The sequence below is a fragment of the Haliotis cracherodii genome, unplaced genomic scaffold (assembly GCF_022045235.1).
Source record: "Haliotis cracherodii isolate W230 unplaced genomic scaffold, xgHalCrac1.p SCAF_1, whole genome shotgun sequence".
Taxonomy (NCBI): domain Eukaryota; kingdom Metazoa; phylum Mollusca; class Gastropoda; order Lepetellida; family Haliotidae; genus Haliotis; species Haliotis cracherodii.
In genome coordinates, this window is record NW_027266264.1 from 21,786,707 (window position 1) to 21,858,093 (window position 71,387).

At 40.6% G+C, this 71,387-nt stretch overlaps 2 protein-coding genes across 6 annotated transcripts in view; both read left to right on the plus strand.

Moving 5' to 3' along the window:
* LOC139474405 (uncharacterized) overlaps positions 1 to 6,041 on the plus strand; it is an 8,578-nt gene extending 2,537 nt beyond the window's left edge. Inside the window, exons 1-4 of one of the 2 annotated variants that reach the window (XM_071257425.1) lie at positions 1,905 to 2,014; positions 3,247 to 3,618; positions 3,907 to 4,050; positions 5,034 to 6,041. In XM_071257425.1, coding sequence (XP_071113526.1) covers positions 3,372 to 3,618; positions 3,907 to 4,050; positions 5,034 to 5,239 — 597 coding nt within the window. In that variant the 5' untranslated portion in view covers positions 1,905 to 2,014; positions 3,247 to 3,371 and the 3' untranslated portion in view covers positions 5,240 to 6,041. Of the gene's footprint in view, positions 1 to 1,904; positions 2,015 to 3,246; positions 3,619 to 3,906; positions 4,051 to 5,033 lie in introns of those variants that run through there. The other variant, XM_071257417.1, reaches the window with a different exon arrangement.
* A 4,952-nt stretch (positions 6,042 to 10,993) lies between these two features.
* LOC139474419 (WASH complex subunit 2-like) lies at positions 10,994 to 59,445 on the plus strand. Of its 4 annotated transcripts, none has more exons than XM_071257435.1 (36): positions 10,994 to 11,053; positions 11,818 to 11,928; positions 12,310 to 12,402; positions 13,335 to 13,406; positions 14,410 to 14,472; positions 16,351 to 16,524; positions 17,525 to 17,615; positions 18,911 to 18,972; positions 20,768 to 20,848; positions 22,987 to 23,151; positions 23,882 to 24,017; positions 24,575 to 24,646; positions 25,430 to 25,545; positions 26,332 to 26,443; positions 28,363 to 28,425; positions 28,762 to 28,950; positions 29,086 to 29,267; positions 29,609 to 29,698; positions 30,731 to 30,924; positions 40,939 to 41,062; positions 42,142 to 42,239; positions 42,428 to 42,527; positions 43,137 to 43,280; positions 44,784 to 44,906; positions 46,720 to 46,854; positions 47,133 to 47,207; positions 47,949 to 48,123; positions 48,692 to 48,843; positions 49,868 to 49,985; positions 50,140 to 50,183; positions 51,048 to 51,107; positions 52,155 to 52,280; positions 52,871 to 53,459; positions 54,042 to 54,130; positions 54,480 to 54,669; positions 57,087 to 59,445. In XM_071257435.1, exons 1-36 carry the CDS (start codon positions 10,994 to 10,996, stop codon positions 57,218 to 57,220), a joined length of 4,602 nt encoding a protein of 1,533 aa, XP_071113536.1. In that variant the 3' UTR covers positions 57,221 to 59,445. The 4 variants fall into 4 exon arrangements, with proteins under 4 accessions (XP_071113536.1, XP_071113544.1, XP_071113552.1 ...); XM_071257443.1 differs by having other exon boundaries at positions 42,431 to 42,527; XM_071257451.1 differs by having other exon boundaries at positions 40,942 to 41,062.
* Positions 59,446 to 71,387: the final 11,942 nt, after the last annotated feature.

Below are 71,387 nucleotides of genomic sequence, written 5' to 3' on the forward strand. Positions count from 1 at the left end.
TTTTTATCATTTCACTGTCTACAGCAAGGCCCACGAAGAGCTTTTAGTGTGGTGCAGTCCTATTTTAGACGCCAATTTTTAAAAGTGGAAATTCTTGAAATTTTTGGATGAGTGACAAAATGGAGTCGAATTCCAGCTGTGTGATAAGGGGGAAGCGTTCAGTGTATGGCGTAGCTCCACGTCTATAGTCACAGTAACAGGAGTCTAGCAACGGCTGCAACGTATAATGATTCCGTGATTCCGCCACACGTTTTGTACATTATAACCACATTTGTAAACTAGAACCATGTATCATATATGTACATGGGTCTATTGAAACTACAACCAGAAACCTCTGCATACTACAGACTGAGACAACCAACACATAGAAACACAGCAAGAGACCACATCTCTCACATACTACATTACACACCATCTTTTTTATTCTACAACCAGAGACCCCCATACGTATATATTACAACCATAAACATAATTTAACAAATGTTATATCTGGGATACCACTTTCTGAGTAAAGTACAGATTATCGTACTTTTTTGGGTTGAGTCCCGTCCGCATTGTGTGTTCATAGCTTTCGACCAAAGGACCCGTGCCAATTTACACTTGTCAGAGGGGTACACAGAGTACGTGATCTGGACTACCAGTTGTCGGACTTTCATTTTTGTGGAAGCCTCGGTGGTTGAGTGGGTTAGATCTCTGACTGTGTGTGCTGGCGATTAGGTGCCTCACTCTGGCAGTATGGGTTCGAATCCCTGACGGGACTCAACCAAAAAAAAAGTACGAGAATCTGTACTTTACTCAGAAAGTGTTATCCCAGATATAACATTTGTTACATTTGACCACTTTCTAAAAGGCATTGTGTGTTCGTAAACATAATTATCTATATATACTGCAACTGGATAGAGAGCATTTCCCTTTATACTACAACTAGACATCATGTTACTGCATACGAGCACCAGGGATCATGACATGGTACAGCGCAGCCAACAGGTCTCTGTCTCCAACGAGAAACAATACATGTATATATATACTCCAAGCGAAGGTCATCTGTGTGTTCTATAACTAGACATCTTATCACTATTTACCACAGTGACACTGCACAGAACTGACCTCCAACAGGTATATACTGAAAGAGATTCAAGTGAGCATGTGAAGCATGCACAGGGTTGTTTGTGTGTTCAAAGTAGATTCCTTCATAAAACGTGGGAAAACAGGGGCATTTATCATCGTCGCAAACCACATACATCTGTAAAAGTAGGTGTTTTGCCGAAAACGTATTTTTTACACATGATTATATAACTTTAGACGTAGTTCCCGTGTTGATAATATCACAGGCCATGGGTTTGAATTACGGATCAAACAAGGTGCCACACGACATCAGTATTGTTGATGTGACAAAACGCCTTGATGATGATGAAGGTTCCTTGGACAGATTCTGATAATGCACTAAAGTAGAATTAACATTGTTCAAGATATGCATGTGTGAATTCACATCGTGTTGGGTAGAATATGTGAAAATAATCATAGTTTAACTTCCATGTGGGGTTCAACAATGTTCACATGGCTGGAATATTAGGAGTACATATGTGAGAATTAACATTGGTCTGGACGTGTGTGATAATTAATCAATATTGTAATAGATGTCCATCACGTGTATGTGATTCAACATCGGGCTGGACGTATGTGATAACCGACAATGTAATACTTTTACATCGCGTGATGGAGAATCAATATTGATCTGGACGTATTTCATAAACGACAATTTCATATATTTCCACCTGTGAGAATCAACGTTTTTAGACTTATGCGAGTATGTCAGGAGACACGAGTGTGGAGGGGGAGGGGGTAGCTGCAACGGAGGGGGGTTTGAAGAGCTACTCATCTGCCGTAACGCCGCGCTAACTCACCTACTGCCAGGCGAGGCGGCGTCCGCCGGATTTCTGTAAATTATACTGGATTTAGCAGCATTGGATCAAGGACGGAACCCAAGGGCACGGAGCCAGAATATACGAAGAAGGTAGTGTAGAAGATACCCTCTGTCCGCTTCTGTTTATAATCACATGCGAAGTGTTATGGATAACGGTAGCGTTTGCTTTCAACACATGGTTTGATAATATCTGTAGCGTAGGTTTTCTTACTCTCTGGGATTTTACAACGTTACCTACACCTTGATGCTAGCAGGCTGTTTATAAATAGATCACGATCTTCTCCTGGTACAGTTCTGGGGAGAGTGTTGTGTACGTTGAGAGAAGGTTAAAGCTGTCTTAAACAAGTTTAGGTAACGTATGGTCAGATAAGCTTTATGCGCCGGACAATTGAGACGGCATTCCAATTGGTCAATTTAATCCGATGTCCGGTTTAAAATATGCCTTTTGTCGGGCTGAACATTGAAGTAAGCGGCTAGCCTTTACAGGTATACCTTGCTTGAGGGGTGAGTGGGTGAGTGAGTGACGTTACACGTAATATCTGTTCGTTTGGCCCATTTGACATAAACAAACGTGGGTAGTTCGACATCGCTTCATTACACCTGGAAGGGAGAAGCGGACGGTGTCAAAATCTAATGGACATACCCAATAATAGACCGAGCACCCGGTGTCTTTAATGAGGAGATCTGATAGCGACTTGTAGCAAAACCACGGGATTTCTTCCTGCCAGACGTACTGTCATAATTACCTTTGTGCGTAACTAGTAATGGTATTATATACACTCTTGTTTAACCCCGAAATCAGCAATATTCTAGTTATGGGACGGAGGCGCGTAAATTTGTCTGGTCTGGTCCAGATAATCCAGTGATTGCTTTTAGGAGCAAAGATCAACGCCGTCGGGGTACGATGAAACGAAATCCACCAAGTTACCGAGCCTGACCTCCAAATTCATTTGGTCGCTTATTTCAACAAGCACAGATGGGTTACTGTGGTTAATATACATTCGTGAATATTTCGTCTGAACATTAAATGCCTAATTCCTACATTATTCATTGTACACCTTGATGATACACAAAACCCAGTCTGTGGAGTCCTTAGTCTAATAATAACTTTCCTAGCTCTGCCGGGACAACCAGCTGCAACACGATGGAATCGTTTTGTCTTCCGCAACCACCATTTCAGATTCTCGGGGAAGGACGGTGATAATTTGTACGTGCTGGATGTACAGCCCCGCCCCGCCCAACAACACAGTTCCAGCACATGGTCGTTAGCGGAAAGTTATATTGGCGCACATTCAAACACATTCTGATTTGCTTGTTTACAGGAATACGAGATGTTTACAAGTTGACGAAGGACAGAACGTAACATCGGAACAAACGTTGTTGTCTCTACTGCGTTGTGTAACAAGTAGCCAATCCTGCTGTCCGAAGTGATCCTCAACTTCGTACGATGGCCGTCCTGTCCGAGAAACGTGCTGCCCTGGCGTTTGTTGTCATCGAGGTGGCCATCTTGACCACTTATTTTGTAGGGTTCATTCTGCCGAGCTGGACAGTGGTGACCGAGGACACCTGGAGAGAGGTTGGTCGAGCGTCCATGGGGATCTGGTCAGCGTGTGGATTCAGTCACGACATTGACCTTCTGGCTGGGGACTTCTACCAGGACGAATGTATCTCACTGCTCGAAGTGGGCGTCCCAGGTAACTTGCAGTGGAGTGAAATAGTTTTGTTGTCACTTAGATTTAAAAAACGCCATGTCAGTGTGAGTATTCGTGTTCACATTTAAACTAAATGCTTATATAAATCAAAACAAAGCGATCTTATCTAGTTGATCAAATATGCCCCATCTAATGAAGTACATCCAGGTGCAGTTGCACCACTTATTATCAGGTTATTAGGTGTAGGGGGTGTTGTTTTGTTTACTCTAATGTGTTTTTCAAATATGTAAATATTTGCAAATTGTTATTTGTTATTTCATCTGTCTGCAGGATGGGTACGGGCAACACAGGCATTCGCTGTCCTAGGTCTGTTTTTCGGTGTGGTGTGCATAGTTCTCTCCCTTGTGATGGCGCTCGGGCCCTGGGACGAGGATACCATCTTCAAGGTGTTCCTGCCAATCTGGTATATCGGGGGTGAGTGTAGCAATGATCGTCCATCCACATGTGTTCTACCCCAGGTATCAGACCAGCTTGTGACTGTGACTGGCAGCTCTCAATGTTGGTGTACTCTTCAGGTGTAATACTAATGTTCACATTCCGTATTGTGACTTCTAGATCTACTTGCAGCGTGTCCACGATTCGGGCCATGAGCTTTATTACCACGTGCACTATGTTCACACGCTGTGTTGTGTATGCAATAACATCACTGCCCGCGTGCACTATGTTCACACGCTGTGTTGTGTATGCAATAGCTTTATTACCACGTGCACTATGTTCACACGCTGTGTTGTGTAAGCAATAACATCACTGCCCGCGTGCACTATGTTCACACGCTGTGTTGTGTATGCAATAGCTTTATTACCACGTGCACTATGTTCACACGTTGTGTTGTGTATGCAATAACGTCACTGCCCGCGTGCACTATGTTCACACGCTGGGTTGTGGATGCAATAACGTCACTGCCCGCGTGCACTATGTCCACACGCTGTGTTGTGAATGCAATAGCTTTATTACCACGTGCACTATGTCAACACTCTTTGTTGTGGATGCAATAGCTTTATTACCACGTGCACCATGTCAACACGTTGTGTTGTGGATGCAATAGCTTTATTACCACGTGCACTATGTCAACACTCTTTGTGGTGGATGCAATAGCTTTATTACCACGTGCACTATGTCAACACTCTTTGTTGTGGATGCAATAGCTTTATTACCACGTGCACTATGTCAGCACTCTTTGTTGTGGATGCAATAACTTTATTATCGACGACGTGCACTGTGTTCACACTCTGTATTGTACGTACACTATGCCAGGGTGTGTTCACCACGTGCATGATACTCATATGATGTGTTGTGCGAGCAAGAGCACTATTCACCATGTACGTGTAAGCCAAAGCGATATGTTTCCTTCTGATTTGTAATTGTATGTCATGTAACCAGATTCATCTCATCTGCAGGCTTCTGTATGCTCGTCACCATCATCATCTACGGAGCCAGCTTGCCCCCTAGGGAACGTGAAGTCCCTCGTCGCAGCATCGGCTCCGAGTACACCCTCACCACCATCAGGTGGAAGTTCAGGACGGGCTTCGTATTGGAGACGATAGCAGCGTGTTTGTGGAACGCATTCGGCTTCGTGTTCCTCTGTGCAATATGCTGCACGTGAACGCTGCATTGATGAACGGGTATACAGTGAAAGGGGCACAAGTGACCAGGGGTCAGTTGCCTTAAATGTTGTCTGACTACAAGTGATTTGGACACGGTGTTTACTGCAGGAGATCATGCATGGTGTGACGGTACGTTATTACAAACACATCTATATAGCCAAGTCAGTATTAAGCGTGGTGTGACGGTAAAGGCTGACGCGACGTACGATGCATATCGACTGAGATATACATGTATACGCCGCTGTGGATTCACCAGGGCCATAATTACAATGACTTGAGTATGTTTTGTTCATGTTTCTGTACCCAACGTTAAAACACAGATTTCTTTTCTCTCACTAGCAGACAATGAAAACTGTATATGGAAAGCTTAAATTAAACAGGGGAATTACCTGCCCATAACAGTCTCACAAGCCATTTCCTACTGTAAGTGTACAAGTAATTAGCAGGGATGTATTTTTCCTCGAATCTTTTTATGATCGATACACGTGTACAATATGAAATTCATCTTCTATACAGCACGTGCAGTCTCTGAAATGTATTCGTAGTGACCTGAGTCTAACCATGGTTGATCGATACTGTTCAACATTAGATCAATATTTTGATAACTGAAAACTAAATATAATTTTGATAACTGAAAACTAAATATAATATTGATGATATTGACAATATGGCTATACATATTAACATTGTGTTATCACAACAAACCACTTGCCAAGACAGACAAGAAAAGATTGATGACGTTTTAATGGGTATTTATTTCAGTAAAAAGCTATAAGTGAAACAACTGAGTCCCCCCCCGTCCCCCCCAACCCCCTCCCCCCTTTAAAACTGGTGTACATCTCTACTGGGCTTAAAAATAATATTATTTTCACCACAATTTAAGAAAGAACACACCAATTACTAGTCAGAATTTAAATTAGCTGTTTCAATTATATTTGAATAAAAAGTCTTTTCGAAACATGGGATCCATTTTCAACCAAACTAAATTCCAGACTGAGTACACTTTAATCTGCAACCTAGATAAATACCAGTATACTCTGAATATTCAACCCAAATAAATACCAGTACACTTTAAACCTTCAATCCAAACAAATACCATACTGAGTACACTTTAAATATTCAACACAAATAAATATCAGTATACTTTTTGAAAGCATAGGAGGGGAGTGTTGAGTTATAGTTTTTTTTTAAAGTAATCACATTTATTTTATTATATATAAGAACATGACCAAAGGTTCGTTTGCCTTGAGTGTATTATGTTCACTACAGTGAACGAATGCTTGACGTTCATTGATGTTTGATGTTTACTTACAGGAACCAACCATGTAAAACGCAATCCTTTTTTACAATCTGTTTACAAGCTGCATACGACTGGTCATCAGAACTAAATTGTGCATGCTGTATATTGATTATTAATAACCAGCTTTTATTCAATTACATATCGTGTGTAATCATAGTAAATGACAGAGCGAGAGATACCATACAGGATGTCATACCGTCCTGACACGCTAGCAGGCAGACCTGGCACTGTGCCACTACCATATCACCAGCCGTAGATGTAGTCAGTGTACTTGTGTACTCTCTATTACGTACTTATATTTAAAAAATACAATACATAAAGGTGCCTTTTGGAGGAATACGTTTTTTGTGCTGCCAATAACATAACAAAGTGTAACAAAGTGATAATCGTTATATATAAATGTTAAAATGGTTTGAAGGTGAGGTGAAATGGGGTTTAACGTCGCGTCCAAGATTATTGCACTTATCTAGCGACGTGCATGGACGTGTGTGTGTGGCTGCTTGTACTAGTCCGGATTAATGGCAATTTATAGTGCTAGCCCACTGAGATACCACGCCACAGTGTAACAGGAATACCCCACTCAGTATGCTGACTCCAGGCCTGCCAGTCCTTGTTTTAGCCCCCTAATGCTGAGCGCCAGACAGGGTAACAACAAGTACAGTAACAGTAAAGTAACGTCTTTAGGTATGACGCGGCCAGGGATCGGAACCCGGACCTTCTGCTCTCCGAGCGGACGCCACACCTCTAGACCACGGAATCGGCCTTAAAGCAGAAGGAGTGTTAGATTAAATATGCAATATTTACACCTGTAACTAGGATGACCTTGGGGGATGTAACGTCTGCGTTGTCAAAACGATGGGGGTTCTTGGTGAAAGTGTGTTCTTTTGCGACGCAGACGGTCCATGTTAGCCCCATTGAGTACCCCGTGTTTGTGACTGCGCCATCCGCGTTAGAAGAATTGGTGAACAGAAAGGTCAAAAGGTTAACATGATGTATACTCCAAGCAGCGTTGTGCTTCCATGTTCCCGTTCGGAGCTAAAACATAGAAGGCCTTATCATAGACATGATTTGTCATTAGAAAAAAACAACTATCATATTATGTATATGTTGCTACAGATACTAATATTTTATTGTAAATTGTATTTTTATATTGTCTAGCATTGTTTGTCATTGTGATTTGAGACATTAAGATGTTTACTTTACAATCTCCATTTTTAAGCTTTAGCATAGATTCAGTGTGTATTACGTTTCTCAGTTGAAGGTATTAACTTATAAACAAAGTGACCTTTGCCGCGTAAGGATGAACATGTTCATCATAGAGAAATCATTTCCACACGTGGTTATGCACACTAGGTAATACTATTTGCACTAATAGGTAATATCATAGTTTTTCTTGTAGTAATTATTTAATTCGGGATAAAATTGTTTTGGACAAGAATCGTAATCCTTTTACGATTGGATTTGAATGGAGGAGGGAGGCCTAAATGGTCTGTCGATGATGTTGTATTTGGTATAAAGGCAAGGTAATTTCGTTGTTAATTTTAGAAATTGTTTTCTTTGATAGATATGTTTTGTTTCGCTTTTCACTGCTATTGTTGATGGAAAACATATATCACAGTAGCTACTTTAGCTTATACTGTTTAATTTTTTTGTTATAGATTTATAGTGCTTTTACTGCATGATTTGTTAGATATCGTTACCATTGTTACCTGTAAATAAACTGTTCTGAGAATGATGTGTTATGTTGTACGGATGAAGTTGTTTGTAAAAGATGATCGTTCTGCATCAATTTATACCCTTAGGTAATATGATTTAAAGACAGGTGAGCACTGGCGGATAGTCCACACCATGCGTGACACTCTGGACGTGCGTGACTCTCTGAAGGCGAGTGACACTCTACAGGCGCGTGACGTTCTGGAAGTGCGGGACGTTCGGGAGGGCATCTCTCTGTTTACATGGACAACAGTCGACATGACCTACTGGACTATGTACATGAAACACAACAGTCGACATGGCCTACTGCACTATGTCCATGTAACACAACAGTCGACATGGCCGACTGAACTATGTCCATGTAACACAACAGTCGACATGGCCCACTGAACTATGTACATGTAACACAACACTGTCGACATGGCCTACTGGACTATGTACATGTAACACAACAGTCGACATGGCCTACTGGATTATGTCCATGTAACACAACAGTCGACATGGCCTACTGGACTATGTACATGTAACACAACAGTCGACATGGCCGACTGAACTATGTACATGTAACACAACAGTCGACATGGCCTACTGGACTATGTACATGTAACACAACAGTCGACATGGCCTACTGGACTGTGTACATGTAACACAACAGTCGACATGGCCTACTGAACTATGTCCGAGTAACACAACAGTCGACATGGCCTACTGGACTATGTACATGTAACACAACGGTCGACATGGCCTACTGGATTATGTCCATGTAACACAACAGTCGACATGGCCTACTGGATTATGTCCATGTAACACAACAGTCGACATGGCCTACTGGACTATGTACATGTAACACAACAGTCGACATGGCCTACTGGACTATGTCCATGTAACACAACAGTCGACATGGCCTACTGGACTATGTGCATGTAACACAACAGTCGGGGTGGCCTACTGAACTATGTCCATGTAACACAACAGTCTCGGGGGCCTACTGAACTATGTCCATGTAACACAACAGTCTCGGGGGCCTACTGTACTATGTACATGTAACACAACAGTCTCGGGGGCCTACTGAACTATGTACATGTAACACAACAGTCTCGGAGGCCTACTGAACTACATACATATAACACAACAGTCTCGGAGGCCTACTGAACTATGTACATGTAACGCATCAGTCTCGGGGGCCTACTGAACTATGTACATGTAACACAACAGTCTCGGGTGCCTACTGAACTATGTACATTAAGGCAAAACTCGCGGAGGCCTACTGAACTATGTTCATGTAACACAACAGTCGACGGGTTCTCTGGGCAACCTTGAGAATTAAAGATTAACGTTTGTTTACGCAAATCCAGTACCTACATAAATCCAAGCATCTACTCCATACATGTATCCAAGTACCCAGTACCCACATATATCCAGGTTTCCAGTACCTACATGTAGCCAGGTATCGAGCACCCACATGTATCCAGGTATCCTGTTCCTACATCTACCCACGTGTATCCATGTATCCATTACCTACGTGTATCCAGGTGTACAGTACCCACGTGCATCCAGTACCTACATGTATCCGGGTAGCCAGTACCTACATGTATCCAGGTATCCAGTACCCACATGTATCCATGTATCCAGTACCCACGTGTATCCAGTTATCCAGTATCCACGTGTATCCAGTACCCACATGTATCCAGGTATCCAGTACCCACATGTATCCAGTTATCCAGTATCCACGTGTATCCAGTACCCACATGTATCAACATTAAACCATGTCAGCAATGCACAATTATTCTAAGAACCCCCATCACCTCGAGTGAAAGAAAGTGCATAACATCTTTTGTTTCTCTTGTAATATGAAATAACGAATGGAAACTTAAATGAGACCAGACCAGGTTTGGCCACTCCATCTATTACATTGAACATGCACACGTTCAAGTGTTTTACACATATACTGGCATACATTCAGAGTTGAAACATACATGAGTTATGTCCCTTGGGGACATTATCTCGGTGAGGTGAGGTGAAATTGGGTTTAACGTCGCGTCCAAGATTATTGCACTTATATAGCGACGTGCATGCACGTGTATGTGTGTGTGTGGCTGCTTGTACTAGTCCGGATTGATGCCGATTTATAGTGCTAGCTCAATGAGATACCATGCCGCAGTTTAACACGAATACCCCACTCAGACACAGTATACTGACTCCGAGCCGACCAGTCCTTGTTTTAGCCCCTTAATGCCGAGCGCCAGACAGGGTAACAACAAGTACAATCTTTTAACGTCTTTTTGTATGACGCGGCCTGGGATCGAACCCTGGACCTTCCGCTCTCCGGGCGGACGCTCTACCACAAGACCACGGAGGCGGTCGACATTATCTCGAGTGTTATCGTTTGGTGTTGGTGGTTTCGCATATTCTAAGTTTAAATCACATTTCCTTATCACATTCTATTTTGGAAAAATAATATTCAAATTGTTCTACATCTACTAATTCTGCTTCAAAGACAGTATACATTCCATATATATTTCAGATGTAACATTTCTTAAAAGCCCATAAACCATTATATTACGCATGGATTATAGCAGCTTGCAATATAAGTGCAAAATATTATTATACATACATATATAATTTTTAAAATTCTTTTCGAAGGCAACAGTGGGATTCGAACCTGTTTTCTCCACCTTGTAAGATGTTAACGACAAGAAAACCGGAAGTTTAGGTAGAATCACATGACACTTAATTCAAAATGGCGCCGCCCGCACCTCCCACAGGCGAAGGGGAGTACACAGAGGGAACAGCGGCGCAGGTAAACACTGGGGGGTGCAATAGATGGTGTTGGGGAGGTGACAATATTTTGAGAATGCGCCTTGATCACAAATTGTTCTATATGTAAAAAAATAATATCCCACAATGTTCCAAAGTGCTACCACATAACCCTAGTTATGGTAAATGTATATGGTAAACCCTGCAGTTAGTATAACACAATATTAGAATATATCATTCCTGGTGAAATGACAGATACTATTTTTGTTCGATCATTGCATCAAAATTCTTTTCGTTATATTACTGGGTATGTTTTAACTTAATCACCATAATCACAGATAGATTTGGAGAAAACGTGTACAACTTATTGCTATTTCAGTCTTAGTTTACAGGACAAATACACATGGTAATCTTAATCCATGCATACAAAACAATGCCAAGCATGACATGAAATGGTAATTTATTATGTCTAGTGACGATCAATCACAAAATTCACATTTTCATTGATAATATTTGTTCTCTCTTGTTCATTCAACTGAAGCAATACAGTGTAGTTTTTTAACTGAAGAGGCTGACATCTTTTTTCCGGTCTGTCATATACAGTATATTAGCATGATTAGGAACAGACTGTCAAGTGCTGCGTGACTTGGCTGATATGGCAGGAGTATTGTTGCCTGTCACGTTAGAGGATTCACATGCTTGCTTTTTTCCACAAAATTGTTTTACTACACAGCCTAACAACAAATCACATGCTGTATCTAATTTGATTCAATCTTAAACTGCCAACAATGAGGAAATATATTACAGACTGCAAGTGTACCAGCAGCTGAGGGTGGTGTCCAGTCATGGGAGCGGCCTTGGACCGTGGGAGAGATCAGGAAGGAGGCCAACAACTGGTCACTGGCTGGGGATGCAGGAGTAAGAGTTGAATGATGATGGCCATGCTAAGAGCTTTCCTGTGATTTGCACTTTAATTATATCACCAATGTTGTCATTCTTGTACTTGGTTACAAGTAGAATAATACGTATTCAGCATTTCAACCATGTCAACTTATCTAAGCATGCTAAGAGCTTCATGATCAAGATTTATTAGAAAATATATTTAAAATGTTGAAACAGTAATTTGTGAATGTTGAGAAGATACAGAATGAACTTCAGCTTCGTATCCAAGGAGCCAACATAGTGTGATCTGGTCCAGTGAGCGAGTATTATATGTTGTCGCTGTGTTTCCAATGTTATATTGTTTATTCTATTTAACCATGCTGACAGAGGATTACCAATTCCCGTCCCATGTTGTAGCTGCTTCAGTACCTGCAGGAGTTCTCTCAGAGGGTGATATCCCGGACACATGAGATCGGGAAGGAAGTGGATGGCCTTGTACATGAAGCCAAGGTAGGTACTCCGTCACAGGTTCATCAGAAGTGTGATAATATCAAACATATTCAGGGGCGGTCGGGTAGCCTAGTGGTTAAAGCGTTCGCTCGTCACGCCGAAGACATTCCCGACATGGGTTCAATGTGTGAAGCCGATTTCTGGTGTCCCCTGCTGTGATATTGCTGGAATATTGCTAAAAGCGGCCTAAAACCAAACTCACTCACTCACTCACTCACTCACTCAAACATATACAGTAGTAAGGACCTTTGTCGAGTAAGGAACATGCCGAGTAGGGATATCATGGCTGGTGTTGCCAAGGTTTCTAAGTAGATAAACTATACTGTTTTTTTCGATGTAGTTTTCATAACCTGCGGATGTAACTGAGCTTAACTGAGTTTGGAACCAAACATACATAGTCCCAAATTCATTGTAAAAATGGAATCTATAACTGGACTACTGATCACTGCTGATGTTATCTATAAATTATTTCCACATCAATCTACTGTGTACTGTTACTTGGAATGTGAACTGAGCTATTGTCTTTAGTTCTGCATTTAACAATCAAAGTCTTTGTTAATTTGTTTATCTGAAGTATTTGTTGACAAAGTATCTGTTTTGCGATGTTCAGGATGAAATGCATAATGAAAACATGGTGCCACTTTATTTGTATCATATGAATCTTAAGAATATGAGGGGCGGTCGGGTAGCCTGGTGGTTAAAGCGTTCGCTCGTCACGCCGAAGACCCAGGTTCGATTCCCGACATTGGCACAATGTGTGAAGCCCATTTCTGGTGTCCCCCACCGTGATATTGCTGGAATATTGCTAAAAGCGGCGTAAAAACATACTCACTCACTCACTCACTCACTCAAGAATATGAAACATGGACCAGATATGAATCATTTCATGATCGTATTTGATGACAAGAAACTGAAACACTTGTTTCCCACAGTTGACTGGGGTTCGAGTCAACAATGTCTTCAATGACTTCATCATGCTGGCCAATACTCAGTTTGTGGAAAATGTAAGTTTTTTTGTAATTTTAAGTGTGAGAAAAACAAAGGAATATTGTTTTTTATTAAATAATGTGTTATTGTTATACTGATCTGAAGTGTTGCTCCTTGCATCCTTAGTATGAATGCTGACATACAAATGGGTGTATACGAACCAGGATCACTCATTCTCAACCAGTGATGATCCGGGTAGAGAATAGTTCTTCAGCAACCCATGCCTGCGGTAAAAGGCAACTGTGCTTGTCGTAAGAGGCGACTAATGGGATCGGGTGGTCAGGCTCTCTGACTTGGTTGATGCATGTCATCACATCCCAGTTGCATGGATCGATGCTCATGATGTCAATCACTGGATTGACTTGATTAGTTACAGACCTCTGTTATATAGCTGGAATTTCGCTGAGTGCAGCTTTAAACAACAAACAAACAAACAAATCATTCATTCTCATAGTTAGATATAAGGTGTTACAATTCACTATGCAGAGTTGTGTCCCTCAGTCTACAAGGATCTACTGTATGGTTTGAAATCCTGATTATGATCCTTGGTTATTCATGGGTTTCACCTAGGTGATACATGTTCACCAATTATGTTTCCTAGCCCATTTGGCTGATAGTGATAGGCTGAGAAATAGCTGAAATAGTTTTTCAAAGCATTGTTTAACTCAAATCACGCTGTTTGTGTGTGTATGTATGCTTTCCATGTATTATATGTGTGTGTACTATCTGTGTTCATATACTGTGTATTTATGCCTACTGTATTTATATGAAGACTTAAAACGTTTGGTGAAGAACATCTTATTTGCTTGTAAGGATGTTTCATGGCTAATTCTTGCTTCACGTAATCAAAGGACAAGAAGCAGCCCTGAGATGTATATCATTATCAGGATTATAAACAATAAAGGAGTTATTCTTGGAAATAATTAACGCTTAATGTTCGCGTTAATTATTCCCGCTTCTAAATGCCTATGGCTATGATGACAGACTTGTGTATTTATTCTGAATTTCCTTCTGCTGCAGAGAGTGTATGACGAGGATGTTAGTCATGCGAACCAGGAAGAGGAAAGGAAGCCAGATCAAGAGGTCAGTTGGCATTCTGGGAGTTACGGTCTAGTTTGACCTTGAAGATGGTGGGGGGTGAAGATGGTGGTGAGAGGAATGAGATAAACAAGTGCCATTGGACAGAACAACATGCTGTAATACTGTGTGTAATTAGACTATGCAAGATTAAGAAATTCTTGTGCATGTAGAATGTTCCGATACTCAAAATTGTGTAGTTTGGAGCTGAGCTATGATTGTCAGGGTTTTACCCTGACTTGCAAGATTGGGGTCCAGGGCATCCCAAAAATTAATTTCAAGAGTCCAGGAAATATAAGGGCCCGTAACATGCACCCAAGATGGCCTACTGATAAGTGCTGAAATATGATAATAATAGGCTATTTATATTGCGCATATTTCCACACCACTTTGGGGCATGCTCCAAGCGCTATTATTACCCCGGTCACTGGATCAGTGTGCACTCAAGAACCCAAGCTGCCTGTTAGACGATAGATGGTTACCAAACACATTGTCATCACATCCTACAGTGTACCCATTCACTGCTGGGTGAACAGAAGCACAATTTGAACAAAGTCACTTGCCCAAGGAGATGCCACGTGGTACATGTGCCTCAGTATAGGGCAAGACTTGAAACCCTAGAAACTCTCAGGAGCCAAGCTGTTGAAATGGAGTCACCCATTCAAAGACTCTCCGCGACCGACGCTTTGAGACATGTGCGCTGTGCAGAGGACCACATACCACCAAATGGCCTAGCGTACTGTAGTAGAGCAATCTGATTCAATGTCTCAAGTTGTGAAGTAAGCTGCAACTAATGAGTACTGTCAATGTGAGTTTTTCCAACTTGGTGTCAAGCTAATGCAGAATTCTGAATGTTAGCTATACCTTTGCTGCTTGTGAAGTGTTTGGAGGCTATAGCTTGTAAAAAAATATCACATAGCTGTCCACAGTCTGATTTTGGCAGATTTAGCCATGGATATTTCGGACAATTGTTTCTGGCAAGTGCCGAGCCAATGCCAGTGTCTACCCTTATAGACATAGTTGTATCGGTTTCCCAGACGACACAGTTGCTTGTAATAGGGCTACAACTACGTCCCCTGATGATAAACTTTTCATAGACCGCTGACTTTCCCAGACTTATTCATTGTCAAGAGGATAGATTCACTCAGCCACTGAAAACAGCGCACATGCCTGCAGTTCGATATCACCGCTAGTCCAGATTGATGTCAAGGCATATGCTCAGAGCTGTTCTGGTTATTGTAGTTAACATGTTTGAGGGGAAAACAAATAAGATGCAAACAAGACTACATTTCCAGCTGTGCGTGACTGAATTTAGGAGTAATTTAAGTCTGTGGTAAAATAGTGAGGATACTTTTTCAAACAAACATCCACTTTGCAAAGTCATAGATACGTTGCAGTTACAATGAATATTATATGCACTCTATGCACATTTCTGCATAACATATGAATTGTCAATGGGACGACATGTGTCAAAAGTTTCTCTCAATTACAGGACTTAATAAGACTTGTTGCCTTAAGCAACATATTTGAAATATAGAAATATAAAGTTCACACCTAAAGTGAACTCAATGCTTATCGTAAAAGGCGACTAACAGGATTGGCTTGTCATGCTCGCTGACTTGGTTGATGCGTGTCATCGATCCCAATTGCGTGGATCGATGCTCATGATATTAATCACTGGATTGTCTGGTCCAGACTCGATTATTTACAGACCGCCGCCGTAATGCTGGGTGTGGCGTTAAACAAGAAACAAGAAAGTGAGCTTGGAACTTTGTCCCCACTTCTTACCCCTCCTAATTGAGTTTTGTTTTTGTGTTGATATACATTATGTACTGTATGCGTTGTGTGCACCACATGTATGTATTAATGTGCATTTTATTCAAGGAGAAGACCAGAGAACAGCGTGAAGCAGAGCTGATACCCAAAATCACTGAGGCCCTTCGATATGGCACCAATGTCATCGATGAGGCATTTGAGAGACTGGACACCAACATTGGTGACTCTGACTCGGAGGATGAGGAGGGGGGATACCGTGCGGACCCCATCCTGGAGGCCAAGGTGAGACAGTGGACGCAATCAGGACACCAGGTGAACTGATGTGTTGGGAAGATAGGATGTATTCGTTTCTTAATTTAGCCTTGTTTTATCTTTCATGGCATTCATTATTTATGAGCCCATGCTTGCTGTAAAAGGTGATTGACTGTGCTTGTCATAAGGCAACTAAAGGGATAGGGTGGTCAGGCTCACTAACTTGGTTGATGCATGTCATCATATCCTCATTGCATGGATCGAAGTTCATGATGTCAATCACTGGATTGTTTGGTCGATTATTTACAGACCGCTGTCATATAGCTTGAATATTGCTGAGTGCGGCGTTAAACAACAAATAAAACAAATCATATTCTAGAACTATTGTTAACTGATGTTTGTGAAGGGGGAAAGTTTTATTCCTTTTGGTAAAACACATCTTCTTGAGGCAAGAGAGTTAACTGACTGTAAAATTCCAGTTTCCGTCCTTGCCGACCTAGGCTGGTATTATGGAGTTACGTTTTAACTGGACTAACGAGTCTATATATAGTCCAATCAAATTTGCACAATGAAATCGAAATCCAGTTTGTTAACTGTCATGCAGATTTCAGTCCATTGTAGGATTTGCAAAGCATGTGCACCGAAAACACGTCAACAGATATTTTCCAAATCTTTTCATATTTTTAATCAAGGTGCTGACGTTATTTGATGCACTTCGCGACGTAAGACCCGTATTATGACAATATAGATCTTGATTATCGACCAGATCTTCTTGACTGGGCGTTGACATTTTGTTCGAAGCAAGTGCATGTGATACGAGAGGTTGAATCTGATTGGTCCATAGGAGAGGCATAGAAGGGACAGAACTCGTAATAGCCACTGGTGGCACTACGATCGAGCCCAGGAATTCCAGCCTAATTCGGCAAGAGTGGAAACTTGACTTTTAAAGTCAGTTAACTCTCTTGCCTCGGGAAGATGGGTAAAACAGTGAGTGAATGTTTCCATAATCATTTGTGAAAATCCCACACAGGATCCATACGTGACCCGCTACTTGCCTTTGTTGATCGGCAGTCCGGGATTCTTGGAGGATGATAACGTCGGCCTTGTGGAGGATGTCTCAGGTGAGTGCTACACATAGAGGTCATGACAACAGGGACCACATCTGTTGTAGAGTGTCCTCCCAGAGAGGTGAAGGGCCGGGGTTCGATCCCCATACACGTCATACCAAAATATACCAAAATCGTACTTGTTGTTGCCTTGTCTGGCGCTCAGCATTAAGGGGCTAAAACAAGCACTGGTCGGCTCAGAGTCGGTATACTGTGTCTGAGTGTGGTATTCATGTTAAACTGCGGAATGGTATCTCAGTTGGCTAGCACTCTAAAACGGCTATGAAAAACGACTATATTAGTCCGGACACACACATTCACGTACGTGAGTCCCATGAAGATCCGGGGTCTCCAGCAACCCTTTCTTGCCTAAAGAGGTGACTCTGCTTGTCGAAAGAGGCGACTAACGGGATTGAGTGTTCAGACTTGCTGACTTGATTGATACATGTCATCGTATCCCAATTTCGTGGATCGATGCTCATATAATCAATCACTGGATTTTCTGGTCCTGACTCAATTGTCTACAGACTGCCGTCATATAGCTGGAATATTGCTGAGTGTGGCATTAAACAATCGGGTACTCAGGTTGGGTGGGTACTGAGTAGGACCTGGGTACCCACAGGACTACCCGGACCCATAGTTAGTCATGTGATATATTGTTTAATGGGAAAAATTATCTAGAACTCTATGGTTACACTATGAGAGTCAAATGTTTTTTTCTGACTATGTTTGCATAATGATAAAACTTCAGTCAACTTCAATGCATGCATGACCAGATCGGTTTATACATGTATCTAAATTTATTGTGACAGGAGTACGGTCAAACGTTTCCCAATCGGACATTTTGTACCTATCTCTTGAGACCTACAGAAGGTACCCGGGTAGGCTCGGTTAATAGGGAGGTGGCTACCCGGGTAGTAAACTTGGACTCTACAAACAATATTAGTAAGCTGAAATATCTCTTGAAGAAGATGATTTGCCCTGTGGAGATTCAGGGTTAGAATTCCATCACAACAACCTATGCTGGTTGTAAGAGGCGACTTAATGGATCAGACTGGTGACTTGGTTGATGGTGTGTCATTCTACCTTGACAGTGTGGATTGTTGCTCAGAATCTCAATCACTTAATGGACCCGGTTATATACAGGCTGGCTTCATATAGCTTGAATTTTGCTGCATACAGCGTTGAACAACGAACACGCTTGATGATTCAAAATATTCAACAAAAAAGATGTCATTTATAAAAAGATATCTTTGAATAAAACATGTTTATGTTTTTCGCCTCCATGTATTTTTATCTGGCAACTGCAGGAGGAGAGGAGACAGATCATGGCAGCATCAGCGAGAGTGAGGCTGAGAGGTCCGAGACGGAGGTGAGATGCACCAAGCTTATCTCATGTAGCTAGAGTATAACGTCATTGTGAGTAGGTAGATATGACCCTTGTAGCATCTAGGTAGACATGACGTAATCCTGATAATGTCTATACAGTGGAATCTGGGTCAACCAGACATGTGTGGGGCTGAAAGTTTACTCTGGTTTAAAATGAGTGAGATTATGTTGCATCTTTTTATGTCATAAATTGTTTGATAGGCATTACTTAGAAGTTGACAGATGACAAGGTAGACACAATTTTATGGATAACAACTTCTTTAATACTGTAAAAAGCGATGTTTCGGTATAGATCCTTATGCCGAACTATAAGTGAACTATATAATTCAGAACTATATATTTGAACTGGCATTTCTTGATATGAGGATTAGTCAGAGACTGATTTTCACAGATTCCACTGGATATTTATGATGGTTAGGGTATAATCATTCAGATGAAATGTTTAAAACCAGCTTATGCTTATTTTAAGGCATAGGGTGGCTAGGTGCATGAAGCTGTGTTAATGTGGTTTGGAGCTAATTTGTTGGATGTAGCTATGACTCATAATGATAATATTTGCATGTTGCTTCAAAGGAGAATGTGAAAATGTAACATTTGGTCTATATATATAATGGTAATCAGATGTTTTATCACTAATGTTCTACTCCTTAACTCGAAACGTGCTGTCTGTAATCAGTGTACATAGTTGCATGGATGTCTATGTGTTATTTGTTACAGTATTAATAATTAATACAGTATTATGGGACATATCACTGTACTCATGACCTTTAGCATCAACTAGGAGATTTAACCACTGTAACATAGAACTAAATGTTCTTGATTTAGTGTCTACTTACCACTTTATGGCAGATGGTTGGCCTGTGCGCCACAAGCAACTTAGTGCTGTGACTGTGCTGTTGCATGGGAATGGAAACTGCTATAGAACAGCTATAAGAGCAGTATAAGTCTATACTATGGCTAGGACAGTTGTAAGCCTATGCTATGTTTTTGGAGCTAGGACAGTCATCGGGCTGTGATTATCAGGAGTGAAAGTTATGGTTTGGGAGCTAGGACAGTCATCGGGCTGTGATTACCAGGAGTGAATGTTATGGTTTGGGAGCTAGGACAGACATTGGTCTGTGATTACCAGGAGTGAATGTTATGGTTTGGGAGCTATGACAGACATTGGGCTGTTATTATCAGAAATGAATGCAATGGTTTGGGAGCTATGACAGACATTGGTCTGTGATTTTCAGAAATGAATGCTATTGTTTGGGAGCTAGGACAGACATTGGGCTGTGATTTTCAGAAATGAATGCTATTGTTTGGGAGCTAGGACAGACATTTGGCTGTTATTATCAGAAATGAATGCAATGGTTTGGGAGCTAGGACAGACATTGGGCTGTTATTATCAGAAATGAATGCAATGGTTTAGGAAGTAGGACAGACATTGTGCTGTGATTATTGTCAACCAGTGATAAAGAGATGTGGACTGTCTTTACTGTTATTGTATGCAGTATTTTGGGAGGGGGTTAGTCATAGCACTGAGATTGCTTTGTGGAAAACCAGAATGCCAGGGAACAATGCATCAACAAAGAGCGCCTAAAAATTAAGTTGATTAAATAAATATGCGATCCAAAATTTCTTTCAATATGGGAATATTGAAGTCATATTTCCCAAGTTGCCTACCACTACACTGAGTCTTGTCAAGGTTTGTAAAACGGCCGCACTAAGCGAGCTCCCTGTTGATGGCCTGAGCTGCTGTTGTATCTCAGTTTGTGCATGTTTTACTTGTGTAGTCCGACTCCGAGGTTGAGGAGAGGAAGAGAAACAAGGCCCGTCGTGCCACCCGTGTATCGGACGACTCTGATGAGACCGAGGTAGAACTTGTCTTTGTAATTTTCTTAACTAGTTGTGGGACAATTATAAGAACCATTTTTTTTCTCAATAATTTCAGATGTTGATGATAGATTTTGTTCCTTTGTTGTCTTTCATTTCTCGTCTCTATGATTAACACAACTAGAGTTAGTTAGCATGGCTAGAATAGTGTCTTCACCTGATACTCTACACACGTCTGAATACAGTGACACCTCATTAATCCGGAGGGTACTTTTTTCCATAGACTAGCCACTCATGGATTGTGGCCTTGCTATATAGAATATAAATATGGATGTTATAAAATGATAATGCAGTCATATGGTTTCCTAACTTACACTCTATGATCATAGGGAGCTTTAGTTTTTCAAATTTACTATGGAATTATTTAAATCATGGAATCAGACCAATGGAGATCTTAACCAAAGTTTGAGAAAAATTAGATGAAATGCATATTTTAAATAACTTGGATGCAGCTTTTAGAAATGACTTACTTCGTTGAAGTTCTGATAACTGATCACTCAGTTGACAGCAGGTGTTTCTTTGATTAGGCAAATAGTGAGGTCCTAGGTTTCTAGGATGTTTTTGCACTTTGCAGCGTTTGCATGCCAATCCAAATGCAACACTTCTGGGTTGGAGTTTGGAGTATTAGTGTTAATAAGGGGCACTGATTTTTTTAAACTTATAGGGTTTCAAGACTGATGTGGTTCCGACAAATGGAGTTTCAGGGCCGACTAGGTTTGGGCTAATGGGATTTCAGGGCCGTCTAGGTTTGGGCTTATGGGATTTCAGGGCCGTCTAGGTTCTGACTAATGGGGTTTCATGGTCGACTTGGTTCTGACTAATGAGGTTTCAGGGCCGACTTGGTTCAGACCAATGGGGTTTCAGGGCCGACTTGGTTCAGACTAATGGGGTTTAAGGGCTGACTTTGTTTGGACTTAATGGGTTTTTGAGTTGACATCGTTCGAACAAATGGAGTTTCAGGGCTGACTTGGTTAGGACTAATTGGGTTTCATTTTAGATATTATTGCAGTATGTTCTCAGTGTTCTGCATGAACTGCTTTGTTGATGATGTAAGATGATGGTATCTGAAACATGCTGTCAACTTGCTGCTATAGCTGCATATGGGCCTGGTCTACAGTGAATGATGGGATGTCAGTGCATGGCCATGTCAGGTGTGGGTGCGTTGATCTGTTCACTCACAGAACCGAACTCAACAATGGCTGTGGTTTGAATGAGTTCATCCAAAAATCTAACATTGCTTCTAGGGAATGCTCCTCTTCTTTGGAAGATCAACTAGGTGTAGAATGATTGAATGTCCTTTGTGGTCTGTATGTTTCATATACATGTCCACAGATTGTGTTTCGTGTATGATAAGATCATACCTTAAGTGTTTCATGTTCATAATGTTTGACAGGAACAATTGCATGATGTTTCAAGTTTTTCTTGTTTGATTTAGGTTTATTAGGTTTGAGTTTGTGTACTATGTTTGGTAGCTATTTAAAATGTGTTTCATGTTTGATGGGAATATATCAGATGATTCATATTATTGAGCGTTTTATATTTTATTGAGCGTTTTATATTTTATATAAAAACTTGACAATTCTTTCATGTGTGATAGAACTCTATGTACGCTGTTTCATGGTTGATTTTGGTATTTGTCTTGTGTTTCATGTTTGATATGACCAAAAAAGAGTATTTCATGTTTTAAACAAAATTTCTAGCAAGTGGTCAGTTTCATGATTACAGGGATTATATATGAAAATATAAATATAAATTGTATATCATGTGTTCTATATCATGTATTCCATATTTTATAGGCATACATATAAGGTGTTTCCTATTTGGTATAAGTTCACTTCATGTGTTTAATAAAAGTATATAATCACTGTTTCACTTTTGGTAGAAGTACATATCAAGTGTTTTATGTTTGATCGGAATATTTACCAATTGATCCATATTTGATGAGAGTATATATTGTGTGTTATATGTTTGATAGTGAAGAAAAAAGGTGTTGCATATTTGCTAGGAACAGATATGTGTGAGATGAGTATAGTTCAAGTGTTTCAGTTTTCATTGGTGTGTATATCAGGCTTTTCATGTTCGCTAGAGGTCTATACCAGGTGTTGTGTATTGTCGTCAGAGTGACGATGATGATGAGGAGAGTGATGAAGACATGTTCAGCACCAAACCCCAGAAGCATGTCGATGATGACAGCGATGACGATGGCGACGGGAGTGAGGAGGCGACCAGCTCGGAGGAGGAGAAGGGTGACAAGGAAGACACAGAGAAGCCTGGTGCTCCTGCTGTGAGTATCAAGCATCTCAGGGATGAACTCTGTAGGATCACCAGAAATAGATTACCGTATTCAACATAATAAGCATCCTGCTCAAATAAGCGCCCAGGGCGATATTTGCTAATATATTGGCTAGTGAACAATCCCAATAAGCACCCCTTTCGAGTTGATCAATGTACACAAGACTTATTTATTCGTGTATAATACGCACTTGTGTGTTATATGCACCTTTAATTATGGGCAATTGAATTCTGGAAAATATATCTGTCATGTATAATATGCACAGACTTTCTTTTGTATCATTTCAGGCTGTCAGCAAAAACCATGAAAAACCATCTTCAACTCTGTTTTTTTTTTCTCACCAAAATTATACTCTAATAAGAGCCCCCTATTTCTAATTTTGAGAGCACCATGGGCGCTGATTACGTCGAATACGGTAATAGCCATGGAATATGGTCAGTATTAAGGTCACTCACATGATATGTAGACAGATACATTTGTCTATTTAACTCACATTCAAATTGGAAAACCAAATTGGTGTGTCTTGATGAGGTCAGTGGTTGTGTCACACTCCAAATGCGTGAGATGATTCATTTGCCAAATATTGATTTATTTAGGCCAGATTAAACTTTATCACTTTGCCACATGGCAGTTCATCATCCAATATGATGAGTATTGCTCAGTCATGCTGTCTATTGCTGGATGAGGCAGGATGTGTAAGAATGTGTTATGAATTTTCCAGGGGGGTGGAGGGCGGGACTTTGCTTCTGAGTTGGCTGCCAGAATAGGAGCTGCTGTTCCCAAACCCTCTCCTGCTGCTGCTGCTGACGATGATGATGATGCAGAGCGGGAGGTCGAAGAACAACCCAAACAGACTGGTGTGTTTATGAGTACCTATGTAACAATGGTACCAGGGCAACCATGTGTGTCAGGTTACCTGGTGCCCCTAGTGTACACAGTGCAGTAAGGCCAGACTGGATTTGGGGGGGGGGGGGGTTACAGATTTTGACCGTGAAAGATTTGGTCGTTATAAAGTGTGTGTGTTTTATATGATTTTCTTAACCGTTTTAAAGTTTGATTTGGATCTGTAGGTGATAAAAATAAATATAGTCCTGGTTTGGGTCTTTATATATAGTAAAAATCTGACAGCAGCATTAAATTTCATTTGTAATGTCAAAGTGGTCTTTACCGTTGGCATTGGGAAAAATACTTTATCATAATGATTTCTTTTCTTTTCTGAATTTTCAATGTCCAAGGTTGGCTGATCTGTACACCAATCAAAACAAAATGAACTGGTAAGGCCAAATGTCTGTCCCAGTGACAGCGATGTCTCTATCCTTTAGGTTCCTGACTGGTAAGGCCAAATGTCTGTCTCAGTGCTACACAGCGAGTCTCTATCCTTTAGGTTCCTGCTGCAGAAATGTTTTCATTGCAGCTAGGAAAAAGACTGGTAAGAAAGAAAAGAAACACAAGACAAAAGCGAAGCAAGTCAAGGCTGATGATGAAGGTTTGTGCAGTCCAATGTGTGAAATAATGTCAGTAGGACACACTGCTAGTTATCCCTTACAGCCCCTTTCAGATGTATGCATGTTACAGTGAAGATACTTTTTTGTAAGCTTGGTTGTTTTCACCATCTATTGAGGGCTGGAGTAGGATGTTAGCTGGGAGTCTTTGTCAGCCCTAAGACAGGAATGGGTGGGGTCGGTGAGTGGAGATTCAGAGAAAGAGAAAGGTCATTAAAAACTGGACACTTTTGAGTGCAGGTCATCAGCTGTTTTTCACAATCACACCTTGTTGTCATTAGGAGACAGGATGCTCCATAGCATCTCACTGCGGACATCCCACCAGACCTGTGAAGATCCAGGGTAGAATAGGTCTTTAGCAACCCATGCTTGCCGTAAAAGGCGACTATGCTTGTCGTAAGAGGCAGCGAGTGTTCAGGCTTTCTGACTTTGTTGATTCATGTCATCGTATCCCAATTGCGTGAATTGATGCTTATGATGTCAGTCACTGGTTGGTCTGGTCCAGACTCGATTATGTACAGACTGCCATCATATAGCTGGCATATTGCTGAGTGCAGCGTTATACAACAAATATACAATATCTATGCAACATCACACCAGGCTGACATGAATTAGTGCCACTCTGATCATTATTGGTATACTTCGGCCAGACTTGAATATGTACAGGCTGCTACGGTAGAGCTTGAATGTTGCAATGGTTTCTTTGCAGAATAGAAGAATAAACTGAAAGAAATGAACAAGTGTTTATTCTGGGTGATGTATTTCAGATCTCTTCAGTGCCCCTGCTGGTGGTGAGGAGGATGAGAACACACCGTTCGGGAAGTCTGGTGGATTGTTCACCAGCAGCAAGGGTCTGTTTGATGATGACGAGCAGGAAGACTCCGTGAGTAGGAATGTATATGTGATAATTTTTGTCCATTTATAATGTGCCATTCTATTCACAAAGTAATTGCTCATGGTGCTACATTATCATTCACGTGTGAAGATCCAGGTTAGAAGAGATCTTCAGCCTCCCACGCTTGCTGTAAAAGGCAACTATGCTTGTAAGACGCGACTAACAGGACCTGGAGGTCAGACTCGCTGACTTGTTGATGCATGTCATCGTATCCCAGTTGCGTGGATCAATGCTCACGATGTTAATCACTGGATTGTCTGGTCCAGACCCAATTACTTACAGACCGCCGTCCAATATCTGGAATATTGTTGAGTGTGGCGTTAAACAACAAACAAACATTATTATTACCCTCATCAATGGGTCAGTGTGCACTCAAATTTCATTCTCAGCTGCCTTAGGAATGTTCAAACCATGCTGCCTTATGAAACACTAGAAGGTTTACGGTCACATTACAATCTCATCCTAAGTGGTATCCACTCAAGCACTCAAGCTGGGTGAACAAAGGTTATTTCTGATAAAGTCTCATGCCTTAGGAGACCCCACATGTAATCTGTGTTTCAGTGTCGGGCAGGACCAAAGTGTAGTTTTCCTGTTTGTTAGACCATGTGTGACATGGCTGCTGTGTGTTTCAGGGTGGGGCAGGACCAAAGTGTAGTTTCCCTGTTTGTTAGACCATGTGTGACATGGCCGCTGTGTGTTTCAGTGTTGGGCAGGACCAAAGTGTAGTTTCCCTGTTTGTTAGACCATGTGTGACATGGCTGCTGTGTGTTTCAGGGTGGCCTGTTTGATGATGTGGAGAAGCCAGCCAGGAAGCAGTCCAAGAAGGTGGTGCAGGAGTCTGAGGAGGAAGAAGAAGAGGAAGAGGAGGAGGAAGAACCAGTTAAAGGTAGGAGTAGGTTTCAGGTCCCATGCTCTGTGTTTCGAAGTGGAATGAAAATAATTGCTAAAGTTTTCTGTTCACCTTTTAATATCACACGATTACATATTTACATACAAAAACCAAAACAATTGAAAGCAAAACACTACACGAAAATAGGAGTATTTGCTTTCTTAAATCAGTCCCAATATGACTGAAGGTTAAAATATAAACAAAAATGTCATGGTGACTATGATGAGCACCGTCTGTCTAATGATACATTCTAATGTCTAGTCACCACTATGGTTGAAGGTACCGTATTTTCTCGAGTATAGTGCGCACCCATGTATAATGCGCAACCCCCTCTAGCGGATTCAATATTTTGGAAAAAAAAGAAATTTTAATATTATGCGCAGAAAAAATTTACACCGTACCCTTTCAGCGAAGTCCGGCAAACGAACGGGTGCTGAGAAACTTCGTCAGTACAAATTCGAAATTTGAGATAAAAAATCACCAGACATGTTTACTTACCGTTTAAATAGTATTTATTGTTCTGCTAGGCATTGTTATATATCTAGGGATTAAGATTACCTTATGTATTTTCTCGTAAACTAAGCCGGAAACAGCAATCAGCTGTACACACGTTTTCTTGGAATCGACCGGTGATTCGGTCAAGACACACCCAATGATATAACTTTATAGGATTTTTAATGCAAGGATAGGCAACAATTGTATCTGAAACTATTTTATTTATCAGGAATAATATATTCCATTATTTTCTTAATTATATGCAGCCTTTACTAAACATATTTAAAATAATAATAACCCTAAGCGAAGCAGCTGATCGCTATTCCCGGGTATTATTTTTTACATGGAACACGTCTGACCAGTCACCGTCAAGGCTCACGCGCACGTGATCACGTGAGCGCGAGAATTTCATGTTGACATAGAATCGTCAAACAAAAACAAATATGACTTTTAACGAGTCAAAGTATGTCATTTATGATATATGTATCCATTCTCTGTCAACTAAAGTTCGTTTCAAGGCGTCAATAGCGGTATTCTGACCGTGGTTGCTGTTAATAACGGAGAGTTGTGCGATCTTCCGATCGCTTCACACACGATTTCGCCGAAATTAATAAAAACAATATTGTAAGGAATTTTGAATAAAATTAATGAAGTAAGTTACAAACATAAGTCCAGAAATACAAAGAAGACAGACAGTGTAATTACATGATTATTTTGCGTACTTCAGTATGGATTTGTTGACATGGTATTTCCGGTGTTTCGTGCTCACGGTAATGTCTTTCCATGGGGGAAAAAAACATCCAAACTCATAATTCGTGTATAATGCGCACCCCCTTCTACACAGCTGTGTTTTTATGAAAAAAAGTGAGCACTATACTCAAGAAAATACGGAAGACTTCTTTAAAGATCAACCAGGGGCGGTCGGGTAGCCTGGTGGTTAAAGCGTTCGCTCGTCACGCCGAAGACCCGGGTTCGATTCCCGACATGGGTACAATGTGTAAAGCCCATTTTAATGTTTTTTCCGTGAAACTGAATGTATTTACAACACAGTTCATTTCCTGAAAGTAAATATGCAACCAGTCACGAAACAGTTAACCTAAATGTTCCTCCGATACACATTGAAATCATGTGCAGCATAAAGGTCAATCTGCGAAGTAAATTGCATTGTTCTTGTATTTGAACTACGCACCAGACAATCCATGAACAGTTCTTCAGTCCACTCTGTAATGGATATGCTCTCTTGGGAAATGATTTTATGGAAAGAAAACTTTTAGAGCATTACTGGATTTTTGTTTGAAATGTTCTTGTGTGACTGATTTTAAGTTTCTGGTCAGTTTTGATTATACATGCTCAGAAACATGATAGTGATAGAACATTTGTTTAAATTATAAGTGGTTGATTCAAGTTGAATTGTTTGCCAGACACCAGACCACGGACAGCGAGTGGGAAGAGACTGCCCAAAGGAGCTGTGTCCATATTTGGAGGTGAGGTCAGGGCGTGATGGCATATAACATACTTACAAGTGTTAGCGTATCATCAATAAATGGTACAAGTATTCATGGTTGATTTCTCAACAAGTGATGGGCCTTGAGAGATTCTGGGTTACAGTAGGTACCCAGTATCCCATTCGTGTCGTTAGAGCCAACTGGACCTACAGTCAGTTAACCACCTTGCCTCAGGAAGATGACTGGTCCAGACTTGATTGTAGTGTTTGGTGCCGCTGGAATGTTGCTGGCCCCAGCATTAAACAACATTCACTCACTAACTTGATTATGAGCTGTGATTTATTACTGTCTTGTTCTGTCATCTTCCATCTTCAGATGGTGCCTCGGGACTGTTCGGCAGTTCCATCAAGGAGGAGGAGGAGGCCCCGGCACCAAGGAAACCCTCCAAGTCGAAACCTGCAGCAGCGGCAGCCAGTGTAGGAGGAGGGCTGTTTGATGAGGAGGAAGACGAAGGGGGGGATCTGTTTGCTGCAGTTCCCTCCAAGAAGACACAGCCAAAGAAAGGTAGAGACATCTATTAAAAGTCTCCATCAATAGTAGTATTTTAAAAGCATGAAAGTTTGCATTGTTACTCATTGTTGATCAAAATGGCATAAACATTACTCATTCATCGAATCGCATCATAAACTGTTATTGTAGAAAAAATAGCAAAGACTACATCAGCGCCGAAGGTTTCCAAGGCATCGAGTGACCTGTTTGATGACCAGGATGAGGACGAAGAAGGGGATCTGTTTATGGGTCAGTCGGCCGCTAGTACACGTAAAATGTCTGGACCAAAAGCAGAGGAGGTTAAACCCAAGGCCAAGAAGACAGAAAAGAAGGTAACACTTGTCAATTTCTGAGTGCAGTGGTTCCAAAGACATACAGATTTCCACAACTTGTAGAAATGTTACATGTAAACCAGTGGTCAAGTTTGATGGCCAATCAAATCAGTAGGTATTGATCAGGTGAGAAGTCATGCAGAGATTTAGTAACTATGAAACTGACTCACAAATGAATATTCAGACCAATTTGAAATGAACTGATGTGACAGCTTTAATACAAATCACCATTTATGCACAAAATCAGATGGATGTCTGGTTAATTGTCTGCTGTTGATGAATTATAGGAAGACAATGACCACTATCTATAGGCACTATAAGGTTTGCCTGTAATGTTGCAGTTGCCAGCAGGGGCGGTATCCATGTTCGGGGGAGCTCCAAATCCCCTCGCTGCAGCCATCAAGAAACAACGACCAGCTTCAGATAGCGAGGTAAGCATGGATAAGGAGTGGACTTGAATAGGGAGTAGTAGACGTTTACTGTCTTCACTTGGATAGGGACTAGTAGATGTTTACTGTCTTCACTTGGATACGGAGTGGACTTGGATAGGGAGTAGTAGATGTTTACTGTTTCCACTTGGATACGGAGTGGACTTGGATAGGGAGTAGTAGATGTTTACTGTTTCCACTTGGATATGGAGTGGACTTGGATAGGGAGTAGTAGATGTTTACTGTTTCCACTTGGATATGGAGTGGACTTGGATAGGGAGTAGTAGATGTTCTCTGTCTTTACTTAGATACGGAATGGACTTGGATAGGGATTAGTAGATGTTCACTGTCTTCACTTGGATACGGAGTGGACTTGGATGGGGAGTAGTAGATGTTTACTGTCTTCACTTGGATACAGAATGGCCTTGGATAGGGAGTAGTAGATGTTCACTGTCTTCACTTGGATACGGAGTGGACTTGGATAGGGATTAGTAGATGTTTACTGTCTTCACTTGGATACGGAGTGGACTTGGATAGGGATTAGTAGATGTTCACTGTCTTCACTTAGATACGGAATGGACTTGGATAGGGAGTAGTACATGTTTACTGTCTTCACTTGGATACGGAGTGGACTTGGATAGGGAGTAGTAGATGTTTACTTTCTTCACTTGGATACGGAGTGGACTTGGATAGGGATTAGTAGATGTTCACTGTCTTCACTTTGATATGGAGTGGACTTGGATAGGGAGTAGTAGATGTTCACTGTCTTCACTTGGATACGGAGTGGACTTGGATAGGGAGTAGTAGATGTTCACTGTCTTCACTTGGATATGGAGTGGACTTGGATGGGGAGTAGTAGACTCGATTATTTATAGACCGCCATCATATAGCTGGAATATTGCTGAGTGAGGCTTTATACAACAAACAAACAAAAGATAAGAACCACACATGTTGTTATGCATAGAGAGTATGTCACAAGCTTTGGATTTGTAACAATGAATTTCTCAACAAACTGAACTGATTGTTACATTGTAGGAAGATGAAGAGAGAGAAGATGAAGAAAAGTCTCGAAGTGGCAGCGTGAAGTCCAGCCAGTCAGCATCCAGCTCCTCGCTACGTGGGTCAACTGATGTGAAGAAAACATCGCGAAGTGGCTCTGCATCCAGCAACAGTTTGTTTGCAGATGACATCGATGAGGATCTCTTTTCTTCCAAACCAAAGACAGACAGGTGAGTTATTTGCTACATTATTGGGCACATTGCTTGGCACGTTAATTGATATGGTTTCATTTCACACAATTTGTGAAGCCTATAGTTATATCCCTCTCCATGGTGAGTCTTCAGTTTGCCTAGGGATGGGCCAGGGTTGGGCTCAAGACTCGTATCAAGTTTTTATCAAGACATTCAAGCAGCACTTCCAGTTCATTAGGAACATAAGAAAAATGCCAATGACTTGATTTCATCAGCAATTGTGGGGACACGGGTGGCCCTGTTATCTAAGTCACTGCACTTTGCTGTGCAGAGTTGCGTCCCTTAGCCTTGCCAGGAACCTTTGATTGTGGGTTCAAATCCCGGTTCACCCACTTATGTTTCTATGTTTGGTGAACATCCTTCCACATTAAGCTGACATGCCATGATGTAACTAAATACTTTTCAAACCCAACTCACTCACTCACTCAACAGTTTTGGTTTCAGTGTGGATGTTGCTCTGATGAAATGACATCATCACGACATTATATAGTCACATTACACTGCATAATCCATGAAATGTTTCAACTTACCTAGAAATTCATTGCTATCTGATCTCACTCCTTGTGTCATATATGAAGCTATGTCCTGACCTCTGTGATCAGATAACTGTGACATTAAACAAGACTTACGCTTTAGATAACAGATGTCAGCAGATGTATATTGACACTGCGACCCGAGAAGATTCAGGTTAGAATGGGTCTTCAGCAACCCATGCTTGCCGTAAGAGGCGACTAACAAGATCAGGTGGTCAGGCTCACAGACTTGGTTGATGCATGTCATTGTATCCCTATAGTGTAGATCGATGCTCATGATGTCAATCACTGGATTGTCTGCACCAGACTTGATTATTTACAGATTGACGTCATATAGCTGGATTATTGCTGAGTGTGGCGTTAAACAACAAACAAACAAAACAAAATGATAACAAGTCTTCCTGACTTCTTAAATTATGCACATCCAGTCGGGCAAACAGGAATTCTACCTTGTCAATTAGTCAACTGCATGCATTTTTATTTGAGTGAGTGAGTATGGTTTTATGTAGCGATATTTCACCAATATCATGGCAGGGCACACCTAAAATGGGCTTCAAACATCATACCCATGTGGGAAATCGAATCCCGGTCTTCAGCGTGACGAGTGAACGCTTTTATCACTAGGCTACCTCACCGCCCCCATTTTTATTTGAATGTCTGTCCGTGTTTATCAAGTAGAGTAATATGTTTTTGCTGGTACCTGTATGTGCATATCACAATATAGAATGTGAAGATGAACTGATGATCTACATGACTTAGGGTCTCTGATACTCTGTCAAGACAAGGTTCAAGTTTTTCATAGTAAATAGACCTCAGACATGTGGCTGCAAGGGAGAGATTACATGTAGTGAGATCAATGTGTTACATACTGCAAGGGATACACTCCTAACGCTTCCACAACTGCACAGAGATATAGCATTACAAGGAGATAGACCACACAGAACATGTACTGGTTGCACATCATGATATGTGATGCAGTCACTCTCTGCCCTGCTCTGTCCTGGAGGTCAATACCTTGTAGACATGGCATACACACGTTATACAGCATCACACTGGTGAAGGATATCAGGAGGAACCTGGACACAGAAGGAGGGTTGCAGGAAATAATAGCCACTTAATGGGGTGTGAAGTCTTATTACTATTGATTGAGAATGTTGAGTGACCTTCATTCCAGGTGAATGTCCTTCTTTAGGCTTAAAAAAGATAAAAGAATTGGCTCTCAAGCAATGTCTTTTGAAAATATGTTGCGGGCAGGCAGTGTTTTTTTAGCCTAAGGAAGGAGTCTTCCACTTTGCATTGCTATGTGTGTTGTTGACATTGGATATGGACTTGGTGTTTGATGACCGCCGAGTCACACCAATATTATCTGATTATGTCAAGAGTGACCAGTGACCTTGAGTCACACACATCATTAGTAGCCAGGCATCTGCACCATTTTTCCAATGACCTCTTGCCACTTGCCACCATTAATTTTAAGAGTGATCAGATGTAATCGGTATAACTGTTGAAGGCAGCTACTGAATGACGTCAGTAATGCCATGGTCATGGTATGACATATGTGGCTTGTACAACCTATCTGTATGGCGGGTCAACAGGGCCATGTCTATCTAGTACGTTTGGGGCAAGACTTTATGTTGATCCCATGAATGAAGGTCACAATATCCCACTCAAGTTCATCTGATCCACTTGTTGGATAGTATGTTTTTTTCTGGTTTTCCTCAGTTCATATTTTCTTTTTCTTCAGTTTGTCATGTTTACGGGCACAGGACGGTACCAATAATGTTATGAGATGTCATATTTGTAAGAATGAACCATTGAACCTACTGATTATTTTGGATCAGAGCTCTAGATAAGCTTTTAGTTATTAGAGTTGTTTATTCAGGGGTTTGATTTTGATTGGATATCCACAATTTTTACAGGGTATTTTTACCCATCTGTTTCTTGACATTAAGCATTTTAACCTGTTTCGTAATAGTCCCTGTAAATCATTTAAAACTAAATGAATAGTAGCATACCCGTTTGTGTCTGCTTGCAGCTCCCTCTCCATCTTCCTGAGGCAAGGGAGTTAACTGACTATAAAAGTCAAGTTGCCACCCTTGCCAAACCAGGCTGGAATTTCAGTGGCTATCATGAGCTATGTCCCTTCTGTACCCCTCTTGACCAATCAGATTCCACCTCTTATATCACGTGCATTTGCTTCAAACAAAATGGCTGGGCCCAGTCAAGAAAATCTGATCAATAATCAAGATCTATATTGTGATAAAATGGGTCTTACCCCACGAAGTGCATCAAATCATGTGGGCAGCTTGATTAAAAATATCAAAAGATTTGGAAAATATCTGTAGATGCTGAGTTGTCAGTGCACATGCTTTACAAATCCTTAAATTGACTGAAATCTGCATGACAGTTTACAACCGGATGTCGATTTGATTACGCAATTTTGTTTGGACTATGCATAGACTCGTTATTCCAGCCAAATTATAACTACATAATACCGGCCTAGTTTGGCAAGGGTGGAAACTTGACTTTTATAGTCAGTTAACTCCCTTGCCCTCTAAGGGAAGCCATTTTTGTTTGCAAAACCTAGAAATGTAAGAAAGGCGTTATTTTTTTATCACCAATCAATGACTTGTTTAAGATGCATTGACTATGCATGATGTGCTTTTCAAATGGAATCTATCGGTATTCAAGTTTGTCGCACAAGCTTTTCCATGATCGGCTGATACACAATCATATGCACATTAGTTTTATTTCAATAACGTATTTATAGTTTTTGTTGCGTATTTGATATTCTAGGATTATTAAAAAACTATAATAATTATAAAAACGAATAAATAACATTTTCCAGAATGTTACAATGCAGTTACAAACAACTTTACCATCAAAACTAGTCTTTCTCACACATCTTTGTATTTTAAAATGCAGTTAAATGTTATATGCTGTACAGAGATAAAATATGTTTTGTATTTTGTTATTTAGGCACAGTTAATGAGAACAAGTTCCATTGTCACAGTTTTAAAGGCTAACTCCAAAGACAGGTGTATGTCATGTCAAAATAAACATGACAAAGTTCCCACATATTTTGAAAAGGCCTTGAATTCTGATGCCACAATTTGAAAAAGCCTTCATGTAACAAAACCCACAATAAGATTTGAATATGAAGATAGTGCTTGAAAAGAAACTGAACTTTTGAAGGAAAGGTGAGGTGATGTGAAATGGTGTTTAACGTCGCCTCCAAGATTATTGTACTTATATATAGCAACGTGCATACATGTGAGGATGGCTGCTTGTACTAGGCCGGACTAATGCCGATTTCATAGTGCTAGCCCACTGAGACACCAGGCCACAGTTTAACATGAATACTCAACTCAGTCACAGTATACTGACCCCGAGCCAGCCAGTCCTCGTTTTTTGGTATGATGCGGCCGGGGATTGAACCCTGGACCTTCTGCTCTCCGGGCGGACGCTATGCCACTACACCATGGAGGTGGTTCCAAGGAAATGAGTTCCAAGGATATCAAATAAAAATGTTTCTGTATCAGTGAAACATTGTAAAGTTTTACATGATCAGAGTACCACAGTATCTTAGCTAAATAAACGTATTCATAAACATATAAACGTAGAAAAACGATATGCTTAGATTGTACCGGTACTTGTTATGTAACAAATTGTTGTAATTATCTGCATATTATCAGATAATCTGTAAACTGTTTCAGATATTTTGGTTTCATGGCATATTGTCTATTATTACTGTTATAATTTCGTTTTGGAATCAGATTTTCTATTTTATATCAAACAGTACATGCACTCACTTCATCTCTGAAATATGTATTATGAAAAGTATTGTGTGCATGTCATAATTTCCTTATGGTGTATTGATTCAGTACGTCCTTATGAAACATAAACATATGTAAGGCCAGACTTTCTTGATTTTCCGATTATCTTGACACAATTCTGGTCAGTAGGTGGAGAAACAATTAAAATGAAAAAGTCAGTTCAGAATTTCTTTCTTTCTCATCTTCAGACAAGTACCTGATTTGTTTGCCATGTGTGCTATGTTTGTTAGGCTTGTGTCGTCTGTCTTTCAGCTATATGTATTGTATGCCTATTCCTGGGGGTTTCAGTCTCTCATACACACCCTGTTAGAGAAATATCCGAAAAAGTCTCCATTACTTTGTCTAGTCATGATTTATTCAGTTCTTCCTAGAATTGAAGAGATTCTCTGGACTCTTTCACCAACAAAAATGTCTGAAGAATACCAGTATTTTGATTTGAGCGAGTTAATGTTATTCTTTTGGCGTGATTTACACTTTTCCCGTTTTAAAGATCTCTAAACCAATTTTTAAAGAAATTGTCGACCAATAAACTGTTTTGAGACTGATTTAGAAATCTATCATCCCATGCAACAGACAGTGCTTAATCCATTTATCAATCAATAGAATCATAATGGACTCCAAATGAAGCCATGTGTCTGCTCACTGCATATATAATCAAACATTACAATCACATATATGCATAGTAATAATAATAATAATAATAATGAGGATGAGGATGATGATAATAATAATAGTAGAAGTAGTAGTAGTAGTAGTAGTAGTAATAATAATAATAATAATAATAATAATATAATGGTCCAATAAACAACTGAAACTCTACCTTTATATGTCATATCCATGTGGAGCCTCAGCAAGTCTTCCCTTGCTACTGCCTCCCAGCAATCTAAATATAGCATGTAGAAAGGCGAGTGTGCCCCCTCCCCCTCCCTAGGCAGCAATGAGTGGAGGCACTGTATGGCCATGTACTGGGTGTATGGAGGATGAGGTAGAGGGAGGTGGGAACTAGGCCCTCTCTCACACTATTTATATCATTCTGTGATCTTGTCTGGAACTGGATGGACAGACAGGACTAGGTAGGAAGAATACAAGGAGTGAGAGAATGATGGAATGAATGGATGGCAGTAGCTAACAGGTGTGGAAGTACCTGTAGAATATCCTATAGTTTTTCTGCTGCTGCTTTGTGTGGGTAAATGAATGTGAAGATGTCTGTACCTGCCCCAAGTGTAGGAATGTCAGCCGAGTTTTATACACACGGGTTCAAGGATGCTAGGGATGTTCATCAGCTAAGTTCGTAATTGACTTGTTACTATCTGTGTTTTGTCAGAGTCCAATACTCTGCAGGTTACCAGTTCCCAGAAGGAGCTGGGCCATGTTCTGGGTGGTATGTAGACAGTTCAAGATGTCTGAAGGTGAGATGAGTGGAATGTTTTCATATAGTATATTACTTGTAAGAAAGAGGGATTTCTTAAGCTGATCATGCTCATGAACAGGATTATTTGTTTATTTATATAGATAGCGTACTTACTCTGTCAAATATGACTTGTTTTATCAATCATGCTAATCGTTGCATCCAACTTGCATATTTAGCTGTCAGATATTCATGTAGTATTGCTCTTATCAATGGCAAGTGCAGCTTCACTCTGTGCGTGTAAAAAATATGGGAATGAATTGCGCGAGAGGTCCTACGTTTCCTATGCAGTACAGACTGAGTGAATGAGGGGGAAAGATGATTATAGCCAAGCTGCAGTTGTCCTAGGGTGTATGTGGAATGTTCCCTCACAGGTGTCCATGATTGAACCATCTGTGTGCTGGCAGGCCTGTGGGAAGTAGCCACATTAATACACTGTCAGAGCTTATGCAAACATGGACGCACCATTTGCTGGTTTATGTTATCGTTCTCTTGGCTGTATGTATTGTAAATAAGTGTGCTGGATCTTATGTATTTGTGTTTGGTGTATAGGTTTACATAGTCATGTACAATAAGGCCTGCGGTTTGTTGAATCTGTCTGTCTGTCTGAATCCGTAATTATACTATCATGTGTTATGTTTTTTTAATTTGTTCAATGTACTAATGCTGTAAAAAAAGGTATATTATTACACTTGTTAAATTAAGTGACATCCAGTTTGTCAAGAATCCCAGCCTTTCAGAACACATATTGTTGGGGACCTCTCTGTTTCACTTGAAATGTCCCATCAGGATCTGCTGTGTTTCACAGTATTTTCTTGTTACAGCTTACTATTTAAAGACATGAAAAGTCTTTGTACAAAAGGCTTTTTTTCAATTTTCAATTTTCTAAGTAACCAATTAGTAATCAAGTAGACACTGACACTGTGAAATAAGAATATACATTTATATCACGTAGATGCTGTGATATAAAGTTATATCACCTTGATGCTGTTAAAAAGGATATATATCACCCGGATGCTTTGATATAAGGATTCACATTTCAGAATTATCAGCTGATCAAATGGTACCACTTGTAACTATATCACTACAAACTTTCAGTAGCTGAGATAATTTTTCTGTAGCCTGGTAATGAAGATAGAGGCTGGCTACACAGCTAGCTCAAGTTAACCAGCAGATAAGACATAGGGCAACAGCAGCAGCAGCAGCTACACAAGTCCTGTCTATGTTCTGGTTCCAGAGAGCAAGGAAAGGTTTGAACCTGATAAGACTCGCTGTGTGACAGGAAATCCTCAATTAGAGAGGGAACACATACCTCTTGAGGCCCACTGCAGGAAGCATAAGTGTTTAATGTCACGGTCACTGTATGAACTATTAGTTGTAAGTGGAAGAAATACAGATCCTTTTTTATTACCATCTTGTATGTTTTGTAATGTTTCAGAGGTAAAATGTTCTTACAGGCCTCCGCGGTTTAACTTGTGAACATCTATATCTAACTTTTATCAGTTTAATCATAAGCAGGAAGCCCTTGATCATTTTCATTTCATGTACCAGTGTTAACTAGCTCCTTCAACTCAAGGGATGTTAATCCTTAAAAAAGTCTACTGCTAGTCCTAGCCTGGCTTTTGATGAATATGTGAACAAATTACATCTTAGGTTAGGTGAGCTGAAATGGGGTTTAATGTCGAGTCCACGATTATTGCACTTATATAACAATTACATCTTAAAAAACAAAAATAAGAAAAGTATACTTAATTGCATATTCAATAACCAATATAAAATATTCACATTTGCACTCCCCATCCATGACATTATATCCATGGATGTGTTATGTTCTAATATGCATATTTAGGAACAAATAAGATACAAGGTGATTATCTAAATCTCCGACCAACACGTGTGCGAAAGTGATTTTTCTCCTCAAATCTGTCTCCATGGTATTCATGACTACAAAATGGCGGCTCCTGACCATGTTGAGTAATATTTAATAAAGTATGTAGAAAATGGGATCTGCATGTACAATCAGTGACAATAACTGTCAAGTAAGACGAGTTCTATGGATGAACGACTTCTTTATTACAATTAGTGCGACGTTTCGGTGTAGATCCTAACATCTTTATCAAGCAATAGATCTATTGCTTGATAAAGGTGTTAGGATCTACACCGAAACGTCGCACTAATTGTAATAAAGAAGTTGTTCATCCATAGAACTCGTCTTACTTCATCACTCCAACTTCTAAATGCCACTGAAAGAAGTAATAACTGTCAAGTACTCTAGCTCCATATCTTAGGAGGCTATGTGTTTGGGGATACATGTAGTACATGTATTAGGAATAAACATTGTATTTAGCGAACTCCTACAGTGAGGTATGAAATGTTATAGGTTGACAGTCAAAGTTCAATGAACATATGTGATATAAAAAATTTATCAAACGCTAGCGACATCCTCAAGGCCCAATAGGGTGACATGAATGTCAAAACTCGAGGTATTAGCGGACAGCATTGAAACCATATCACCAGCAGGATGGGGCACTAACCCACAACACGTGTGCTATGAACAAGAAACGCTATTACACAATGATGCAAACCCTGAACCAAGGCTTACTCCCCTCTCATCTAAATCAAATCATCCAACCTCAACACATGCATATACCGGTAACTTGGTTACAAAGATAACAGCCGCTGTAACAGTGGACATAACACACCCTCGTGTGTAGCTTAGGATACAGACATGTTATGATGTAACACGGTGCATGTGTTAACTAGTCCTCTGTAATATTATGATGTAATGGGAAGTTTTGTAGGACAATTTAATATATATATGCTTAACCATGCCTTGGACAGTATGTAACATGTTGATCTCTCTACAGTGAAACACATTAACACGGTAACATATTAACAACTTTCCAGTTTAATGAATCACGGGTACAGAGTACTGTCCTTCAAATATCTGTTGACATTTCAAACATCTCCCGGAAGCTGTTTCCAGATTACCAGGGTCCGGATTAATGAGGTTTCACTGTGTATATGTTACGGAGCTGTAATGATGTAATCACTTTGCAAGTGCACATCTCTACATGGTCAGGGCAGCTGAAGCACGCCCAGCCATGTGGTAGGGGAAGGGAGTACAGCTACCATCAGGCAAATGTACCATGCCTTATGACCTGCTAGCCAATTGGACACTAGTGCTGGAATTATTCATAGCTGCCGTTAGAGAAGCAGATCTTGTGTTAGTGTCACAGACTGTAAGCTAAATGTCTGTACAGTAGAATCAGTCAGAGCCTCAAGCCTTTCTTGAAGAATGTTTACGGCTTCCATCAAATGGAGAAGGTTCTCTTTCATGATGCTGTGTAAAGAAAACATTATTACAATAACTGACTTGGCTATGGCTTACGGTGCAGCTCGGAGGCAACATGGTTATCTCTGTATCTTTACGTTCTTCTCCAAGTTTCCTGCGTTCCAACAAACACATTTACTGTTACAGATTCATTGTTTCACGTGCTGTGTCAACGATTGCCACACACACAAACAATATTGTGTGTTGACACACATAGGAAATACATTTGATTGAAGTGTGTTTATTTGTAAATATCTGCCCCAAAAGTCTAAATTAGACTTCTTGATGTTCTTAATTATTTAGTTTTGTGTATTTGTAAGGTGTTGTGCTTGCTATTTTGGCAGTGTTACCATGGTGACCAGAATGTTTCTTCTTACAGCAGTAGAGCCAGCAAACCAAAAATTGTTGAATATGGCACCATGGCAACCAAAATATCACTTCTTCCAGCAGTAGAGCTAGTAAGAAAAAAGTGTTGAATATGGTGATATCACTATGGCAACCAGAATATCTCTTCCTCCAGCAGTAGATCTAGTAAACCAAAACGTTTGAATATGGCACCCTAACCTTGGCAACCAAAATATCACTTCTTCCAGCAAACCAAAAAGTGTTGAATACGGCACCATGTCCATGGCAACCAGAATATGTCTTCTGCCAGCAGTAGAACTAGTAAACCCAAACGTTTTGAATATGGCACCCTAATCTTGGCAACCAGAATATCACTTCTTCCTGCAGTAGTGCCAGCAAACCAAAAGTTTTGAATATGGCACCGTAAACGTGGCAACCAGAATATCACTTCTTCCAGCAGTGGAGCCAGCAAACCAAAAAGTGTTTAATATTGGACCATAACCATTGTAAACGCTAACCAAAATGCTTCTCTTGCAGCAGTAAAGCCAGCAAGCCAAAGACTACTGTCACTGCCTCAGGTCTCTTCCTGGATGATGAGGAGAAACAAGACGATCTGTTTGGTGCAGCAAGCAAGCCCACAGCCAAACCTACACAAGATAAGGTACAGTGTTGTTCTTTTCACTGATAGTTTCACATTAATGAAACATATCAGAACATGCAATTTGTGAAAACAACAAGAATAACTGTATAAAACGTATCCTATTCGTCACTAACGCCTTTCTGTGCTTATGCAACTGAAGAAATAAGAGACCATCATCTGCTTGGATATCCCCACCATTTTAACATGTATTCGATACACTCCCAAATCAGTTGGTCCCAGGATATATATATTTATAAGCCAATGACAAGAAATGTTGGTATTCATATGAACACACAATGCCATTTAGAAAAAGGTCAAATGTAACAAATGTTATATTTGGGATTGCACTTTCTGAGTAAAGTACAGATTCTCGTACTTTTTTGGGTTGAGTCCCATCCGGGATTCGAACCCACACTGCCAGAGTGAGGCACCAAATTGCCAGCACACAAAGTCAGCGATCTAACCCACTCAACCACCAAAGCTTCCACAAAAAGGAAAGTCCGACATCTGGTAGAGGTGCCTCACTCTGGCAGTGTGGGTTTGAATCCCTGACAGGACTCAACCAAAAAAAGTACGAGAATCTGTACTTTACTCAGAAAGTGCTATTCCGGATATAACATTTGTTACGTTTGTATTCATAGATACTGAAAGTTGCACATTTTATATGGAAGAGAACAGAGTTATGTTGTCAGTATTACTTAACGATATTTATACTTAACACTGGGATCGTCAGGGACTAAAAATGCTATTCCAAGTTATTTCTTACAGTCAAACACCGGTAGGTGGAATCACTGGGGTATGAGCAGAGATGATATTGCGAAAATAATGATTGTACTTCGAATATATTTATATTTAATATAGTTATTGATTTGAACTGCTATTGTGTGTGTACAATACTGGTTACAAGTATGTGTTCTGTTCATTGCAAGGCTGACTGTTGTAGGTAGGTGGCATGTTAACATTATTTGAATGCTATTGACCAGTAAGCAGTGATATGGCAAGAAGTCGAGATCCACTAAAGACATAGGATACGACCAGTAATATTTGTAGTATTATCAAAACAAGTCCCAGATACATCTTTGCTGTGCTATTTGTTACAGAAGGGAGACAAAGCCAAGCCGAGGTCCAGCAGCCTGTTTGATGATGATTTAGATGACGAAGAAGATATGTTCTCGTTCAAGTCAAAACCCAAAGACAGGTGAGTTTAATGGTATTCTTCATGTGAAACACATAACGTAATACATATTTTATCCATTACAGCATTATGAAAGAGTCTCTGGCTATGGTTGCCTGTGTCAGACATTAATTTGATATCAGAAACAATCATGATCTCCGATTCACCTATGAGATGTTGCACATGTTGTATGAGATGTGTTGTAATCGTAGCAGTGGAGGCAAGAAGAAGCCTGTTGGTGGGGTGGCACTGTTTGGGGGTGCTGACATTCTGAAGAAGAAGACGGAAACCCCTGCAGAGGAGCCTGCCAAGGTGAGGACAGTGTTCAGGGTGCACATCTGTTTAAAAACACCTTGAATTTTGAGGTCTGTCTTGACAAGGTCATGGAACTTATAGTGTGCCATGTATGTTTCTTACCTATTCCCATCTGAATTAAATTACCAAAAAATAGCTTTTTAAGTTTTAAGAATCACTCTTTCTACCTGTAATAATCTTAATAGAAAACTGTTTGTATGTTTTCTATTTAGTGTCAGTATCAATAAAGTTAATTGTTTGTGTACTGGTGGATTTGAGAAGTGAAATGTTTGTGTACTGGTGGATTTGAGAAGTGAAATGTTTGTGTACTGGTGGAGTTGAGAAGTGAAATGTTTGTGTACTGGTGGAGTTGAAAAGTGAAATGTTTGTGTACTTGTGGAGTTGAGAAGTGAAATGTTTGTGTACTGGTGGAGTTGAGAAGTGAAATGTTTGTGTACTGGTGGAGTTGAGAAGTGAAATGTTTGTGTACTTGTGGAGTTGAGAAGTGAAATGTTTGTGTACTGGTGTAGTTGAGAAGTGAAATGTTTGTGTGCTTGTGGATTTGAGAAGTGAAATGTTTGTGTACTTGTGGATTTGAGAAGTGAAATGTTTGTGTACTTGTGCCAGGCCACCCCGGAGGAAGAGAAGCCAGAGGTAAAACCCATACCCCGCAAGTCCACACTGTCGTTGTTTGATGAGGATGACGAGGATGCAGATTTGTTTGGTGCAGCACCAAAACCTAAACCAGCAGCCAGCACTGCCAAGAAAGAGGTACCATGGTTCTGTCCAGTTTCTTCTGAGACTTTTGGGGAGGATTGAGTAGGGGTATAGTGCAGGGCTCCAGGTCATCTGTGGAGCCATTGATTATTTTCGCACGCTATCATTCACATTGGGTTCTTTGGGTATTCAATATGTTTTTACTCCTGTGGGTCCAGTATTATTGGTATTCTTACACGAAGTAGTACCGTATTCGACGTAATAAGTGCCCCGCTCTAATAAGCACACACTGTGACATTTGCTAAGATATTGGCTAGTGAACAATTCCAATTTGCACCCCTTCCGATTGATCAATGTACACAAGACATTTATTCCCGTATCATACGCACTCATGTGTTATATGCACCCTTAATTATGGGCAATTAAATTATGAAAAAATATATCTGTCGTACATAAATATTTCAGCATAAATAACAATATTATCCTTCAACTCAGTTTTTTTCACCAAATTAATATTCTAATAAGAGCCCCCTATTTCTAATTTTGAGAGCGCCCTGGGTGCTTATTACATTGAATACGTTATCCTTTTTGTTAAGTAATTCTGCTTAAGATACTCTTTCAGGGGGCTTCCAGTTTGTATCTGTATGTGTGCTGCCTGAAGTATGTCGCATGTTGCATCAACTCACAACAGTAATATACATGCCTAATTGACAATATTCCAGACGTAGTGCTATTTTTATGTATTATTCACTGCAGTAAGGTTCCTATGTGTGTGATGCCTGCACTCCATCAGTAAATATAGATCTGTGAAGGTTTGCAAGTTGAAAAGGATACATTAGGTAATTAAGCAGAGGGATGGTATTTTATTTGTTTTTTTAATGTTTCTTGCATACTTGTACACACATAAATTAACTGGGTAATGGTGAATTATTCTGTATGTTTTATGCACATATACCTGAGCTCTTTGTAGCAAAGTTAAAATGTGACTGTAAAAATGAGGGAACTAGGGGTACGTGCATTATGGATGTAAAACATCAGAGCCAAGCATGCTTAGGGGTTTTCATGCCAGTAGCTGTGTCGCTCGGACCTGCAAAGATATTCGTCTTCCTAGGGAACAATACTTGTGAATCGGTGTGATAGTCAGATGTCTGATGTGGCTCTAAATATTAACTCACTCACTTTCAGTTATGGGGCCAGTTTGTAGCCTATTGCTTGAGTCTTTGTCTGGTGTGCGGAAGATCTGGGTCCCGTTATGTGAACTTTGTGAAGCTTGTCCTTGATGTTCTCTGTCATGATTTGCCTTGAATATTGCAAGTGCACATACTTACAATGAAGACACAGAGGTGAAATGAGAGAGGATGTCTAACTTAACCCAAAGCACAAATCTTGAGGGGAAGTGATGTCACCACACTGTTGGCCAATTTGTTGTACTTCTGAAACATTGTAGCATTGTTTAAATTTCTTTCTGCAGTATAGATGATATAGGCTGATTTAGTTGAAATAGAGAATAAACTTTTGTTTAACTGCTAAGAAAATATTTTGTATGCTATCCTACAGCAGAGCAAGCCCAAGGCTGGTGGCAAGAGCCTGTTTGAGGATGAGGATGTTCTGTTTGGTGGGGCCAGTGAGGAGGCACCAGGAGTGGACCTCTTCAGTAAACAGGGACCTCTGGGAGGCTCCGTGAGTAACAGTTACCAGGCACTGGGTTAAATCTAATCAGTTAGAGACTGGGTGGCTCGGTGAGTAACAATTAACAGGCACTGGGTTAAATCTAATCAGTTAGAGCCTGGGAGGCTCCGATAGTAACAATTAACAGGCACAGGGATAAATCTAATCAGTTAGAGACTGGGAGGCTTGGTGAGTAACAATTAACAGGGACTGGGTTAAATCTAATCAGTTAGAGACTGGGAGGCTCCGTGAGTAACAATTAACAGTCACTTGGTTAAATCTAATCAGTTAGAGACTGGGAGGCTCCGTGAGTAACAATTAACAGGCACAGGGTTAAATCTAATCAGTTAGAGACTGGGAGGCTCCGTGAGTAACAATTAACAGGCACAGGGTTAAATCTAATCAGTTAGAGCCTGGGAGGCTCCGTGAGTAACAATTACCAGGGACTGGGTTAAATCTAATCAGTTAGAGACTGAGAGGCTGGTTGACTAACAATAAACAGGCACTGGGTTAAATCTAATCAGTTAGAGACTGGGAGGCTCCGTGATTAACAATTAACAGGCACTGGGTTTAATCTAATCAGTTAGAGACTGGGAGGCTCAGTGAGTAACAATTAACAGGCACTGGGTTAAATCCAATCAGTTAGAGACTGGGAGGCTCAGTGAGTAACAATTAACAGGCACTGGGTTAAATCCAATCAGTTAGAGACTGGGAGGCTCAGTGAGTAACAATTAACAGGCACTGGGTTAAATCCAATCAGTTAGAGACTGGGAGGCTCAGTGACTAACAGTTAACAGGCACTGGGTTAAATCTAATCAGTTAGAGACTGGGAGGCTCCGTGAGTAACAATTAACAGGCACAGGGTTAAACCTAATCAGTTAGAGACTGGGAGGCTCCGTGAGTAACAATTAACAGTCACTTGGTTAAATCTAATCAGTTAGAGACTGGGAGGCTCTGTGAGTAACAATTAACAGGCACTGGGTTAAATCTAATCTGTTAGAGACTGGGAGGCTCGGTGAGTTACAATTAACAGTCACTGGGTTAAATCCAATCAGTTAGAGACTGGGAGGCTCATTGAGTAACAATAAACAGGCACTGGGTTAAATCTAATCAGTTAGAGACTGGGAGGCTTGGTGAGTAACAATTAACAGGCACTGGGTTAAATCTAATCATTTAGAGACTGGGAGGCTCCGATAGTAACAATTAACAGGACTGGGTTAAATCTAATCAGTTAGAGACTGGGAGGCTCCGTGAGTAACAATTAACAGGCACTGGGTTAAATCTAATCAGTTAGAGACTTGGAGGCTCCGTGAGTAACAATTAACAGGCACAGGGTTAAATCTAATCAGTTAGAGACTGGGAGGCTCAGTGAGTAACAATTAGCAGGCACTGGGTTGGATCAATTCAGTAAGAGACCTCTGAGAGGCTCCGTGAGTGTCAATGAGCAGAGGGTTGGATCAGTTCAGTAAACAGGGACCTCAGGAAGGATCTGCAAGTATCACTAAGCAGGCACTGGGTCTGATTGCCTCGGTAAACAGGGATCATTTGGAGGCTCAGAGAGTAACTCAGCATATCCTGAGCAGCTATACATGCAGTCCCCTTTAAAACACCTTTGGAAGTTAGTATTCCACCAAGTATTGTTTCCATGTGTACACAAAAGCTTCATTAGAATGAAATTGTTGACAGTGTGTATAATTAAACACTGTGGATCCACGCAGTCATCCAGTTATCCAACTTTTCTGTGAATGCGGGCAGGGAGGCAAAACTATGATATAATAACTGAACAGCATTGCATATAATAGCTGCTTTGGGTGATGTGTTGCAGTCTAAAGCTGAACCAGCTACAGCAGCCCCTTCTGCTAAGCCATCAGTGAAGGTTGGAGGGGCCACAACCAAGTCTAGCTCCACAGACCTGTTTGATGATGATGATGATGGCTTATTTGACACAAAGAAAGACAAGGTATGTTTACATTGCAAAAGTATGGACATGGCAAGGATCAATCGTCATTGAATGTAAATTTGTGATACTGTATACCCTCATTCACATAGATAGATGTTTAACACTGCAGTCAGAAATAGTCCACCTATATCACGGTAGACTGTTGAGAATCATGTTTCAACCAGACAAACCAGTGGTTGATATTATGAGCAAAATCCATGCCAACAGGGTACAACAATTGTAAGATGGTATGATAGACAAGGCAGGAACCTGCTCTAACTCTCCTGTGTTTCCCCCAGCCCAAGGAGAAGGTGGAGGTAGCTGGGGCCACTACAACAGAGTCATCTGATGCCGGACCACCAGCTGCTGAGGAGGTGGGTTGTACACCAGGGCAAAGGGACAAGGTGCCCAGGCTCTACACAGGCTTGTGGGTGGGGTGCCAGATTTTGGTAACTCGGTAAACTGTGAAGAAATGTTTCTCTTAGAGATAGGAACAATATATTAAATCATTGATCTGTCTGTAAGCAGGTGCTGACATAATGATTTGGGAGAGGGACTACAAACTTGTCATTGCTTGTATGCAGTCCCTTTTATAGGAATGAAATGTGTCAAAACTAAAGCATCACTCAATACGACAGCCATATGTTCGCCAACACCAAAAAAGTTACATAGATGGCAGTGCCAGTAAGGCTTAAAAAAATAATGGAATTGGTTCTCTGGCAATGGCTTTTGAAATTATTGAGCGGGCAGGCATGCGATGGTAACATTATTTTTTGCTTGTTCAATCTAGTGTGTAACCAAATTTTGTTTACAATAATTTCGGGGAAATCATGTTTTTGTTCTTAAGTATTGTAGCATTTAACTGCAGGCAGGTGGTATGTTCGAGACGCAGAATATTTAGAGATTTGGATGATATTTTTTTTTAAATGAAAATAAAAACGAAACAACCAGAAGACTTTATGATGATGCGGTTGGTGTCTGAGAACCAAGACTATTAATTTTTTTAGCCTTATATTGATGAAATTCACTGACAGATTTTGTGTTCTAGATGAATAATAACTTGAAATTTGACTACAAGTTATGCATGAAAAATAATTGAAGTTTGCATGACCCAGGAGGCCAAGCCAGCAGCACCCCCAGCCGTCACCAAGCCCAGGAAACCAGCAGGGGCAGTGTCCATGTTTGGAGGAATGGACCCTTCAGCTCTGCTCAAGAAGAAGAAGAAACCTGTGGAAGAGGAAGAAGACAAACCAGCAGAGCAAGAAAAGAAACCAGAGGAGAAGAAAAAAGGTATTCAGAATTATGTGCAAAAATGTGTTTAAGAAATTTGACATAGCACCCTCTGTGTAATTATTATTGTTGATATTTGTCTGTTGATAGTACAGTTACCATGCAATGTGGCAATGACCTTGCCTCGGTATCACTATTCCTAAAAGATTGCAATAAGGATGTATATCTTACACAGGGTGTAATCCTGTGTATTCAAAACCTGACTGTAATAAAATGAATGGGTTTGCGTGCCATTGATATTCTGCAGAATGATATTTTTGGGCATGGAATCCTCAATAACACTCTGAAATCACAAAACATGTGTTTTTCCCCTAAATGTGTACCCACCACATGGGATAACATGTTGCAATTGATATCTGGGACTGACAGTTTGTTATAGAGGTGAGGTGGGATTTTGTATGGAAACTAGATATTTTTTCAGCTGCAGCTCCAAAACCATCTATTGTTTAAATCTTTTCAAGCATTTTTGGGGACAATTTAGTATGTTTTTATAAAACCCCAGGCCCCATCCCCCTTGATATCATATGGTCGGACCCTTACCATCACGTTCTTTCCAACACTGTTGCAGCTGACCCCCTGTTTGGCGATGCCGATGATGGCAAAGGTGGAGCTGACATCTTCACTGTGGTTGCCCCGAAGCCCAAGCCTCCTGCTGCAGCACCCAAGCCAGCAGCATCTCAAGATGAGGACAAGTCAGAAGAGGATTCAAAGGCCCAGCAGGTCTGTAGTTGCTATAAATGTAGAAAAATAAAGAAAAGAGCTACTAAGGCTTAAAAAAAAGGAAGAATTGGTTCCCAGGCAATGACTTTTGAAAATATAGTATGGGCGGGCTGTTGCTTTTTTTGTGTGTGTGTTTTGCTTGTTGAAACTAGTATGTAACCAAATAAACAGTTGTGTACCATCAACCTAGGAAATGACCTCTCTACATAGACAAGCATAGATTCCTATTGCTGCCATGACCATAACTCAAGATGCGCAGTGTAGCAGTGCGCATGTAAAGGGAAGTAACTGTGTGCAATATTGGATCACATTGTTTTTAAGTATTAGGATTTTTTCATTATTTTGAAAATTGAAATAAAAACGAAATTTGTGGAAGACTTTGTGATGATTTGGGCTGTGCCTGAGAGCCAAGACTATTATTTTTTTAATCCTAATGAAGAAAAGGATAAAACAAATGTTAACACCAGTGGATGTTAGCTTTCGGTGCAAGTATGAATTGTGTTTATTTTGAGTGAATATTTATTATAGCACCATATCCATCCTTTAATATATGCTCATAATTAAAACAAGCTGTAACAAGAAGATACAGTAAGACACTGTAGATCCTGATGGTAGCATTCCAGGTGATTACAAACTGTCTGGATTAACAAATCAGTGTGAGTGAGTTTGGTTTAACGCCGCTTTTAACAGTTTTTCAGTTATATTGCGGCGTGTCAGCTTAATGTGGGAGGAAAGCCCGAAGTGATGCAGGTCTCAGACGTTTTCTGCGTCTCAACAAGAGAGATGTTATCATTTATAACAAGAGAGATGTTATCAGTTATAACAGGAAAGAAGGTATCAGTTAGAAATATAGGTCTGTGTCAGCTCTGTGTCGAGAAGTGTGTCTACCAGTAGCAGTGAGACAATATACACAATGTTAAAATGATGCCAGGTTAGACTGAGTGCAGTTTACCACATTCCAATTACCATTGATTGTCGGTGGTTTCTCCGACCTAACTTGAGAGTGTTATAAATGACCTTCCAGGAGGCTCCCAAGCCCACCCGTCCTAAGCTGGCTGGTGCGGTGTCCATGTTCGGAGGGATGGACCCAGGAGGTTGGTCTGGTCAGAAGAAGATGATGCCGACCAGGCAGATCTCTGAGGGTAAGAGGAGGACATCTAGAGAAGTTCTAGAGAAGTTGAACTTAGTAATTAAGTTGCTCCAATAATTAAAATTCATTCAGGGCAGTCTTAGAAATTAAGATAAAATGCGCTCACTACTTCAGTAATCCAAGTGAGTTATCTCCCTTTCTTCCAGATAACGAAGTGCCACTGCCTCCAGATCTTCCTGACATCGACCAGGTGAGCTTCAGTCATGTTCCATGCTTCTGCTGAGTTTGTTTTAATTGTAGTTATTTCTGTTGCTGCTTTAAAAAAAGTATTTAGACAGCTTTCCATGCTTTCAGACGGGAGTCGACTCTAAAATACTGGCAGCAACATTTATTGATTAATTTTTTGGCATCAGGCTTTAGCTTAAAAACTAAATTTATAACAAGAAAGTCATTTGATGTTTAGCTTGAGGCTTGTTTTGCATGTGCAGTGATGTGATAGGAATTTGAGGAGAAGTTGTGTTTGAAGTGCTTTGCATATATAGTCAACAAATTAAAGGGACTCTTGTTACATTTTATACAAAGAGATAACTTATTACAGACATTTTAAGAAATACATTTAGACTGTCCCATACCAGTCACTTGAAGCTTCATGATTTAATGACAAGATTTTTACTAAAATCTGAAACATCTATTTCCTAGTGTTCATGTTTAAAATTATACCAAATTTGCACCATATCAACCATATTTAATAGCTGAACCTGAAAGCAGGATTCGACCCAGACCAGTTGGCAGCCGAGCAAGTCTGATTCAAACGATTTAAACGTCCCTTTGATTCACATTTTATTGTGCATATCTCTCCAACAATTTATAATCACATTAATTACCCAGAGATACTGTGAGATTCACAGATTGCACTATTGTCTGGACCTGGAATAGGCATCAGGACAATCAGTGTGGTCTAACTCAGATATTGCAGTAAATTAGAATGACTTTCTGTATGCTGTGTTGTGGCATCTGCTTGTGGTTCACTGCTAGACTATTGCCATGCTGATACTGTTGGCTGCTTGGTAGCCTTGCTTAGTATCTGGTGTCACATTTGTCCCTCTGTCTGTAGCCTGCAGCCTCTAGTTCAGCTCCTGGTAAAAAACGTCCTGGAAAAATAGGGAAACTTCAGGTAGGTGTTCCTTTGATGTGAGTTTTAGTTCCGGTCTGTACAACCTTTAGTTGATATAGGATTCAGTGGACTCTAAGCCAGGCCTACCAAGAAAACCAGCTGAAAGCAAGCAAATTATGGAATCTGTACACACTTTAAATAGAAATAGCCACACAACTTACAAGAAAGACACAATCCAAATAAAGAGTGTGTCGTAATGATTAAAACCTGACATATTTTCAATGAAACCATGCGATTGTGCAGATTGCAACAAACTGAGTGTGCATGCACTCGGTGCGTTGCAGTCTCCAATGGAAATGTGGCAGAGTTTAATCATTATGATGCACACTTTATGGGGATTGTGTCTTGTGTGGCCATTTCTATTTCATACAGATTCCATAGTTTGGTTGCTCTCTGCTGATTTTCTTCGGTAGGCCTGTAAGCTAAGAAACTGTTCTGTGTTGCTTTAAATACCATTCCTGCCTACATTAACTGTGTTGGATAGAGACATTGTGATCATATGCATATATTTATGACTGAATATTAGTAATGATGATTATATGGACTGGTTGATCAATACTCTGACTATTGACAGCACATCACAGGTCAATACACACCATAGAAGCCTTTTCCATGCATATTGGGGTAAAGAAACAAGTCATAGCTAAATTTTCTTCCAACTGCTGTACATCTTGTGAGTGTGAAGGGTGTATTAATGAATGATGTACAAGGTGTAGTTTGTTTTCATTTCCTTCAATAGACACAGGGCACAGTGATTATACAATTGTAATATTCATATTTATGATTGATATGTGGAGGGTGCATTACAGAGAGGATGTATGCGCAGTGTGTATTTGTGAATGACATTTGCTGGATATATTTATCAGAATATATGTTCTGGGTGTGTTTATGAATTCTGTATGAAGTTTATATTTTTGAATGATGTGTGCAGTATGTATTGATATGATATATGCAGGGTGTATATATGAGATGATCTGTATAGCTCTTTGTGTTTTTGTATGTCTATAACAGATGAGGTGTGTGTCATGTATATGTTTGGTATGGCAGGGAGGTCTCGGTATCAACCCCGCTGCGTTACTTCCGGGGGCAGCGCCGCCTCGGGCAGCAGAGAATCAACCAGCTGTGGGCTTCAGCGAACCACCGGAGACTACAGTGCTACCTAGTGCTTCAAAGGTAATAGAACCCTGGGGGATAGAACCGGTCCTCAGCTTACAATTGTATGCCATAACAGGCAACTAAATGGGATCAAAGGGTCAGGCTCTGTGACTTGCCTGATCGTCATGGTGCTCTGCTCATAATATCAATCATTGGTTTTTGTGGTCCAGACTTTATTATTTACAGGCAGCTGTTATAAAGTTGGAATTTTGCTGACTGTGTCATGAAACAACAAACAAATCAGTCTTCATGTGAAGCCAAATTGGTAGTTTGACATTGTGATTTAATGTGTCAGTTCATAATATTGACAGTCGTATTAACTTATATGATATCCTTTTTTTTGCCTTAAATAGGTTAAGGATTCAATACCTGTTTTTATTCTTTAGGTTTAGGATAAATAAGTCCCTGAGGATGTTAAAATTTGATGAACGGTATTGGGTGCATTATCTTTTCAACTAGACATATTTATAAATGGTGCAAGGGGAGGTGGGGTAGCCTCATGGTTAAAGCGTTGGCTTGTCATGCTGAAAGCCCTTGTTCATTTCCCCACATGGGTACAATGTGTTATTAGATTGTATGAATTAAGCTGTGTCAAACTTCTTCTTTAGGACCGAGTGAGGATTATCACCAGACGCAGGCCCCAGAGTCGAAAGGCTCGGCACTCTGCCGCCCTCTCAGGTGTTTTTGATGACTTCTCCCCAACTATGTCACCAACATCCCCAACAGAACCCAACCCCATTGCTCAAATTGATGGCAAGGATTCCAGCCCTCCAAAAACTGAGACTCGATCAGATTTATTTGGAAATGATGACATTCTTGGAGACTCCTCCAAATCAGCTCCAGTGTTAACAGAGGACAAATCTGGTGATAAGGATTTGTTTAGTGATGGACTATTTACCAAGAGTGGTAGCACAAAGCCATCAGACTCTGTAGATGGACTCTTTGAGTCTTCAGGGAAAAGTGAGAAGAAGGACCCTGTAGCTGCTGCTGATCTGTTTCCCTCCAAGTCTTCATCAGCGAGTGGACAGGCAAAGAAGGTGGCACCAGTTGATAATGAGGAAGACTTGTTCGCGTCAACATCTAAGTTAGCAGATAAAGAATCCAAGACTGATAGTAGTAGCAAGAAGGAAGAGAAGAAAGCCAAGGTTGTGGATGACGACGACATCTTTGCTGATGCCAGTATTAACAAGAAAAAAGGTAGATTAGGTTCACATGTTTAATGTAATGATTGTTGTCACTTAGCTGTGCATAGGGCACATCTAGGAAGTTTCATCACTCTCAATCACAGATTTATTTATCTTTTTAGAAATGTGGGTATAGATTTCATGACTCTGTCTCGTCTTATATTCGTCATTAGGGCCATGATTTGTCCCTAATCCAGTCAACCATGTCAGGACCCTGTGGGGATTCCGGGTTGGAGTAGGTCCACAGAAAACCTATGGTGGTTGTAAGAGGCGATCAAATGGATCAGGTGTCAGATTTGGTGACTTTGTTGATTGCATGTCATCAACGCTGTTCTTAATATCAATCACTTGATTTTCTGGTCCAGACAGTTATTTTAAAGGCTGCTGTCATATAGCTGGAATATTGCTGAGTGTGACGTTAAACAACAAACAACCATGTCAGGATAAGTTGGGTGTAGTTTCAAATCCCAGATTGTTTCATGATCACTGATGTGTCATACCCATGGGTTTCACCAAAGTGGTAAGCATCTTACTGCAACTCACTCACTACTTCACCTACACACTGTTTGACATGAGGTTAATCTTCTCCTTTAAGAATCAAAGAAACCTCCTGCTGGGCCCAGTGATGACATATTTGGAGACAGTTCAGCATCCAAGAAACCCTCCCAGAAACCGGCTCCGGGGGTGAGTGGAGCTTGGCCAACATATTCCAAGTGACCACTGTCTTTAATAACTACTGACAAATAATTACCTGACAGGCATTCTCTGCACAGTGGCTTAAACACCAAAAGGTTTTTAAGGGAAATTTAGAAATTGTGTTTGTTGGTAGACCTGCTGGTGTCTTACCTCTTTTCTACCCTTGGTATCCAATTTTCCATTTAATTTATCCCTAGAATACTTTAATAAATGGATGTTGAAAAAGTACATTCTACCCATGTGTGTTTAATGGATTGAATCATGAGATGGTATGTGGATTATTCTAAAGAACAAATGTTATTTGCCTAACAACTAATGTGTTTGTGTGTTATGCTAGAATGAGGAAGACATCTTTGCCACATCAGCACCAGCAGAGAAGAGGAGGCCGAAAAAAGCCAGTGTGAAGGACGAGGCCCTATTCAAGGATGAGACCGACATCTTTGCTGACATTCCCGCCTCCAAGCCCAAGGAGCCCAAGAAGAAGAAGAAGACGACCGAGAAGAAGAGCATATTCAAGGATGATATAGGTGAGAAGGATATCAGTCCTCTGAAACCCATCGGTCCTCATTGAACAGTATCCAAACACTCCTCAATAATAGCTCATACCTCCGTAACACATCAATCTTTACCAACCTATCAGTCCTCAGTAGCCCATCAGTCTTCAGTAACCCATCAGTCCTTGGTAACCCATCTGTCTTCAGTAACAGCTCATACCTCGGTAACCCATCAGTCTTCAGTAACCCAACAGTCCTTGGTAACCCATCAGTCTTCGGGAACCCATCAGTCCTTGGTAACCGATCAGTCTTCAGTAACCCATCAGTCTTCAGTAGCCCATCAGTCTTCAGTAACCCATCAGTCTTCAGTAACCCATCAGTCTTCTGTAACCCATCAGTCCTCAGTAACCCATCAGTCTTCAGTAACCCATCAGTCCTTGGTAACCCATCAGTCTTCAGTAACCCATCAGTCCTTGGTAACCCATCAGTCTTCAGTAACCCATCAGTCCTCAGTAGCCCATCAGTCTTCAGTAACCCATCAGTCCTTGGTAACCCATCAGTCTTCAGTAACAGCTCATACCTCGGTAACCCATCAGTCCTTGGTAACCCATCAGTCTTCAGTAACCCATCAGTCCTCAGTAGCCCATCAGTCTTCAGTAACCCATCAGTCTTCAGTAACCCATCAGTCCTTGGTAACCCATCAGTCTTCAGTAACCCATCAGTCCTTGGTAACCCATCAGTCTTCAGTAACCCATCAGTCTTCAGTAACCCATCAGTCTTCAGTAACCCATCAGTCTTCTGTAACCCATCAGTCCTCAGTAACCCATCAGTCTTCAGTAACCCATCAGTCTTCAGTAACCCATCAGTCCTTGGTAACCCATCAGTCTTCAGTAACCCATCAGTCTTCAGTAACCCATCAGTCCTTGGTAACCCATCAGTCTTCAGTAACCCATCAGTCCTCAGTAGCCCATCAGTCTTCAGTAACCCATCAGTCTTCAGTAACCCATCAGTCCTTGGTAACCCATCAGTCTTCAGTAACAGCTCATACCTCGGTAACCCATCAGTCTTCAGTAACAGCTCATACCTCGGTAACCTACCAGTCTTCAGTAACAGCTCATACCTCTGTAACCCATCAGTCTTCAGTAACCCATTAGTCTTCAGTAACCCATCAGTCTTCAGTAACCCATCAGTCCTCAGTAACCCATCAGTCTTCAGTAACCCATCAGTCCTTGGTAACCCATCAGTCTTCAGTAACCCATCAGTCTTCAGTAACCCATCAGTCCTTCGTAACCCATCAGTCTTCAGTAACCCATCAGTCCTCAGTAGCCCATCAGTCTTCAGTAACCCATCAGTCCTTGGTAACCCAATCAGTCTTCAGTAACAGCTCATACCTCGGTAACCCATCAGTCTTCAGTAACAGCTCATACCTCGGTAACCTATCAGTCTTCATTAACAGCTCATACCTCTGTAACCCATCAGTCTTTGGTAACCCATCAGTCTTGTTAACCCATCATACTTCAGTAACCCATCAGTCTTCAGTAACAGCTGATACCTCTGTAACCCATCAGTCTTTGGTAACCCATCAGTCTTCAGTAACCCATCAGTCTTCAGTAACCCATCAATCCTTGGTAACCCATCAGTCTTCAGTAACAGCTCATACCTCGGTAACCCATCAGTCTTCAGTAACCCAACAGTCCTTGGTAACCCATCAGTCTTCGGGAACCCATCAGTCCTTGGTAACCGATCAGTCTTCAGTAACCCATCAGTCTTCAGTAGCCCATCAGTCTTCAGTAACCCATCAGTCTTCAGTAACCCATCAGTCCTTGGTAACCCATCAGTCTTCAGTAACAGCTCATACCTCGGTAACCCATCAGTCTTCAGTAACCCATCAGTCCTCAGTAGCCCATCAGTCCTTGGTAACCCATCAGTCTTCAGTAACCCATCAGTCCTTGGTAACCTATCAGTCTTCAGTAACAGCTCATACCTCGGTAACCCATCAGTCTTCAGTAACCCATCAGTCCTTGGTAACCCATCAGTCTTCAGTAACCCATCAGTCCTCAGTAGCCCATCAGTCTTCAGTAACCCATCAGTCTTCAGTAACCCATCAGTCCTTGGTAACCCATCAGTCTTCAGTAACAGCTCATACCTCGGTAACCCATCAGTCTTCAGTAACCCATCAGTCCTTGTTAAACCATCAGTCTTTGGTAACCCATCAGTCTTGTTAACCCATCATACTTCAGTAACCCATCAGTCTTCAGTAACAGCTGATACCTCTGTAACCCATCAGTCTTCAGTAACCCATCAGTCTTCAGTAACCCATCAGTCCTTGGTAACCTATCAATCCTCAGTATCTGTCAGCCCATAGTAACCTATCAGTCTTCAATAACCCATCAGTCATTAGTCCTTAATAACACATCAGTTCTCGGCAACTGCTCTCCTTCCTGTTTCAGATGACATCTTTGCAGACTCTTCCCCAGTGTCGACCAAGTCCAAGAAGGACACCAAGAAAAAGTCAAAAGATACAGGAAAGTCCAGTGCTGATGATGTTGACATATTTGAAGACCCCCTTGGGGGAGCCAAGTGATGGCATCAACTTAGGATACATTGTTATATTATGTTATCATTTGTATAGTAAGATTATTTTGTACAGATTAGGTTGTTTTTATGCGGGTCAGGCTGGAAAGTACAAGAAGAAAATGCTAAAACAATATTTTACAAACACATGTACAGAGATATTTCATTGTTATGAGACTGACCCCTTCCCCTAAAAAAGAATGATCAGTTGAAATGCTAATGTGTATTAAATGTTTATAGGAACCATGATTATTCTGTCCCTTACCAGTCTCAATGAAGGCCATGCTGCACACTGAAATACTCTGCATTGAAGTATAAATGCCCATACACATTTGTCAGCAGAATATCCTTTGATATCCAAAATGCCAAGGTGACCTGGTGCACTTTTTTCAACTGAACTATCTCTACAGAAGATGAGTTTCATGCTGGTCGATTGTAGTGTGTTTCTTATTTCTAAATTAATTGACAACATTTGTAGTTGATGGAAGAACTTCTGTCATCTTGATTTAGATTTTTGTAAGAACTAAATTACATAAGGAAGAGCATTTATGTATCTCAACTTTATATGAAGACTTCAACCTTTTGTAGTATATACTTACTTCTTCATACCCTGTTACACTTTGAAATGTTGTGTTCCTCATAATAAAGAAGTTGACATACATAAATTCTTCTTCATTATGTGTATCACTTCGAAAGGCCATTCAAAGACTTGTGAGTTACATGTACATGTATTTAGTTTCTGTTGTGTTTTCCATCAAATCATGCATGTGAAATTGATCAGAGTGGATGAAGGTTTAAGTCTTTCTGACAGGCAGTAAATGGTGTCATTTACAGATGTCTATGCTTCATGTTACTGCTAATTCTTACAATCCAATCATTAGTTATGGTTTCCATGTTGTGTATCTGCTAGATGAACATTTGATGGGGTGAATGCATCTTCTGAAACACTAGAGGAAATGATTGGCCAAAGACAGCAGGGCAGGAAGTGTATCCTTGTTGTTTTTTGTTTAATGCCACACTCAACAGTATTCCACCGACATGACAACAGTCTGTAAATAATTGAGTGTGGACCAGACAGTCCAATGGTTGATATCATGAACATCATATCAACTGGAACAGGATATGTAAGCACTTGGACAGGAAGTGTATCCTGTGGGGTAGGAGATATGTCAACTGGGACAGGAGATGTATCCACTGGGGCAGGAGATATGTCCACTGGGACAGGAGATGTATCCACTTGGACAGGAGATATGTCCACTGGGACAGGAAATGTATCCACTGGGACTGGAGGTGTATCCACTGGGACACAAGATATACACCTACTGGGACAGGAGGTGTATCCACTGGGACAGGAGATATGTCCACTGGGACAGGAGGTGTATCCACTGGGACAGGAGATATGTCCATTTGGACTGGAGATATGTCCACTGGGACAGGAGGTGTATCCACTGGGACAGGAGATATGTCCACTGGGACAGGAGGTGTATCCACTGGGACAGGAGATATGTCCACTGGGACAGGAGGTGTATCCACTGGGACAGGAGATATGTCCATTTGGACTGGAGATATGTCCACTGGGACAGGAGGTGTATCCACTGGGACAGGAGATATGTCCACTGGGACAGGAGGTGTATCCACTGGGACAGGAGGTGTGTTCATCAGGGCACAGGTTTGTTGACCAACATGCATCTCTGATCAGAATAGCTGTGAGACATGTTTCGGCAGGAGAAAGTTGCACTGTGACTTGGACAAAGATCATTAGGATAAATATGGAGACTTTCTGTGTTTGGCATTGATGGTGTCTTGTTTTAAGCTTAACATATAGTGGTTTCAACATAATAAACTTGTTAAGAATAGTTGTATTCAGTTATAACAAGTTGTGTGGTGCTATTATCAGGTAGATTCGTATCAAGCGAATACACCTTCAAGCTTGCAATGAAGCTTGCATGGAAAGACTGTATAATTGTTTGGGAGTTGAAATGGTAAAATAAGTGTTACATATATAAGTAATTGTATACACACATCCAATCCTGTGAGCAAATATACAATATGTGGCTCTGTGGAATTTTACCTCAGAATTCAAGATTTATCATCAAGACTGATTTGAGTAGTAAGATGTGCACAAATACTGTTGGTCTTGAAGGATTATTATGGAAGGTAATCTTATGACCGGTAAATACATAACAGAACAATTAATGCTGTATATCTGATCTGTAAGAGACATTGAGTGCAATAAATGCCTTTATATGATACCCTTTGTTATTGTTTGATCTCAAGCAGCAGACTGACTCTGTAGTGTGGTGGATCAAACATCTGCCCGGAGAGCGGAAAGTCAGTGGTTTGGTCCCTGACCACGTCATACCAAATGACTTTAAAATAGGGTACTCACCTGGCCACCTCTCTATCAGCTCCAAGATATCCATGTAATGAATGTGCACAACAGAAGTTAACGACCACCCGATTCTTTCATAGGACTATACTTTATCTGTCATGCCATGACAGATTAACTATAGTACAGTAAACCACGGTTATAACGAACTCAGCGGGACCACTAATTTTAGTTCGTAATAACCATAGTTCGTTATAAGCATATATACAGCATATACAAATGGTCGGGACTAAAAGATAAGTTCATTATCTTGGTCAGTCAGTGTGTTCGTTGTAAAGGTAGTTTACGGCAATATGAAAGATGTGGATAGTTTATTAGATCAGGCTGTTAATGAGCGCCTAGTTGTGTCCAGCTTCACAGGAGACTCAGCTCTGTAGCAGCTGTATACCAGCAACAAGAGATGCCTGGTAAGAGACTACTATGGCTTCACATTGTGTAGTGGTTCCCCTTGTGCATATCCCCATCAGCAGTATTCAGTGGGAGAAAACATCAACAGGTTGGTCCACATGGTTGGAATCTCAGTTATTTTGAGGAACTGGATCAAAGAGTTTGAAATTCCGAGTAGAGTCCCCGGGTTGATGAAACAAAACCCTTTCCATAATCACTAGAAATCCTGATTAGGAAACAAATACCAAGATTTCGAGTAGAGTCCCTGGGTTGATGAAACAACACCCGAAAGCGACGTTAAATTTCATTTGGTCTTGCCTCTCCTCAATACAAATGAATGTTATGAAACAAATATGTTTGCGTCTCAGAATTTTGCCGTAACAAACACGTCCCTCAGATATCACGACACACGCCCATCCAACACAAAAGTGGGAGGGTAAAGTCATGCAATGACGTAGCTATATAGACAATAGAGCATCCTCATAGTGGATTCATTAGACAGCGTACCATGAAAGACTCACATAGTTCAAAGTCAGCTAAAAAATTACTTCAGGGTCAAAACGAATGAAAACATTCAAAATTATATCAGAGATCTATAATTATAACTGTCATTTGAAATATGAACAGTTATTGACGTTAATACTTGGCAGATGTTTCCTATATTAAAACATTGCAGGCGAATCCAGTGTAATACTCGTAATATACCTCATGAGCCTTGCGATATTCTTTAAGTGGTATCACATTTTAATGTCACGACTGACACCCAAATTCCGAAAGAATAGCATGTCAAAATGATCTGGTGTGAGTATGTTTGTCCAACCAGCGAGAGACATGTCTGCGTCAAAATGTCGCGTGTTCTGTTACCTGTATCACAGTGAATGATGAATCAGAGAGAACCAGGGATACTGACTCCATCACATAAAACAAAACTGCGCCCCCACCCACACACAGCGATCCCACCCACGCACACACCGATCCCACCCCCGCATACACCGACCCCCACGCAAGTAGACGGTGGGGATCTGACACTGCGGATTACCTCAGTCAGCACTGGTACATGTTGCGCTATAATGTTTTGTATTACATTTGATGACTTAGCGGTGATGGAGACATCCCTTGCCTTTATTATTGACGAGTTAAGTTGTTGAAAGGAGACTGCGGACATTACCTGGAGAAGTCTTTGGCGTATGCATGACATGTATAACACTGATTCTGATCACTTGTTCATCAATGTTTCATAATGTCACAGTGACATTCTCCAAGCCTGATACAGATTTAAACTCTAGATCTCGTCCCACAACACAATGAAAAGAACTGTAAATCTCTATATATCTACGGTATTTAGTTCTTTTCATTGTGTTGTTGGACGAGATCTAGACTTCTTTTAATCTGTTTAATCAATGCTCAAGAAGACAACTAGAAGCACCCGTATAATGCCCACACCAGGTCCGCTAGCACAAAATAATGTGTCACGATTTGTGTAAGTCAATGTCGAAGTATGGGAGTATCGCGGCCCTAGAATCTCTTTGTGTAAGTGCGTCACGCCCGCGCAACACAGTAATGCCCCTTTGTCTGAATATGATACGCGTTTCTCTGATTGCCATTATCACCCATGGCAACCACACATGAAGAGAACAGGGATGTTATATACCGTCGGGAATATCCAATCACGAACAACTGAATTCTGTTGATTAAGACCGGGAGTTTTGACGCATGAAGGTGATCACTATTTAGAGAGAAAAAAAGCGTAGAACTGACATTTGATCAAGTAACTAGCAAATGTATACACTTGAAAATCGGAGTTGACCAACACATTACAAACGTTATCAAAACGTTACTAGGTCTGATTTGTTGTGCGATAATCGTCTATATGATGCATGTAATACCGCGTATCAAATACATCACGCTCGAATACCATTTCGTTTCATTTTAAGTGTGTCCTCTCTTTCGTTCGGCAGGTTATGTTGACTCTTACAACCAGCATTAGCTCTTATTTTAATCCGTAATCCCTACGGGACTGAGATGGACCTGTATTGATCAGGTGTCATCTATTTTATTAGTATTATTCCCATTAAGATGGCATTCATTACAATATATGGAGAGAACTCAGTTTACATTTATGTATTTAATGTTATAAAGCGGGGTCTACATAGGCATGTACTATCACAGGTAAGGTTGAGCCTTGTGGTGGAAGCGTTCGCTCATTGCGCCTAAGGCACGGGTTCGATTCTCCATTTGGTACAACGCGTAAAGTCCATTTCTGCTTTCTCTGCACTGATAGACCCATACAATCACTGTCACAGTACGTGGACACACACGCTTACTCTCTCACCGTCCCACCCACTCACTTCCACACTACGAAACATTCTACGGGGCACTGTCGTGATGAATTGTCAGAGAATTAACGTTGCGTTGACGATGGAGCTTGTGGCAACAAAACACCGCAAATGGTGTTGCACAATAGCTTAACAAACAGAAGCCTACACGGTCCGGGCTATCTGCACATGAGTGACACGCAAAAAATAGATCAAAGATTGGATATTGTGCACAAAGCTTCAAGATCGCCTAGGGTCAAGTTAGTGTGACTTGCTAAAAATTGGCCAAACTTACGTTTCTTCAATAGTTTGCTACAACCGAAATTTTATTTTAAAGAATATCAGCAGCCAAAGAGTGGAATTTTACATTGCGAAATATTTGGTACCTGAGACATGACCATTAAGAGGCTGATTATGTGCAAGATGCTATTTCCGCTATGTTCCTGTAATAGCTGTAACAGTGACGGCCGGTGTTGACAGCGTGAACAGTTCTTCATTGCAAGGGTGATCTATATCATCCGGATACCGCCAGACAACCAAGTTGTATTTAGGATCAGTTTGACAATATGATTGATGATGAGTTTATTATCGTCTCACGTATTCGTTCTTGACCAATATTACGTAATATCCGATGATTTTACAGTTGACAGTTATGTCATTTAGTTAGCAATACTGAGCCAATTCCCCATAAAGATACGAACTATTCAACAAAAGAAAACGTTTATGTGTGCATAAGAACGTTAACGCCAAAGGATGAAGTTCTCGATTCTTAATTACAGAAATCGACTCTCAAACAAAATAGAATGTTTTCTGATCCCTAAAGCGTTTCTAGCAAACTCAATTCACAAGAACATTAGACCGCCTCCGTGGTCTAGTGGTAGAGCGTCCGCCCGGGGAGCGGAAGGTCCGGGGTTCGATCCCCGGCCGCGTCATACAAAAAGACGTTTACTTGTTCTTACCCTGTCTGGCGCTCGGTATTAAGGGGCTAAAACAAGGACTGGACGGCTCGGAGTCAGTATGCTGTGTCTGACTGGGGTATTCATGTTAAACTGCGGTAGGTATCTCAGTGATCTAGCACTATAAATCGGCATCAGTCCGGACTAGTTCAAGCAGCCACACAAACAGATACATGTACATGCACGTCGCTATATAAGTGCAATAATCTTGGACGCGACGTTAAAGGCAATTTCACCTCACCTCACGACAAGAACATTAGCAACAGCCTTCTCTCAATATATTTCAGTAAGGAATGTCAGCGTTTATCTTAACGTACAAAAGAAGGGGTCCAGGTAACACCTATGAATTACTTTTAAGGGTCCTTGCAGGCTATATGAGGGTCCTATATAGTAACCAAATGGAGTTGTATACTTTACGTTTTAATAATTACTTTAGAGTCTGGGATGCGTCAAAGATGATGTGGACAGTGATCATGATTGATGGACAAAATATCAGAAACCCATAACTACTCTTGTTGCTCTGTAGGTACAATGAATATTACCGTGCGTCACTCGGGACGCAGTACATATTCTCTATTCTCTATACCTGTGCGTACTTGCACATTTCGGAGTCGCTGTGACTGACGCCTTGTGTATGTTCAAGGCACATAGGATTGTCAGGAACGACTCTGGGGAGGGTATTTCCATGTTTTAATGAGTGGGTGAGTGATGGAATGGCGTTTAACGTCGCTCCGAGCAGTAAACAAGCCATGTCGAGGAAGTCGGCACCAATGATGTGCTTTATAAGTGCGGGCTATCGAACCAAGACTAAGTTCAGAGCCTTGGTAACCGGTAGAATCTGCCCAAATGTGTAAATACCAGTCTCATCAGGACGATCTACAGTGGAACTGCCACTTCAGGATTTGTGTGTCTGGGACCAACATTTGAAGGATCCGTTCCGCAGGCATTTCAGAGAAATGTGACCTTAGGCCAAGACGACACTACCGTCGTTACGTTTGTGGTTCCAACATGACCGAATGGAGCCTAAAGCACGTTGAAGGATTGTTGTCTTCAGCAGCTTCTTACGATGCTCCCTGTAGATCGGTGTGCTGAGTATAGAGGTGTAGGTGTGTTATGTCAAGACCGGGGTCAAGAATGGTGATCTTCTTGGAGGGGGTGGTGCCATGGCTTAGGGGAGAATCATATATGATAGGCACGGACGTACAGTTTGATATGAGTTGTCTGTTAACTCAACTTCTAGTTTCACTGACGAAGTATAAATGCTTGACAACGGTATAAGGATATATTCCCAAACGTCGCCCTTACAGTTGATAAAGAAGTTGATAAAGTTATGCCTATCAAATTTAGGTTTGCTTTCAAACAGTTTAAGATGACCATCCTGGCACAGAGACACCATCCCTCTCAGCTTCATACAGGACCGGGGCGTCCGCCCGGTGAGTGGAAGCTTCGGAGTCAATATACTGTGTCTGATTGGGTTATTCATTTTAAAACTGTGGCATGTCCGTGGGCTAGTCCGTACATGTACAAGCAGCCACACACACACAGGCACACAGGCACACACACACACACACACACACACACACACACACACACACACGCACGCACGCACGCACGCACGCACGCACGCACGCACGCACGCACGCACACACACACACGCAAACACGTGCACGTCGATATATAAGTGCAATAAGTTTGGACGCGACGTTAATCCCCATTTCACCTCATACAGATACAGGACCACACGTCCAGTGAACACGGACAGACGGTCATGGAGTCCGGCTATTACAGGGGTACTTGATGGTATGCGATGACGTTAATATGATGCACCATTTGTGAAAGGTTACGCATATCTCTAAATAAAAGAGACAAACTTATTTCCACAATCATAAAAAGAAATTGCGACTATTTCATAGACATGTGTTAACGAATCACTAGATGTTCGTGAGACGGTGAGTATATCCTTCGCAACGGTGGCACCCGTCACAACACATGCAAAGGCAAGTCAATTATCCGCTTAACATATTGCATCTGACACCATTCTTGTCCTCAACATATAACCCCTAAAGCTTTTCATGACGCTTGACATCTTCGTAGATCATGCTCGATTCAAAAATTGTGAAGGGAAAGTTGAGTAGTGGATTGCTGAAGTCATCCCTCTTGTCCAACAGTCACTTCCGGTGGATCATTAGTGGAAGGGAATGCGATCATCGATTAAAGCTTATGTTAAACGTCTTGGTCATATTCTCTTGTTTCTATTTTACAAATCTGTGTAGACAAGTAGACAATATAATAATGTAGGCCCACGCGCGCACCATTATAAAATTGCCCACAGGATAATAGAGTTTAAGCGGTTGTTTAAACTGGTATCAGAACACTCTTGAAAGGTCGTCTAAATATAGAGTACACAATATCAAAACAAACTCACTGTCTTCATTGGATCAATACCAAAGCTGCATACTTGCCAATAATTGTTGAATTCAGCTACATGTAAAACTATAAACTCTTGGCATTTCACAGTGAACAAGAGAATAGGCGATACGAACATCTTCTCTCCAGATGACGACAAGGGATGATAATACTTTCTTATTCCGTTGTTGTACAAGCAAAACCATCTACCAAGAGTGTCTCACTTTCTTATGACAAATTAGTTATTGGCAGTGTTTTTCTGTGACTGGATCAAACATACATGTGTCACGGGCCAGTGAGGCCGGTGCATCGAACACCGCTTATGTTGACCAGCATTTGAGACTATTGTTCATCGCCACAGCAATATTTCAGGTTTATAATGAATAAATAGGCATACATGCAGATAAAAAAAAGGATGCAGATAAAACAATATCTGTTCAGGGCTCATTCTCCCTAACCTTATATAACGAGTGTCTCCGACATAACGAATGGATATTTGTACCAGAAAATATGCAAACCGGTTGTTGATATATCGTAAAAAATGCTGGTGAGATTCCCTACATACATTCCCCTTGTGATCACATAATCACATACGTTTTCAGTCTTCAAATGAGCCTCGTGCATTTGTACTGATTGTGTGAATGGCTTTTTAGAGCAACTGGGGCAATTTGATCTTGAGCGAAGTACGGATGAACTACAAATTTAATTATAGGATAAACATTCTAAAAGTATGAAAGACGACGTGACGTATATTCGACGTCAAAAATTAAATCCGTGATGTCAGTCACAAACATGTGTATTGATTGAAGTGCACAAGATGCGTTATCCGTTAAGAGTGTTATGGACCTCGCTTGGCCTACAATGTCGCAATGAGATGTACGAAATTGTGTCCCTTAGGCACAGCAGGATCCCATGTTCGTGGGTTCGGATCGGAGGTTCGTCCTGATGATGTTCCTTCGTTTGTCAGCACCACATCATGCGTGGGTCTCACCAAAATGGCAAGCGTCTAAGACCTGCATTGCTTTATGCATTCCTCCTGCATCAATCAGAAACATCATAATGCCTATCAAGAACGTACTCTAAAGCAGCCAAATTGAATAATAACGTAACTGCATCTGCACTGCAACGTTATACTGGGGAGAGCAACAACAGGCTTGATCACAGGGAAAATACAAGTCAGGCAGCATAATTTGTCTCGTTTCCTTTAAAATTTAATGCTAGATGTCGTTTTCTTACAATATTAATTTCCTTAATACGGCAATATTCTGCGTGACGTAATGAGAGCAACATTGATTAACCTATTATACATACATTAGTCATATTAGACAAGATGTTAATGCAAAATGCTGTTTAGTATTGGTAATATGAAGTACCCCAAAGGCAATCTTTGGTTATGATTAATTCCAGACAATACATAAAGGTATTTGGTAGGCAGTTATTCATATCGCCTTACTTTACGTAAAGTCTGTAATCATTGAGGTAATTCGATAAAGAAAAGGGGTTGAAATTTATACATTTTATTTTATCAATGAATGCACACGTAAACTGAATTCTGTAGATTAAGACCGGGAGTTTTGATGCATGACGGTGATCACTATCTAGAGAGAAACAAAGCGTAGAGGTAACCTTGTTACCATACATGTGCATGGACAGTTGAATGTGAATATTCAATGCTGAATGGATTACACGTTTAGAATGTGACGTAAGTACATACTGTTTGAGGCACTAAATGTTCTTTGCAATGACTGGAAATATACCACGCTCTGCGTGAATGTGGAATGTGTGTGTTTCGTCTTTGCACATTAACGGGACACAGTATCCGGCTTCACTAGTCCTCTAGCACCGACCGGCCTGTGGCCATTGGCGCCGCTCTTGCATAATTATGCAGAGTCCCCACTCCCTTGTTGTACCATGATCCGCTGCTTTTTGGTTCAAATTTGCCTGATTATAAATTCTTTATCAGCAACATATTCGTGGTGCACGTGGGGCACGTGGTCCACGCCTGTCACTTGTGTTACTTTTTCATACCCTGTGTTGACACTCCGAACTCCGCGAAATGGAACTATTGCTCAAAGCAGCATTAAACAAACGAACGGTATCAAACACATTACTGTAGCATGTTTTCAGTTTTAAATAGATGAAGACACGATCCTATCTTTGAATATTGTGAGATAGAGAAACCACTCGAACTTCTATATCATTGAACATAGTATCTTCAATTCTTCACCAAGAATGACAATGCACAGATACACGTAGTAAGGAGAAACCATATATTATTACATATACATAATCTATTAGTCTGCATTGATAGATTCTTGTAATTTGAGATAATATAGATCATTGTTACAGTCTTGTGATAATGTTGTTGTTATAAATGATGCTAACTATACATACTCCAGATACCAATCGAATGTCTCAACTGCCAAAGAGAGCAAGAATATCTGCAGTATTGTGCATCATCCTTTACTTGTCCTTTCAGTAAGTAATTGGTTACAAAAATATATGTATCGTTAGTATAGTCCAAGGCAAGTGTGGTCACAAGAGTTCAGGGACAGAACTATATATCTTGGCAAGACAAATATATTATTCATAACAATTTCATAACAGAAAACAAGGCATACTCTGTGATAGGGAGCACATATTTCTTGCTTTAAAGCGCCCGAACAGTGGCATGCAGTTGAAAGCATGTCACTATATGGTTCTAATACAGCTCTATCAATCACTATATGCTATATATATATGCATTGTAAATTAGGTTTGTTAAAATGATAACTTTGAAAACAATGGAGTGTACTCTTGGACTTTTGAGTTAATACTTGATTGTGAACAGTTCATCCCAATAAATAAAATATTTAATACATATTTGACTTCTATCTTTACATTATTCCTTAAATTATGAATGTACAAATCTGCAGGGTGTCTTATCAATGAACGTACGACGATTTAATGATAAGTTCTGAGCCTTGCAAGGAAGCCTTGACCAAAACACATTAAAATCATCGATTTCCAGACAATCCCCTTTCACATTGATACACTTTAGCCAGCGATGTTGGAGGGATTGTAGCCATGACAAAGACCGATGTATGCAAGCACTGGCGCATTGTGCTGATGGAAGAGCATTCCTTTTTACAGCTTCTAACTTCTCAGGTCTCCATTCCATTCCCTAATTGATTCTAAAGTGCAGTATGATATTTTCCGTTTATTGTCTCGTCTTTGGAAATATAGTCCACCCTGAAGTCCACCCTCCTGCGAATGCTGGTGGTGATGTCAAATGCATCCATTGGTTTTGGTTGTTTATTGGACAGGGTTCCATCAATAGTCAAGAACCTTTCTGGATCAACTTCAAAGATTTCACTATTACGCAATTCTTTTATGTGAGGCGCAGAACTTATCAATCAATGTTGGTAATTCGCTTCCACTGTTTGCAATGTGGAAGTTGATTAATTGATAGGCTCTCGGTATCTGATAAAAGCCTTGATGTTAGAGTGCTTTCTGCTGGGCATAACCACAGAGTATCATTATTCTGGAGATGATGCTTGATATTGACTGGCAGATCCTTTTTCATATCAGCAAGAAACAGGAGTAATTGTCATTCATCGCAATTGCCATTAAAGAGAGGTAATAAAGTTAACGCATTGCAGTAACAAATATGTCAAATATAAAGGCATTAAAATATCACTGTAAGCAGCCACGTGGCAGCTATGGAAGTATACAAAGGTGAAATTGAATTGACACTGAACTACTACAAATATTCTAACAAATGCTTTGTGTGTTTGAGAATCCACATGGCATTAATTCCATGTGTCTCAGAGATTCTGTGAATGTTAGGAAAATCCTTAGTTCATTGTATTAAGGACTTAATTAAGGACTGGTTAATCTTTAAAACAGGTATTTGGTGGTATATTTGCTGGACCCAGCAATATGTCTCTTGAATTTTGTTACGAAACAACGTCATAATTGCTAAATGGAGCAATGTGATACTCTCTGAACTGAACCTCCCGAGATTGACACCTACCACACCCCTGATTGTCACTGTGATATTGAAGAAACTAAGTGGTCTGGCTACATACTGCCACCGACTTCATCCCTGATTGTCCATGTGACATGGAACGAACCAAATTGTCGTTGGTGACCACTCCGACTGATGGTCACTAAAATAATACCCGAACTAAATGCGCGACTGTGTAAATTTATAATTCTGGCGTAGAAAATACATACACTATTGCTTACTCTCTTATGGTAACAAATTCATAGCAATCGTACAACCTTGGGGCCTGTTTGTATGAAGGACACTATTTAGTGCCAACATGGACGAGTTGACTGCCTGACAAAAATGGGTTGACGTAGAAGGATGCGTTTTTGTGCCCTGTTATTACGATGGCAGTGAATGTGTAAGTGGGCGAGAAGTGTGATTTCCCGACGGAGCCCATTATACGTTCTTTATCATCCAGCTAGTATATCATCTCTGCGTGCACAGTTGCTGCCCACGTGGAATTGTTTTCTCCCTTCAACAAATGATAATGTTTTACGAGACGTTTGTATATTTCTGTCCCTTGATACAAGTATACCAGCTTATTTAAACCCTTGTGTTTACAGAAGAGGATCAGTGGAGATGGGCCATCAGTGCAGATGTCCAAATTTTCTTTGTTTGATTTAATAACTTTGGTACTAGTAAATAAGTGATTGTTATTTTACGCCGCATTATACCTCACCATATCCGTCATTGCCACATTGATACTCTCTAAACCTCGACGTGTCCTTGCTACAGGTTATATTATACGGGTCATCACTACGGCCTTTGAATAGTCGTGGTGAACCAGCCAAACCTTTTGCCGATCATGTGCCTTGATCCATAATCAAGTAGCGGCATAATGTAGCGGGGACTTTTCTGACTCTGAACATGTTTATATTGTAAAATACAAACTTATATGCATAAAATGCGGGGGGATATAGCCATGGGCATGTCCGTCTGTCCGTCTGTCTGTCCGTCTGAATCGTTTCCGGAGCAGAACTGGAAGACCGTTAAATATGTCTTCATTAAACTTTGCATTTATATCACTTAAGTGGTTAAGTTGTGCCTTTTGTTATTTTGGAATTTTTCCATTTTTTTTATTTCCAATTTTCATGAAAGCATGCTGAACATAGGCTCACTATGTTAGTTTCCGAAGCAGAACTCACAAACTGTTGAATATTTCTCCATGTTACTTTTCATAGGTTTAAACTAGATAGTGAACTTGTGCCTTTTGCTATTTAGGAATTTTAGAATTTTTTTATTTTTACGTTTCTATGGCAACAAGTTGGACTTAGGTTCTATAAGGGTGGTGTTCGTTTCCGGAGCGTAACTCAAAAACCCATTCAAAACTGTCTAACAAAACTTTGTGTGTCTATCAGATTCATGCTGAACTGGTGCTTTTTGCTATTTAGGAATTTTAGAATTTTTTATTTTTACGTTTCCATTGCAACAATTTGGAATTAGGTTCTATAGGGTAGAGTTTGTTTCCGGAGCATAACTCAAAACCCATTCAAGACTTTCTATCAAAACTTTGCATGTCTATCAGATTCATGCTGAACTGGTGCCTTTTGCTATTTAGGAATTTTATAAAAAAAAAAAAAAATACGTTTCCATGGCATCAAGTTGGATTTAAGTTTTAATATAGGGTGGGTTCACTTATGGAGTATAACAAATAAACTATTAAATATTTGCTTGCCAAACATTGTATGTCG

Bases quoted from the DNA above. Each gene is read 5' to 3' on its own strand.
- LOC139474419 (XM_071257435.1), top strand. From the start codon at position 10,994: ATGGCGCCGCCCGCACCTCCCACAGGCGAAGGGGAGTACACAGAGGGA. The intron at 30,925-40,938 runs GTGAGTTATTTG...CTTCTCTTGCAG, and splicing joins TCCAAACCAAAGACAGACAG to CAGTAAAGCCAGCAAGCCAA. The intron at 51,108-52,154 runs GTAGGTGTTCCT...TTGGTATGGCAG, and splicing joins GAAAAATAGGGAAACTTCAG to GGAGGTCTCGGTATCAACCC.